Source organism: Glycine max, chromosome 11 (genome assembly GCF_000004515.6).
Source record: "Glycine max cultivar Williams 82 chromosome 11, Glycine_max_v4.0, whole genome shotgun sequence".
Taxonomy (NCBI): Eukaryota; Viridiplantae; Streptophyta; class Magnoliopsida; order Fabales; family Fabaceae; genus Glycine; species Glycine max.
Genome location: NC_038247.2, coordinates 38,700,438 through 38,770,033, shown reverse-complemented (window position 1 = coordinate 38,770,033; position 69,596 = coordinate 38,700,438). Strand labels below are relative to the sequence as shown.

The 69,596-nt window shown below is 33.3% G+C and overlaps 8 protein-coding genes across 9 annotated transcripts; 6 read left to right on the top strand and 2 right to left on the bottom strand.

The window, feature by feature from the left end:
- The first annotated feature begins 375 nt into the window (after positions 1–375).
- On the top strand, positions 376–6,910 carry LOC100815190 (ALBINO3-like protein 1, chloroplastic). The gene is made up of 11 exons (XM_003538532.4): positions 376–1,279; positions 2,114–2,224; positions 2,464–2,538; positions 3,011–3,071; positions 3,301–3,374; positions 3,489–3,593; positions 4,264–4,371; positions 4,692–4,795; positions 4,879–5,085; positions 5,173–5,515; positions 6,409–6,910. Exons 1-11 carry the CDS (start codon positions 908–910, stop codon positions 6,478–6,480), a joined length of 1,632 nt encoding a protein of 543 aa, XP_003538580.1. The 5' UTR covers positions 376–907; the 3' UTR covers positions 6,481–6,910.
- An 8,734-nt stretch (positions 6,911–15,644) lies between these two features.
- On the top strand, positions 15,645–19,991 carry LOC100815718 (ultraviolet-B receptor UVR8). The gene is made up of 7 exons (XM_006591415.3): positions 15,645–15,897; positions 16,791–16,830; positions 16,935–17,221; positions 17,347–17,696; positions 17,797–18,183; positions 18,542–18,929; positions 19,452–19,991. The coding sequence occupies exons 3-7, from the start codon at positions 16,994–16,996 to the stop codon at positions 19,692–19,694; spliced, it is 1,596 nt and encodes a 531-aa protein (XP_006591478.1). The 5' UTR covers positions 15,645–15,897; positions 16,791–16,830; positions 16,935–16,993; the 3' UTR covers positions 19,695–19,991.
- A 12,472-nt stretch (positions 19,992–32,463) lies between these two features.
- LOC100816256 (probable pectate lyase 5) lies at positions 32,464–34,823 on the top strand. The gene is made up of 4 exons (XM_006591416.4): positions 32,464–32,703; positions 32,838–33,575; positions 33,921–34,059; positions 34,248–34,823. Exons 1-4 carry the CDS (start codon positions 32,594–32,596, stop codon positions 34,467–34,469), a joined length of 1,209 nt encoding a protein of 402 aa, XP_006591479.1. The 5' UTR covers positions 32,464–32,593; the 3' UTR covers positions 34,470–34,823.
- Positions 34,824–40,646: 5,823 nt separating this feature from the next.
- On the top strand, positions 40,647–43,504 carry LOC100801136 (probable pectate lyase 5). Its single transcript, XM_041006945.1, has 4 exons — positions 40,647–40,810; positions 41,622–42,362; positions 42,495–42,633; positions 42,876–43,504. The coding sequence occupies exons 1-4, from the start codon at positions 40,704–40,706 to the stop codon at positions 43,098–43,100; spliced, it is 1,212 nt and encodes a 403-aa protein (XP_040862879.1). The 5' UTR covers positions 40,647–40,703; the 3' UTR covers positions 43,101–43,504.
- A 793-nt stretch (positions 43,505–44,297) lies between these two features.
- Positions 44,298–48,006, bottom strand: LOC100817323 (T-complex protein 1 subunit epsilon). Its single transcript, XM_003538536.5, has 9 exons — positions 47,632–48,006; positions 47,236–47,554; positions 46,780–47,128; positions 46,468–46,600; positions 46,287–46,339; positions 45,946–46,048; positions 45,184–45,350; positions 44,823–44,936; positions 44,298–44,715 (listed from the first exon to the last, which is right to left on the bottom strand). The coding sequence occupies exons 1-9, from the start codon at positions 47,828–47,830 to the stop codon at positions 44,545–44,547; spliced, it is 1,608 nt and encodes a 535-aa protein (XP_003538584.1). The 5' UTR covers positions 47,831–48,006; the 3' UTR covers positions 44,298–44,544.
- A 4,300-nt stretch (positions 48,007–52,306) lies between these two features.
- LOC100817856 (oxysterol-binding protein-related protein 1D) lies at positions 52,307–59,138 on the top strand. Its single transcript, XM_003538537.5, has 8 exons — positions 52,307–53,422; positions 54,287–54,643; positions 55,334–55,421; positions 55,766–56,235; positions 57,253–57,408; positions 57,604–57,912; positions 58,231–58,575; positions 58,736–59,138. Exons 1-8 carry the CDS (start codon positions 52,856–52,858, stop codon positions 58,916–58,918), a joined length of 2,475 nt encoding a protein of 824 aa, XP_003538585.1. The 5' UTR covers positions 52,307–52,855; the 3' UTR covers positions 58,919–59,138.
- Positions 59,139–59,748: 610 nt separating this feature from the next.
- Positions 59,749–64,978, bottom strand: LOC100816774 (protein SDA1 homolog). Its single transcript, XM_003538535.5, has 15 exons — positions 64,514–64,978; positions 64,055–64,231; positions 63,772–63,896; positions 63,532–63,670; positions 62,886–63,035; positions 62,741–62,794; positions 62,529–62,624; positions 62,385–62,444; positions 62,150–62,224; positions 61,986–62,039; positions 61,548–61,649; positions 60,784–61,449; positions 60,587–60,703; positions 60,326–60,433; positions 59,749–60,083 (listed from the first exon to the last, which is right to left on the bottom strand). Exons 1-15 carry the CDS (start codon positions 64,916–64,918, stop codon positions 59,931–59,933), a joined length of 2,481 nt encoding a protein of 826 aa, XP_003538583.1. The 5' UTR covers positions 64,919–64,978; the 3' UTR covers positions 59,749–59,930.
- A 537-nt stretch (positions 64,979–65,515) lies between these two features.
- LOC100801680 (D-cysteine desulfhydrase 2, mitochondrial) lies at positions 65,516–69,353 on the top strand. Of its 2 annotated transcripts, none has more exons than XM_006591417.3 (7): positions 65,516–65,633; positions 65,715–66,008; positions 66,115–66,157; positions 66,560–66,907; positions 67,527–67,656; positions 67,974–68,096; positions 68,800–69,353. In XM_006591417.3, the coding sequence occupies exons 1-7, from the start codon at positions 65,571–65,573 to the stop codon at positions 69,041–69,043; spliced, it is 1,245 nt and encodes a 414-aa protein (XP_006591480.1). In that variant the 5' UTR covers positions 65,516–65,570; the 3' UTR covers positions 69,044–69,353. The 2 variants fall into 2 exon arrangements, with proteins under 2 accessions (XP_006591480.1, XP_003537554.1); XM_003537506.4 differs by having other exon boundaries at positions 67,920–68,096.
- The last annotated feature ends 243 nt before the right edge of the window (positions 69,354–69,596 follow it).

The window sequence follows — 69,596 nt, the reverse complement described above, 5'->3', positions numbered from 1 at the left end:
AAAAAAAAAAGTGATATATTTAGGAATTAACATGATAATAAGTAAGTAGTTAAATTCAAATATTTAGATGGAAAAAAAAATTAAAATCTTAAAAATTTATTTAAAATTGTCTTAATTTTAAGAACTAATGAGAATGATGTAGACAAAAATAGTGATTTGCTTGGGATGACTTACCGTTTAGCCTGCAAGCATGAAATAGTATGTGTTTAGTTGGGCTTCGCTCAGTTCACATAGAAACTACGAATGCAAGCCCAAATCATTGACGGGCTCAAGTCAAACAGTCTAATATAATGTCTTGACTTTTGACTCCGATGGAGTATTTTTTTTTCTTCTATATATATCGAGATTAGATTTTTTGAGTCTGATTTTGTCACGTTACAAAGGTGATAATATGTTCGGTGCCGATGTACATCAATCATATAGTTTGAAAAAAAAAATGATCACGTGAAATTAAGAAAGCATGATGAAACCTAGTTAGGAGAGTTGACCAAAAAAAGAAGTAGAAAATACTAGGATTAGTGTAATTATTTTATACTGTTTTTAAATTATAAATTCATGTATATAATATATATATTATTTTTTACAATAATTATCTTAGTGATTTTAATAATAATTTTAATTAATTAACAGCATAGATATATATATATTTTTTTACAGTAACAGTTTATTACAGTTTTTCTAGTTTCTAGAGTGGTGATATTTTATTTTTATATTTGTTAAATATGATATTGGTGGGCCCTTTGAATTTCTAAAACCCAAGAAAGGAGGAGAGGAACTCCAACAATATCACCACAATCTCTTCGCATTTGTGTTGCGCTGCTGCTATCTACTTTCAACCGAACCGGGGAGTACTTTGTTTCTTTTATTTCTTCCTTTGAACCGTCCGGTTCGTTGCGAACCGAATATCATGGCAGCTCTGTTACCTTGCGCGCCGAACATAGTCTATGGTCCGTTGTTGGGGAACCGGAGCACGAGCCACCTCCCGCACCGACCTCACTCCCATGCTTTCTCCGGTTCGACCACCAGACACTTTCTTCGCGGTTCGCTTACCGTCGCCCGGTTCGGATTCAAACCCGATTTCTTGCCCGAGCCGGATGAAGCTGAAGGCGTTCTCAGAGAACTGTTCGGCCGAGCGGAGGGACTTCTTTACACGATTGCCGATGCCGCCGTTTCTTCGTCTTCTTCTTCTTCTTCCGATACGGTTGCGGCTTCCTATGCCGCCAAACAGAGCAACGATTGGCTTTCCGGAATTGCCAATTACATGGAGACGGTTCTCAAGGTATTGCTCCCTCAAGCTCCGAACTCTTCGATTTGATTTGGTTTTCTTGATGAGTGAAATCCAAACTGCAATTTGAATTGTCAATTTATCATCGCACTGGACGGAGCTTGTGATTCTGTGTTTGGAGAGAATGTAATTAGAATCATAGAATGGAAAAGTGGAATAAGATTATAGCTCTCTACAGTGTGCAATTATTGCTAGTTGTAGGTAGGATAGGGTTCCAGTGCGGTTGGTTTGTGGTATTCGCTGTTGTAGCTGAGAAATGCGAAATATCATTATTTCCACTTTGATTCTAGCGATTTAATTTCCCGTACTAGGTCTAGTTGCCACAGAAAGGACTTTGAAGTTATGATGATGATAACGAGCATGTTTGGTTTTCAGTTCAAAATTACGTTTGAGGCAAAAGTAATTCTGCCAAAGGATCAGGACTCTTGCTCCTGCGCTCATTTTACTTTTATTCGTTGGACTTACATTGGAATGTGCACCGCAACATTACCAACTGCAAACCAAACATGCACAATTTTGCATAGTAATGAAGTAATTTATTCCGGTCAAATTTCACCTTGTATAAGTTTTACTGTTTGAAGACTGCTAACTTGACAAACTTAATCAAAGAAAGTTGCAGTTTATTGTTATCAGTCATGCATGAAGTATTATTCTTATAGAGTAGAATGATTAACAGGAGGATATAGCATTGCTTGTGATTTATTGTTATGTGTGAATTAGATTGCTATTTTGATTCAAAATTGTACTTTTATAAGTACACACGGGTCTACTTTTGCGATTACATACTGTTTCAGTAATTCTGAGGGGAAGTAATTTACATTTTTTCAGGTACTCAAGGACGGGCTTTCTGCTTTGCATGTCCCGTATGCTTATGGTTTTGCAATTATACTGCTCACGGTTCTTGTAAAAGCTGCCACTTTTCCATTAACCAAAAAACAGGTTTGTATGTACTATGTAGTTGTTGAAATGTGTTGAAAATCATCAGTAACTATGTAGTTGTTGAAATATGTTGAAAATCATCAATACAGGCCGTGATCTTTTGAATCTCATACATTTATCACTGTTAACTGACTATTATTGCTTTTGACATTAAAAAACTTGGTAATAGATAGAATATTCTTCCATTTATCATATTCATCATGATTCAGTTACATAAAATTCTGAGTGATTATTCTCAGGTAGAATCTTCCTTAGCTATGCGAACTTTGCAACCACAAGTAAAGGCCATCCAGCAGCGTTATGCTGGTGATCAGGTATTTTAAGTGTTACTTTCTCCAATAAAATCTCTTTTATAACAATTAAACTACTGCAGGAACTACCATTGGGTAAATATTTAGATATTGCCTGGAAACTTTAACCATAGAAGCATGACTTTCATCCTTGATTTGATTTTTAAACTCCATGGATCTCTTTTGATTTTTTACGAATCCTATCAAATTGAGCAGGATTTGTGAGAATTGATTCATTTTACCCTTACTGAATATCCTTGTTGATAAAATAAAAATCAATTTCATTTTTATGAGTTCCAAACATAGGATTTGATTTTAAATCAGTTCAAATCCCATTTTTTATAAAAGGGTTCTATCATAGATTTTTTTATTTAGAAATCTAATCAAATAATTTGCTACTTTTGAGGATTCCAAACATTTTGACTCTGCAACCTCTAACGAATGGAATTCTATAAAATAGTTCAAATGTGAAGATTTATATATTGTCTTCTTGCAGGAGAGAATTCAACTCGAAACTGCTCGGTTGTATAAACTAGCCAACATTAATCCTCTAGCAGGTATTCATTCCGTTATTGCCCTTGCTGCAAATGATTTATTGATATTTCTTTTGGCTTTGAGGATGGTGCCTTCCGAAGCTTTCATATCACAAGTGTTGTTGTTTTCCAAGTTATTTCCATAATTTTCCTCCTAATGTTTCTTTGGCTATTCTATGGAACTATAAGCATTATCTGATTTTTTAAACATGAAGTTGGTAATTCTTGTTAGTATGTCTTTATTTTTTCCCAGGATGCCTGCCTACACTCGCAACAATACCAGTGTGGATTGGGCTATATCGAGCCCTTTCAAGTGTGGCAGATGAGGTATGCAGCTTGTAATGTTGATTGGATATTTGATAGTCAACTATACCATTTTTTGGGGTATATATGACTCTTATCTTCCATGGCTAATGTTATGCATTTGTCTGATATACAAAGGGGCTCCTTACTGAAGGCTTCTTCTGGATACCTTCCCTTGCTGGTCCAACTACAGTTGCAGCTCGTCAGAATGGCAGTGGTATCTCTTGGCTTTTTCCTTTCGTGGTGAGTATCTCTCATAGAAAGTAAACTTTCATATGTTATAGATATTAATTTTGTAATCTTGTGGTTTTTTGTTTTGCCATTTTTTTTAAGGTTATGCCATTGGCAACTTGATGTTATTTTCATTGTTTATAATAGGAGAATGCTTAACTCTCCATTGTTCTAATTGTGGTGCCCACTCTTATATAAGAAAAGTTCTTTGTCTGTCGCAAGTTACCCAGATCATAGGGAAGCCTCCACCTTTGGGGGTGCACAAATCACAATCTTATATGTACCAAAGTTGAATGCATTCTGGACTTCAGAGGGTGTGTTAGGTAAAATATATGCTTGTGAAAATATTCTCAAAGCAAACTGTGGCATATGTCTTAGTATAAGCTGGTGTGTGTGTGTGTGTGTGTGTATTGGTCCACTAGTGTCTCTAGTGTGGGTTACACAATGAGAAAAGGCAGGATAGCTGTGTAACAATTGAATGAATGCTTATGTTCAGTTTGTCAAGTGGGACAGATACTTTTAGAATTTTAATTCGCTTTCATTGATCTAGATTATTGTATGAAATTTGCCATATATTATTTTGGTTTTTGTTCACATTGTTGGTGATTTATTGCAGATTCTAGGTGGATATAAATGTGAATTTTGTTTTAATGTTTTTTTTTCTTTACTCCTTTGTCTTCAGGATGGTCACCCTCCCCTCGGATGGTCAGATACATTGGCTTACCTGGTCTTGCCTGTGTTGCTGGTCGTCTCTCAGTACATCTCTGTCCAAATAATGCAGTCATCACAGGTCAGTCATGTTGCATGCACAATTAAACCAGATGCATCTAGGTTCTGTTCTAATCCTAATTCTATTCATGAACCTTATTGTGCTTTATAAGAGTTTTATTATAGCTTTAAGTAGAATGCATTTCAAGCTGCTTGCCAATTAACACTATATGTTGGTATATTGGATTAATTTTGGCCTTTTTGTATCCATAGTGTGGCTACCTAACCAGATTACCTTTTCATCTAATATGTGGATTTACTTTATGTGTCAACACATTAAAGTGCATCTTTGTGTTTACATTGGTAGCTGAGTTATTTGTCATTTTCCATGTCAACTTCCAGCCTAATGATCCCAACATGAAAAGTTCTCAAGCCTTGACCAATTTCCTTCCATTAATGATTGGTTACTTTGCTCTCTCAGTTCCTTCTGGTCTTAGCCTTTACTGGTGAGCATAGGTAAAGCTTACAGTTGGTTTTGTTTATTTAACCTTATCTATCTATATTTACCTGTTATGTTTATGCTGTGCAGGTTAACAAATAATATATTGAGCACTGCACAACAAGTATGGCTTCAAAAGTTAGGAGGTGCTAAAAATCCTGTGAGGCAAGTCCCAGATGATATCATGAAGAATGACCTAACACAGGTTCAGAAGTCAATGTCTAAACTAAATTCCACAACAGCGGAAGAAGCCAGACTAAGTGAGAAAACATCAGAGGGGCCACAACCTGGTGAAAGGTTAGTAATTGTAGGTAGTTACACTCATTTCATATGCTATTTAGTTTATTTTCATCTGTTGTAATTGTGCTCCTGTTTCTGTTGCAGATTTAAGCTAATAAAAGAGCAAGAGGCAAGAAGAAAACAACAAAGAGAAGAAGAAGAAGAAAAAAGGAAAGCCTTGGAAGCAGCAGCTAGAGAAACTAAAGTAGACAAGACACTTGAGGAAACAGTTGAAGTGGAGAATCAAACTGGAGGTGATTTAGTTGTTGAAAAATCTCGGTCTTTGGCTTCAGATACTGATCCCTCCATATCTGGAGTAGTAAATGGTAATCCATTAAGTAAAGACTTGGAGGGAAATCAGAATTCTACATCTACATCTGAGACAGAAAATAATGAAGGTTCTGCTCATTTCAACAATGTTGAGATAAACGAGAAAATTTTAGACAAGGTATTATTGCACTCATGAATATAGGGCATTTTTCCTAATATTTATTTGTTAAATATACATTTGCTTCATTCGTGGATATGCTAGAATAAGAGATTATTTCTTAAAAAAAATGAATCAAACATGCATATTACTGTAAGGGCTGTAAGTAATTATTGATTGAATTTCATGTAAATTTTATTAAAAACAATAAATTCAATTTTTTAATAATTCCTATATAAAATTTACATTATAATGAAAATACATTAAAGAGGAGGTTGCTAATATACTCCAACCTGAGCAACCTCTTTTAGTTGGAGTATATTAGCATTGCACACCAAGATTTAATGACCAAAAACCTGGATTTCATTTAAATGCAACAACCTCCCTTAAGGGGAATTTAAGTGAACTCTTTTTCTTAAATAAAAAATTGAAAACTCTGCATTTTCCCACTTCTTCCCCAATATTTACTCATCTTCCCTCCATAGCCTTTCAGCATCCCACCATGAACAATTCATTTTATTTCAAAAAATTTAAAGAACAATCTCAGCATTTTTTTTCTCTCCATGTCTGGAGTAGTAAATGGACAACAAAAAGTTGCCTCATTTGATTTTGTAGCATATATTTGAAATGTATTTATGCAAAACAAAATATATATATATATATATATATATATGATCACTCACAAAATCAATATTTGGATTTTCAAATACACTAAATTATAGTGTGCAATATAATGCTAGTCTTGAGTTATGATTTGATACAAAGTCAGTGGATAATAAGTTGTATTTTTTTTTTCTTTTTTTCCCTTTATATTGTTTCTCTGGTGCTGAGAGGAACCATTCTTTTAGCATCAGCTTAAAAATTACAACCTCATGAATTGAACAATTATCAGTGGCTAATCCATAATTTTACAGGAACCAAGAGAAGTATTAACAACTACAACCACCACAAACAAACAACCTCCTGCGGAAGAGACAAAGGATTGACTATCTAAAAGAGATTGATCTGCTTGGAGATTGACTGGCCCAGTTGCCATCTATATGCCATATGGGAAACGCAACCTCCCTTTCAATTTGGGGTCTGCCTGGTTAAAGACTGTACATTGCCACAGAAATGGTGGAATGAATGAGATTCAATGTTTCTATATTGGCAGAGGGAGTGCTTGGATTTGATGGCTGATTTTACAGCCATATAGTGCTAGTTTGTATTATACTCTTTTTATCAATTTTCATTGACAAAGATGGATGAATTCCCATTAGAACAGATGTTTCACAATACCCTTTATAGTCAGCTTGTCATCTTTGGTACTATTTTTGTTTGTCACTGTAATGGTTCAACAAATGCAGGCCTGGGTCTGTATATCCCGGAGAAACCGTGATAGGAAAATATCCATAATGCTTTTTTTTCTCCTTAAAATATCGTCACGTAACAGGACTAAATAGTGGGCTTTTTATATTTTGTCGTGATATTTTTAGCTATTGACTTGCACAGTTGTACCAATTTTGACGGTTTAAAATGATGAGGTTTAATGGGAATTTATCCAAGCCATACCTTTGACGTGAAGTTAAGGTATATTTTCTTTGAGACACTAGTTTTTAGAAAGTAATAAGCTCATTGTATTTTAGTGCTTTAAGTCGTTGCCCCAGCAAAGTGAAGCTTTTGAATGCCATGTTCCAATTGTTGACGCAATTCTCCGCATTGGACGGATTGTTCAACACTTTCCTTGTTAATGTGGTCCATTGTGTGTTCAGCACACGCACTTTTGAGGTGGACGTTGCGTGTGTGCCTCAATTTCATTAGTTTTGTTGAATTGTACAAATGTTCTGGTTGACAACTATCCTATATAATAAAAATTTGTCTTAAATATATTTAAGATCACTGATAAATTATCAAATTTGATTATTTCGAGACTTTAAACATATTTAATCTTAAAACTTTTAACTGTCCTATGCCCCTATCCGCCTGTTATATTTTCAATTTGGAAACTATGATATGATAACGACATCAAGTTGGTGTGGCCTAAATTGACATACTCATGCATACGGCATCTCACGAGTATTCACAGTATTTGTCATTGGATTTGAATTAGTCATTTTATTTGTAACATGCCTACGTTCCTTATTCTGCTATTTTTCGTTTATGCGAGGCAATGTCGCTGGTACCGAAATACATTAAAAGTAGAGATCTTCCTCCTTGTTTATCGCGTTCTTAAGTGAATGTTTGGTTCCATATCTTGATCGTAATTTTTTTCATCTTGGCTGTGATTTTGAAAAGTTACGTATAGCTTTCGATGACTTTAAACGTGATTCTTTTATTATCAATGAATTTTCAAACAAGCTATACATTGCCTTTGGGTGAAGTCATAGATTTTAACAAAGTAACGGCCAAATGCCAATGTATCATTTGCATCACCATGCAGTGCTAGCAGCAAGAAGTCTTTTTTTTACACGCTAGTAAAGCATAGCAGTTGGCAATTGGCATACATGTGCGCGCACTTCAGCATTAAAATCTTCTTGGTCGATGAGGATGAGCCGCAAAATGTGTTTCGTACTAATAGTGTAGTCTATAAGCATGTACAACATTCTGAAGGATAAACTAGAAGATGGTGTAAATAAGTACGTTCAAGAAGGAGATTCGGTGTAATGCATAAATAGTTTATGGGTAATCCAAAGGATTAGTATAATGGTGTAAGGTCTTACGTTCACCTATGTGGAAACAATTTATTTAGTGAGAGAATAATATTCGATTCTCATGTGTAAAATTTTTTTAAACCAGTAGTCACACACTATAAGTAAAACTAATCTCTAATTAAGTAGATTGAAGGAGACTCTTATGGGTAAATGAAAAAGTCCTAAGTCCCAAGTCTCAACTACGAATCTATGACGGAATGCGGAAGAGGAGACAGATTTGAGACTGATCGAGCATGCCTAGCACGTCATAATTATAATGAGTAATGTTTTTTTACCTACGAGGCTACATTTTATTTGGTTCCGAGGATTTTTCCGTACTTTTTAAGTTGATGGAATGGAGCATTTTGTTCATTAGAAAAACACAGTTTGCTTTACTAACCTCCTTAACTCATGAGTAGAATGTAAGTTGTTTTATGAACTGAAGTGATATATAAAGTTTGATTTTGATTAATGTATGATTGATAGAGTTTCTTTGTTGGTGACAAGTGACAATACACTGAACAGAGATGGTCCACGATTGTAGGACAGGGCCGGACAAGCATTCTTCAACCCTAAGTGTAACAAATATTTGATGCTTCACCCTTTCTTCTTCTTCAACAGCTGGCACACATGCTAGTTATTACAACTTGAGAATCAATGTTCATGTTCCATTTTTATTACCTTTTTTTACACGACCCGAGTAAAAAGTATTTTTATCTCTTTCTTCTGTCAACATTTTCGTTTTCCTGAAAATGCCTTTTGTATTTTTTCATGTCTTATTTCACCAGAAATAGAGAGAGAGAGGGGAATAGATTAAATTACACTGCAATAGTGTTATATCTTATTTTTAGAAGTTACTTCAATTCACTTTGAGATGATGCATTATTAAAAGTGATGTATACTACTAATTTATATGTTTCTATTTAATCAACTACTTTACAAACTTTTATGTTTTTCAAGTCTAATTTATATGTTTTCAATTACCTTATGAGTAGTACACACCTTATAGTCAAATAAACTTTTGAAACTAAAAAAAAAAACACTATAAACTATCTTAAAATATTTCTCAAAGATACTCAAAATCAAAATGCATTTGACAAAAAATCCAAATTTAAATGACAAAATTGTAAGCAAAATAATTTTACTCATTCAATTGGGTCGTTAAATACCTTAATACCTTAAAAAGCTGGGTTTTTTTTTCTTCCTCAGTTTTGCCAATCATATGATTTTGTGATTATTGTATTTAACGCCATTGAATCTGAGATATTCAAAGGTGATAGAAAGGTCAACTTTGACCACACCTCAACTGACTTATCTTTTTCACAAATTAAAGCACCGAAATATGAATGGTGAAGATGCTAAAGCGTGCATTTAATTAAAGATGTGGGAGAACAAGATTCGCAAAAGCAAGTAACTGGCGGAAATCATATCTAAGCCTTTTTATTTCCCTTTAAAAAAGCGTAAATTAAATTACAGTTCTCAATCTTCACCGTGGCCAAAAAGCAGTGTTTTTTAATTAGTTTTTTTGCAGCTGAACACTTAATTAACTGATTTATGTGTTTGTGGCTAGTACTATTCTACCACATTTCTCTGTTACTTTGCTCTGGCCAGTTTTCAGAAACCATAATATTTATTATTTAAATTAATAAAAAAATAGGTTATGCGTGTAAAATAATTATATATTATCATTCAATTATATTTTATTATATATTACCAATTTATTGATTTTTATAAAAATTATTTTAAAATTATACTACCAGTGATTTATATTTGAGTGATCGTCTAAATTTTTTTACTGCATAATCATTAAATTTTTGAATTAATCATGATTCATGACAACTGACAACACCTAAGAGACATGCTGTCATTATTGAGCAACTTAACCATGCGTGCATGTTTATTTTCTACCTAGCTAGGTCCTTTGGACGTGAATGAAAGTGCCAGCAGAAGGAAAATTACAGGAACATTTAGTACTGATAGTGCGTGTGTTTACATATATGTAAGATTTCTTTGTCACGCTTTGGCCAGCAAATTACACCACACCATGAGGCATGCATGAGGTAAAAGCTGTAGATGATTTTCTTAGTCCTGAAGTGACCCGCTACATGCTATAATTTCAACACGTGGGTCTTTTGTCCATGATAAATTACCCTTCTTTTTTCCAACATTGAGGGGCAAAACAATTTCTTTTGTTTAAGAAATAAAGAACAGCAGGAAAATGGAACTTTCGTTCATGCACTACTCTTGGGATTTGAGAAAATTATGTGTTCCTTGTGGCTTCAAGAATAACCGGGAGGGGAAATATACGTATACACATTAATTGCAAAAATGAAAGGTTGGAAGGAACGGTGCAAATTTAATTATGTCAATGATAGTCCAAGATTGTTTATCGTTTTGGTGTAAACCGTACATGAGTAAAATTACAGTAGTCTCTGTTAATTTTACTTCTCCCACCCCATGTCAAACCAAATATATCAATGTCACTGTGTCTCACTGTCTCATGATCTCATCCATTCAGTTTTTGTCAGATACACATATAAAAGGCGATTAGCATGTTTGTGCATATTAACAGTTACCAATTTAAAAAAAGCTTAGGTGCTGTATTATTTGATTTCATACCGGTGCATTAAGGAGGGAGATACAAAGGATTCAATTTCATCTGTTAACCAAATTATGCATTTAAAAAAAAGTTACAAAGGGATCAGTATTTGATGCAAATAAGTCGCCCTGAAATAGAATTCTGAAATGGCTCTAGTCACGCTAGTGACCCATATCAATTTTTAAGAAACACCATGAATATGATGCCTAAGACTATTTTCTGACTTTCCATCTCTCTGGAGTCAACAAAATTGAATCTATCCACCTTGTCCAATCTTTAATTTACTTAAATGGACAAGTAAAACTGTTTTGTTTTCTGTGTTTTTGCTAGAGTAACGATTGGAATCGGACTTTTAGGTCTATCACAGTTATTTACAAAATAAGTATTTAGAATAAGCTGTTTGATTAGAGTCTATCACAGCATAGGTATTCTGAATGTGTTGTTTGATTGAATGACAATATTAGATGACATTAATTTCTAGCAAAAAAAATAAATGATTGATGATTTATAATGCCAGATATGTCATTTTTAAAATTTTGAGAATATGTTAAAACATATATTTCGAGAATCAATTTTATCTTTATTATTAAAATTTCAGATTGATAATTTATAATTTTCTATTTTTCTATTTTATTAATTTCAAAAACCAATTTAATTGATTATTACAATTTTAAGACTCAATTAATGATTCACTCATATTTTATATTATATTCTATCAGTTTTAATTAAACACAAAATATAATGATATATATTATTTAACAATTTTTCTTCTATACATCAAAGATCAAATATTATACATTATAGGGGTTTATAATATACTTTTATTTTATCTTATTCTTATTTAACTAGTATATCATTTAGTATTTATGTATAAAAAATACTATTTTCTATCTTATAAAAAATATCTATATTTAGTATACACATTTTTTGGACTATTTATTTTTAAACTGATTTTGAAAATTATCTCTCGATCATACAAATAACTCCTCAGTCATCACAGTTATTTATATTTCTCAACTAAAAAAAATTAAAATGTAGATAGTTTATAATGAAAAATATGGGTTCGGGTTTTGTTTTGTCTGGGAGCAGAATGGGCGACGTGAGCATGGGTAACAAGCCTCTGGACAACGGAGGGGGAAACGACAACCGTCCTATGAAGATCTCATTCCGAGACAAGGTTATGGACAATATTGAGAAGCCTCCTGTGAAGGAAAATTTGGCTAAGATCGTATATGAGGATGACAATCCAATGAAGCCTATGGTCATTATTGAAGATTCAGTCTTTGAAGGACTTTGCGCACCGTGGAAGGATGCCCTAATGGTGAAGCATATCTCACGATGAAAGACAGACTCTCCATGCAGGCTCTGTGGAAAGTTGAAAGCAGGTTTTGACATAAATTTAATGAGGTGGGGTAAGGAAATTTTAATGACAACAACGATCCTACACACGGTGAATGGATGATAGTCAAGAGGAAGAATAATAAAAAAAGCCAATCTAGCACAGAAACAAAAAGTGAAGGATTCATCAGGGAATAAAGGAATGGAGGAAAAAATATTGGAGATAATATTACCAATCACGTGCAGTCTAAAGTGGCCCCCCATATACTAATGCTAATGGTGCTTCTTCCTCCAAATATGTGACAAAAAACAAAAGGGCCCGCAATGGAACATCAAAAAAGCAATCCTCAAAAGGAAAGAAATCAACCAAATCAAATACAAATCCAAAGGTTTCGCAGTCTAATGAAGACTCCGCCAAAGATCAAGGGGTCAATATTATGACTACAAACCATGCTGGGGTAGAGATATATGAGTCCAGCATGCCCTTCGAAGAAATTTCGAATGGACACATACAAGATTCTTTCATGCTCAGACCGTGCTAAGAAGAAGAAGAAACAAGATCACGAGTCTCATGATTAAATATACCTAGTGTGGTAAAAGATAAACAAGGGCAGGTAAAAGATACCTCTCATGCTTTGGTATGATAGATGGAGTATCAAGGGCATTATTGGTAAACAGCTTGGTGGTGTTAAGATTCAGTTGCAAGATGTTGGTATCACTTTAAAGGACTTGTGGAATGGTGGTAATTGGAATTGGGACAGGGTATCTACAACCATTCCTGATTGGTTGAAGGGAGAAGTCCATAGCCTTTCAGATGAGATCACATGGGACATTCCTCTGATGTTGCTTACACTACCTCTTCTGCATTCCATTGGCTAACCCAACCTCACCAATCCACTGCTAGCTCCACAAGAAGGAGTTTTTGGGTGTGAGCTCTTAGGCTCCCAGAAAATATTAAACACTTTCTTTGGTTGACTAATCATTAAAGTCTCCCAACTAATCTTTTCCGCACTAACAAGCATATTGTCAATGAATGCTCTTATTGCATGTGTGGTTATTTGCATTAGTTTATCCTACATCTTCTTCTTCATTGCCCAAAGGCTGCTATGATTTGGAATCTTCTTCAGCTGGATGTTCAAGTTCATGCTTTAGATGATAATAGCTCGACTTGGCTTCAAAGGATCTGCTTGGCAGACCATGGAGTTCGATCTTTTTGTTATTTCTTGTTGGCACATTTGGAAGGCAAGGAACAAGGAAGTCTTTTCGGATCTTGTCATTCGTGTCGTATTAGTGATGAACCAGATCCTTAGTTTACTCGAAATAGTTACCAAGACCTGCAACAACAACAAAGGCTCATCCAGTGGCAACCACCTTAACCTAGAGAGCACAAACTCAACGTTCCATGGCAGCTCTTTTGGTAACCCGGGCAAGGCGGGGTTTGGCAGTCTTATTCAGGACAATCATGGTCATTGGATCATGTGGAATTTCATCCAACACAAATGCAAAACATCAAGTTATATACCATGGCATTGGTGTGGCTTGGCTCGAAGGATCTCACCATCTAACTTGTGAATCAAATTCAAAAGTGGCTCTTTAACTCATCACAGATGGAGTAATTTCATTTCATATCTTCTATCCTCTTATTCAAAAGATTAGAAGCTTCCTCCACCTTCATTGGAAGTTCACGTTCAGGCACTCCCTTCATGAAAGGAACGCTTGTGTTGATTGGCTCGCAAAAAAGGAAATTGTAGAAAACGATCATCTTCTTATTTTGAATACTTGTCGTCCTAAACTAAACATATATTAATGATTGATGTCCTAGGAAATTTGTTTATTAGACATGTCTATAGTCTTTTATTTGTTCCTTCTTTTAATTTTCTTTTTTTTACTTTCGCATCATAAAAAAAGTGTCAAAATGATAAAAATAAAAAATCAATAAAATTGAATGAGTTTATTCTCTAAACTGACTTGATTTAACAGGCAAACACTCTAAATAATCTTAACCGCTTATTATACTGAAAATAGTTAATTCCTACAATCAATGATTTAACATTTGAATTGAATAATATGCTTCATTCGACAACCATTCAACTCCTTAAACTCTATGCGGTGTCCTTTTTCAACGTGTGCAGTGATTTTTTTATCTATTTATTTATATTTTTTGGAAAATTTTATCTATTTATTCAGCACAAACGACAAAGCAAATAAATAACATGAATTTTGCTATATTATCTCAAATTATTGACAAATAAAATGAGAAGTAAATTTTTTGTGCTTGTTGTTAAATGCATTTATTTTAAAATTATTGACAAATGACTACACTCTTCCGTCATATATTGTTATTATTAATTCTTGATTTTTTTAAAACATTCAAATTAAAATTAGAACTATTTAAAAAAAATAATAGATCGAAAGAGATAAAAAAAAATAAGTTAAACTCTTCAATTAATATAAATATAAATATCATGGAATCATATCTCTAGGAGCGTAATTGAATTGCAAAATATTTGAAATTGATTTTTAATATTCGGTTATCACTTACTAAACAATTCAGTTGATATTAAAAACATAATATGAGACTCATTTAAGGAAAGTGAAGTTCACCACATTGATAGGAGGAATATTCAAATAAGAATCGTTTTGAAGGAGAGTGGTGTAATGAGAGAGTATAGATAAAATTAGTGATGTTTGATTTAGTGTTGTAGAATTTGATTTTGGATTTCTAATTGATTTTAGATATATTTTTATATGTTTGATTTTATGTTAAAAAAATTATAATTGATTTTAAGTTGAAATAACTTTGAATAACTTATGTGTTATATCTAAATTTTTTATTAACTTTTATTCCTAACTTAATTTTATAATAAATAAATCACATTAGTTCAATATCAATATTTTTAACTAAAATCAATTTTATTAACTTTTATCCAAACATATGCTTATACATTTACCTATATAAGGAGACATATTTATATATTCAAGTGTATTTATTTATTATAAACTTTATTTATATAAGATAATATTTATTTATGAATCGTATACATTAAATTTTTTTAATTAATTTATAATTTATAATATAGAAACAAGTAGAATTGAGAGATGTTACATGCACAAGGTGATTATTTATTTATTAGAAAAATGCCAAAATTATATTTGGAGTTTACCAAACCTGGCTTGAAGTTAGGTTGAACCAGGGGTATGGCATAGGAAAACTAAAAGAGTTAGCTTTGGTGTAAGATGCCCACACTAATATAAATATAAGAAATATTAATTAGTATTTTTAGGATATTAATTAAAAAATTTAAAATAAAAATATTTTTATTGAAAATAAAAAATTAAATTTTTTTATAATATTTTTATTCTTTCTTATAATTTTTATATTAAATATTTTTCTTTTTAATCAACATCCCCCTATGAATATTAGGAGGCATAGCATTTCCTGCTTCATTGTCAAAGCGACACATCACCACCACTTCATCATATATAAATATAAACAAAAATAAATAAAAGAGGAAGAAATCAGATATAATAAAGAAGAGAAGAAGATAAAAGCTAAAAAATCATTCATTCCGTTTCATTCATTCACTCTCTCAACAAAACTCTCTCTCTCAATCTCCTTACCTTGCAAGCACCCCACCCACACACTGTCCAACGTTAACCGATCAAAAACCCATCTCTGTCTACCTTTGTTTGATCTCAAAGTTGGCTCTCACAAAAACGTGAAAAAATTTCATTCCCGTGAGATTCTCCTCCACCGATGCAGATTGAATTTCAGGAATCCTGGGTGTCTACGATACGTAATCACCCTTTTCCATGTTTTTATTCATTCGATCTGTGATGATCATAATGTCACTCATCGGAAACTTGTTGATCATATGATTTTGTTCTTCCTTCCCCTGAATCCCCTGTTTTTTCTTTTACCTTTTTTTTTTCTGGTTGCGTATTCAGCAAGTGTACTTGATGAATTGGATTAAACTGATAATTCTACGATCTGGGAAAGTCATACCCAAAATACAAAAATCAAAATATATTATAAAAAAATGTTTTTTTTTCACCTATCCTTGAATAATTGGTTGCAAAAGCGGTTCCATTTACAAGCCCCTGTTTCTGGGTGTTTGGCCATGGAAGATGATTTTGCTGGGTCGATTATTCCTTTTCATTGGGGTGATCTCACTTTGATGAATTACGATGACTTCACGTGAATAGAGATTTTTAACTTGGATTAAAAAATTGGCAAAATTCCTTTCTTTTTTGTTTTGGAATATCCCACCGTTTGGGGGAATGAATACCATACTTCCCCTCAAAGTTTTTATCTTTGGATTCACCTTCAAATATTCTGTTTGTTTTCTCTTTTTGCATGTTTTTTTCTTCATCTGGGTCATCTAACATCTAAATCAAGCGTTTTATACAACGATCGGTGTGGATTTCCTTCTCTGATTCTGATTTTTTTTTCTATCTCGTATTTGTTATTTTATTTTTATTTTTTTGGTCTTGTTGTTCCTCCTCTTTCATAGGAGATTCATGATTTTGTGGGTCTAAAATCTAAATGCGTGCCTTGTGATGATTGTAGCTCGTAAATCATAATTGATAATGCCACAATAAATGGAGACAGTTGGTCATATAATTCAGTTTTTTCCCTTTTTTGTGTGTGTCACATAATGGGTTTATGTAAGTATGTTTTTGTTTGTAGGTTTGAGACCTGAGATTTGCTAGTCAGTTATATTTTTGAGGTACACACTTTTTTGCAAGAGTTGCTACTATAAATTTAGAGAAACAGAGAAATTAATGAATGTAAAGTAGTAATAAATTTGCACATATTTTCCATAATTCCCAGAACAGTTTAGATCTTTTCTTCTGCAAAGTTTGGGCACTGCATAAGGTTTGGCAGTGCCCATGATGGATGCCACAACCAGCGGAACCCCAACTATCCAATACCATAACATCCCTGACCAGCCAATTACTGCCATTATTGCCACTCCACTTCCAACATTTCAAAGGCAGCAACGCCATTGCTTTGGGGACTCCACTCCTGGAGAGTTTCCCTTGTCTGCTAATCCCTCCATTGTCCTTCATGTTCTCACTGCATGCAATTTGGACCCTCAAGACCTTGCTAAACTAGAGGCAAGTGTTATCATGCTTTGCTTATGTGAACTTGTGATTGTGAATAGTACCAAACAAAAACAATCAATGTGGCAATAATGTTGTATGCTGGCTTTTCTTTTTGTTTTTTTATGTGCCTGTTGCAGGCAACATGCTCCTTCTTCAGGCAGCCGGCAAACTTTGCTCCGGATTCGGACTTGTCCTTATCTGAGCTCGCCGCACTGGACATGTGCCAGAAGAGAGCCATATTCAAGCCAATGACAACTGAACAACGCCAGGATTTGAAGCTAAGGTGTGGAGGTTCATGGAAACTGGTGCTGAGGTATTTGATGGCTGGAGAGGCATGTTGCAGGAGGGAGAAATCTCAGGCTATAGCAGGTCCTGGTCACAGCATTGCTGTGACATCAAAAGGGATTGTTTATTCATTTGGTTCCAACAGTTCTGGACAACTTGGACATGGCACCACTGAGGAGGAATGGCGACCTCGACCGATAAGGTTGGAACATGTGGATTATATGGCAACTTAAGGCTAGCTAACTGCCAAGTGAACTAGTTGATTTTAAACAATTAATTAATGGAACTGCATTGTGTTTCAGAACTTTGCAAGGCATTCGAATTATACAAGCTGCCGCTGGGGCTGGGAGGACAATGTTGGTAAGTGATTCTGGTCAGGTTTATGCATTTGGGGAAGCTGAGTATGGAGTTCAAGGTTCTAAAACTGTTGCAGCTCCACAGATAGTGGAGTCTTTGAAAAACATATTTGTTGTCCAAGCTGCAATTGGTAACTTTTTCACAGCTGTGTTATCAAGAGAAGGCAGGGTTTATACATTTTCTTGGGGCAGTGATGAAAAACTTGGTCATCACACTGATCAAAGTGATGTGGAACCTCATCCCTTGTTAGGTGCTCTTGAAAACATACCAGTGGTGCAAATTGCTGCTGGATATTGCTATCTGCTTTGTCTGGCTTGTCAACCCAGTGGAATGTGAGCTCCAGCTATATTCTCCTTTTCTTCCTATTGCTATTTTTTTTTATAAAGAGCAACTCTAATTGGTAGTTATATTATACAAATTAGGGAAGTTTTGCATGCTCATTTTTAAGCATACTAAGGTGCTGGAGGGAAAAGACAATTTCTTTTCATTATGATGTATTCTTTAACTGACAAACATATCTTCCCTCTTTTTTAATTTTCATTTGTTACATGTATGTGCACGAGAAGTCTGGATCCTCAACCTCAAGATTCATGACAGTGGTCAAACATTATTGATTCTTATATCTAGCTTCATTCTTACTGTGATAATATTTGAATGTTCATTATGTTGTCCTTCCTTGAAAATTTACAGGTCAGTGTATTCTGTTGGGTGTGGCTTGGGGGGCAAGCTTGGACATGGCTCAAGAACTGATGAAGAGTACCCTCGTTTGATCGAACAGTTCGGACTGCTGAACCTCCAACCCATGGTCGTTGCAGCTGGTGCTTGGCATGCTGCTGTGGTGGGACGGGATGGCCGTGTTTGCACGTGGGGATGGGGGCGATATGGTTGCTTGGGGCATGGGAATGAAGAATGTGAATCAGTACCTAAGGTGGTGGAAGCATTGAGCAATGTCAAAGCTGTTCATGTTGCAACAGGAGATTACACGACCTTTGTAGTGTCTGATGATGGTGATGTGTATTCATTTGGCTGTGGACAATCTGCTAGTCTTGGGCATAATGCTGCTGGAAATGATGAGCAGGTCTGTTTTGCTTCCTGCCTTTTTCCATGTTTTGATTTGAGTTTGTTATTTAACTTGGTTCAAGTGATGTGTTTCACATATTTTCTTCCCCTCTTTCGTTTTCCACAATCATGACACCATGAACTCTAGTCAATTTGGTATTGCAATAAGAGGAATGCTAGCAAGTAGCAACACAGTCTCTAACACACTCTTTCAGCCAGTAGTACAGATTGTGTTCAAAAGTATGCGTCAGAGAGTGTTGTCAGCATTTCTCTTATAATAAATTGAAACTTGTAGAAGTTCCACTTGTACATATTATGTGGTAATGATCGTTTCATATTCAAATCTAAATGATGGACGTAAGCATTAGCCAGCCCTTAGAAGCCAGAGGACAAATACCACAAAACCTATATGAGATGTTGATATTAGTGACTTTATCATACTCAATTATAAATTAGTTGATATTAGTGACTTTATCATACTCAATTATAAATTAATCTCTATACAACAAGTATTAACTATGTTGTGATTGTACATATACAGGGCAACAGGCATGCAAAAGTGTTAGATCCAGAGCTTGTCACTTCACTGAAACAGATCAATGAAAGGGTGGTACAGATTAGTCTGACCAATTGCAATTACTGGAATGCTCATACCTTTGCCCTCACTGAATCAGGGAAGCTGTATGCATTTGGTGCTGGAGACAAAGGACAGCTAGGAATTGAACTTGTTGCTAACCAGACTGAAAGGGGAAATCCAGAAAGGGTTGAAATTGATCTTGGTTAATTGTTTGTGCCTTTACACAACCCCCCCCACCCCAGTCCTCCACAATTCTTTACACCATGCTGTCCTCTAATTTATGGTCATCATGCATAGCATTTTAGTATTTAAATTCCTTGTCTATTTTGTAAATATAATCAAAAGAATGCATCTTGAAGGTCCAAGGTAGGTAAACAGCTAACAAGGGCCTTAGTAGCTTCTGTCTTATGGTTGTTGATATCTCATCATCACTCTTAGGCTTTCATCTGGTTGTTGATAGTTGATACATTGGTGAAGGTTCATTTATAGCCTAGTTGTCTTGAATTGTTTTCATAGATCATTTGCTTAGATACAGATTGTTAAATTTGGCATTCATTCATCATCCTAAGTCAAAACCCTCATGGTTTGGATCATTTACTCCGTGTGTCCCAGTGATCAAGAACCGGTAGCAATTATTAACAAGACAAAAATTAAGATCGATTTTTTTTATGTCAGTATTAAGTTCTCAAATCAAATGATGATATGTAGATTGGTTTAGAAATAAAATTGGATAAAAATATTCTTATATCGTTATTTGATTTTAGAACCTGATAGATAGCAGAACATAATAAGGAGTTTGATCCATTTTTTTTAAGTGGGGGCTACTTAGTAGATATACTTGGGAAACTCCGTAAATAGAATGTGGGTGATTCAACTTGACACATTTAACACCACTATCCGCAACAGAGATTCTTTCATAACTGTCTAAAAAAAGATTATTTCATAAAGTTAAAACTACTCCGTCACTTAAACATTGGTTCACTAAAGTTGTAGCAGATTACTATTTTTTTTTTATCAAACATTAGTTTCGACTTATTCATGATTATAAATATAGGATATTTTAGTCCTTGGTTCGTTTCAGTTAATTTTTTGAAAGACCAATTTCGATCATTATTATTGAGATTAAATTACTTTTAAAGATACTAATTATATTAAAAATAGAAGGAAAATGTTTACTGGCTTATAATGTCTGGTTTGTATTTTTATTGATTGATTATTTGTTTATTTTAGAATATTTTTGGAAATTAAATTGTGATTTTTTCAGAACCCGGATTAGGAGTTTATAGTGATCATAAAGTCTTTGACATTAATTATACTTGTTGGTTGTGCACTTGTGCTTTGTTGGTAAAAACTTCTTTCTTGATTTTGTGGTTAAGTCCAATTTCCATTTTGATTGAGAGGTGAGTATGATTATGTGTAATAAATAAGTCACACCTTGACCTTGAGTGTTCTTGTCCTTGTCCTGATGGCATTTTGATAGAGCTTCATTTTGATCTTGTCCAATCGTGCTTGTAGTCATCTTCCCAAGAGGTTGGTGAGCCTTTTATGAGTTGGGTTAAATTATTCCGAGCCTTTAATTGTATGAACGGGTAAGATGTCTTTATCTACAATCTATATCTACAATTATATTATGAAAGGATACTGAGGTTTTGGTGTACACAATTTTGTGTTTTATTTTATTCATAAATTATTCTCTCTTTTACGATCTTACTTTTCATTTAGCTTTTGTTTTCTCTCTTGCTCCTCCTTTATGATTACACTCCTTAAATCACTCACACTCTTCAATTGTACTCTACAAACTAATTATTATTGTTATTATCTTTAGATTTATGTGATTTTAGTTAATATTAATGAGACATAATTACAGTTTTTTAAATTTTTAGAAGGGTTTAATAAGGTATTACAAGATTACATGGTCTTGAATCATATAATAAATTATTGAAGTATAATTTTCTGTCCAAATGAGGATAATTATTTTTAGACTTTCGTGTCACAATAAATTTATTTAATTTATTATGAATTAGTCTTTTATAACCCAAGAGTTTGGCACAATGGTGTGAGTTTCTACTGTATTTACATAAGTGAAAAGGATTTATTTAGTGGGAGAATCCGTAATTGATTCTCACAGTATTTAAAATTCTTTTGGATCAACGGTAGTAACACGTCATGAGTGTAGGATTAATCTTTGACTTAACGAGTTGGGGGACGTCTTTTGTCTCTTGTCTAGGACCAAAAAGAATTAGTATTTTGTATTTATTGTTTTAGGATAAAAAAGAATTAATGTTTTGTATTTATTGTTTTCAAGAGTAATTATCTTCTTCTCTCAAAAAATAAATTAAAATAGTAGTTATCTTCTTGACTAAACTTTGTGTTCAGCAATAATGTTAATGGAGTTTCTTTTTTAAAGATTGCTTCAATTTTGAAAATGTTTTTAACATTTAATTAAATAATGTTTCTACATCTGTATCAATATTGTTAAAGTTCTTATAATTTTTTTAAAAAAAATATATACTTATTATTATTATCATTATCATTTTATAAAGTTTAATTAAAGATTAAATATTTATAAAATTGATGTGTTTATTTATAATTTTAAATTCTAAAATTTTGTTATCAATTTTGTTTGTTCTTTATCTTTGCATCTGGATTGAAAAATAAAAGGCGAGAGCATTTGAATTCATTTAAACATTTTATTTTTAGAATTTAGATTAAGGAAATAAATGTTTATATCACTGTATTATAATATATTTAAATTATACTAATAAAATTATTTTTTATATTCCATGCTTCCATTGTTATGAAAATTTTTACTCTTATTTTTATACTGGTTGATTTATCTAAAAGTGTATATAGTATTACAATTATGGTCTTCCAATAGTGTTTTCAAGGCAGTTGATTTAATTAAGAAATGACTATAAGATATTTAAATGATTTATGTACTCTAATTTTAAATTAAAACAACATTTGAGCTATAAGTCTATAACAATGTCAATGTTTGAATTTTATTGTTATTTATTTAATACTTTTATTAATTTTTTAATGATTTATTCCTTATGCTTGCCTTTTTTTTTACCATTTTTATTATTAATATTTTTAATTGAAAATGTAATTTTTTGGATAAACTATGGAAATTGTAAGAATTTATAGTTATAATGAGTGTGATTTGTAATTTTTTAATAAGGTAAATGTTATTTTTGATCATTTATTTACATTATTTAATTGTTTTAATGTACATCTATTTTATAGAAATAAAGTAAAAAACAATAATTGATATTTTATCTACAAATATTGTTTAATAAGGATGTCACAAATACTTGTAATGGCTCTTAAAAAAATACTTGTAAATGAGTTATATCACAATATTTCAAATCTTGCCATGCTTGTTGAACATGCTCGTAGCTAAATTGAAGATCAAATATAATGATGGTTTGCTTTCCTACCTTAGCCTCCATCTGCAATTGCTAGTTAGTTTTGGTTTTCCTTAAGCTTTGGAACTTTACACTATATATGTTTGGATTCGGTGATGGGAGGGAGAGAAATTGTGTGATTTTCACCCATTTTTTGGTTAGAAAATAAATGGAATGGATATGTTGTCAAATTTTGTGGGGGTACCATTTAAGAATTCCTTTCTCTTTTGCCAGGAAAAGAGAGGTGATTTCCGGTGTCTCTTTTTTTTTAGTTTTTTAAAAATAAAATAAATTTGATTATAATATAAAATAATAAATAATTTTTTGTTATGAAAATGGTGGAGTAAAAAAATTATTTTTTAGTTAGTATAAATATTTTTATATAATTTATTTATTTCTTCCCTCTCTTTTTTACTTATCCAAGATTTTTTTTTAACTTCTTTGCATACTATTTTTATCCGCCTAAACAACAAAATTTTCTTAACAACAGAATTTTCTCTCTTTTTTATTTAGAAAAAAACGAATTTTGTTATAAAAAAAACTTGTAATAATTGGATTATTCTTAATTTCTTCCCTTGTTGCACAAAACGTTCAAGCCCAATAATCACTAAGCAAGGGAAGAGGGAGATAGCCCTAGAGTTTCTTCTCTGCGTTTTCCTTCTCTGGCTTGACTATTGATTAATGAATGAAATATCCCATCGCAGAGAATGCAGTCTGTATACAATGTACGGTATACCATAACAGCACATTACTACTGCTTTTTTTTTTTACAAAATTAAAAATTTAGTCTCTCCATTTTTCTCAGAATTTTAGTTTCATATAATTTAATTCACAAATTTAATTTTCAACCCTAAAATTGGACATTGACGATTAATTGTTTACCTTAATCGTCACATGTCGTATTTTTATTGGATATTGTCAATCACGTGTTGTGATTTTATTGGAAGTTGACATTAATTAAGTGTACAAAATTAATGTTTAATCGCGACACGTGACAGTCAAACTAAGTACCTAACGGTCAACATTTGGATTGAAAATTGAAATAACGGGATTGTAAAGAACTAGAGAACTAAATTCGTAAATTAAGTTATTGAGGGAATAATAATCTAGAAAAATAATAATCTTGGACTTTTTCCCATTCTTCCTCCCATATATGTTTTGTTGAAAATTTTCTATAATTAGATTCGTAAGAAATAAAATATATGTGAAAATATTTACACACACAATTGATAATAGGGTTCCATCACATATATCTACATCTTTGGACGCTCCAGGTGTATTATTATAAAAAAATTATAAACAAGTGGTTACTTAACTCACAACCCTATTGTAAAAAGAAAAAAACAATTAAGCTTACAAATAATAATGAATAGTAATTACTCTGAATAATTTTTATAAATAATGAAAATAGCATTGTTATATATAATTATTATAAGAGATTAAAAACTATTATGGTTATCTATAATTGCTATAAATAATTAAAAGAATGATAATAATAGTCTCTTTTTTTTACCATAACACGCATTTTAAAATCTTAAAGTCTAGAAGGAACTTACTGATTAAATCATCAATCATAACTAATTCTTATTTTGGCGGCAATTTTGAAATTTCTCTCTCAATATAGCAGGATCAATCGAAATCAAGAAGACCACAAAGAAAAAAAAATAATTTAAAAAATCTTATAAAATAAGAAATCTTGAATATAATTTAAAAATAATAATATTGGACCTTTTCCCATTCTTCATCCCATGTATGTTTTGTTGGAAAATTATACACAAGTTATAGAGGGATTGTAAAATAATAAATCTTGAATATAATTTAAAAATAATAATCTTGGACCTTTTCCCACTCTTCCTCCCATATATGTTTTGCTGGAAAATTACACACAAATTTCTATAATCAAATTTGTAAGAAACAAAGTATATATGGAATTATTTACACGCGTGTACTTGATTAGAGAGTTCCATCAGTTATATCTACATTTCTGGATGTTACAAATATTTTATTATAAAGAGAAAATTATAAATAAGTGATTACTCAACTCACAATCCTATTGTTGTAATTTTATTGGAGGTTAACATTAACTAGGTGTACAAAACTAATGTCTAATCACAACACATGACCGTTAAGGTAAATAATTAACTATCAACATCCAATTTCGGGATTGAGAACTGAAATAATAAGTTTGTAAAAAAGTGAAGAACTAATTCATGATTAAGTTATAGAGGGAAAAATAATCCTCGAAAATAATAATCTTGGACCTTTTTCCCATTCTTCCTCCCATATATGTTTTGTTGGAAAATTATACACAAATTTCTATAATCAAATTTGTAAGAAACAAAGTATATGTAAAAATATTTACACACGCACAATTGATAAGAGAGTTCCATCAATTATATCTATATCTTTGGACGTTGCAGATATTTTATTATAAAGAGAAAATTATAAACAAGTGGTTACTCAACTCACAACCCTATTGTAAAAAGAAAAATACAATTAAGCCTACAAATAACAATTAATAGTAATTACTGTAAATAATTCTTATAAATAATGAAAATAGCATTGTTATATATAATTATTATAAGAGATCAAAAATTATTGTGGTTATCTATAATTGTTATAAATAATTAAAAAAATGATGGTAATAGTCATTTTTATTTTTTGACCATAACAAGTCTTTTGAAATCTTAAAGTCTCAAAAAAACTTACCGATTAAATCATCAATCATAACTAACTCTCATTTTGATGATAATTTTAAAATTTCTCTCCCAATACGACAGGATCAATCGAAATCAAGAAAACCACAAAGGAAAAAAATAATAATTTAAAAAATCTTGTAAAGTAATAAATTTAAAATATAATTTAAAAATAATAATCTTGGACCTTTTCCCATTCTTCATTCCATATATGTTTTGTTGGAAAATTACATACAAGTTATAGAGGGATTGTAAAATAATAAATCTTGAATATAATTTAAAAATAATAATCTTGGACCTTTTCCCATTCTTCCTCCCATATATGTTTTGTTGGAAAATTACACACAAATTTCTATAATCAAATTTGTAAGAAACAAAGTATATATGAAAATATTTAATATTTACACATGCACAATTGATAACAGAGTTCCATCACTTATATGTACATCTTTGGACGCTGCAAATATTTTATTATAAAAAGAAAATTATAAACAAGTGATTACTCAACTCATAACCCTATTGTAAAAAGAAAAATACAATTAAACCTAAAAATAATAATTAATAGTAATTACTGTAAATAATTCTTATAAATAATGAAAATAGCATTGTTATATATAATTATTATAAGAGATTAAAAACTATTGTGGTTATCTATAATTGTTATAAATAATTAAAAGAATAACTGTAATAGTCATTTTTATTTTTTTACCATAATGCTCACTTTGAAATATTAAAGTATTGAAGGAATTTATTAATTAAATAATTAATTATAACTAACTCTCATTTTGACGGCAATCTTGAAATTTCTTTTTTAATATAACAAGATCAATTAAAATCAAGAAAATCACAAAGAAAAAAATAATAATTTTAATTGTAAAATTATAAATCTTGAATATAATTTAAAAATAATAATCTTGTACATTTTTTCATTCTTCCTCCCATATATGTTTTGTTGGAAATTTACACACTCGTTGTAGAGGGATTGTAAAATAATAAATCTTGAATATAATTTAGAAATTCACACAATAGAATTAAATTACACACAAGCCAACAGGATTTTCTCTCTTTTTAACAATAGAATTTTCTCTCTTTTTTATTTAGAAAAACGACTTTGTTATAAAAAAAATCTTGTAATAATTGGATTATTCTTAATTTCTTCCCTTGTTGCACAAAACGTTCAAGCCATTGTCACTAAGCAAGGGAAGAGGGAGATAGCCCTAGAGTTTCTTCTCTGCGTTTTCCTTCTCTGGATTAACTATTGATTAATTAATGAAATATCACATAGTAGAGAATGCAGTCTGTATACAATGTATGGTATACCATAACAGCATATTACTATTGCTTTTTCTTTTCGTTTTTTATTTTACAAAATTATAAATTTGGTCTTTCTGTTTTGTCTCATAATTTGATTTTGGTCCAGTATAATTTAATTCATAAATTTAGTTCACAACCTTGAAATTAACGTTGGTGATTAATTACTTACCTTAACCATCAGGTGTCATGTTTTTATTGGACGTTGATAATCACATGTTATGATTTTATTGGAGATTGACGTTAATTAGATGTCACGATTAATGTCTAATAAAAACACAACACACGACGGTCGACGTAAGTAATTAATTATCAATGTCTAATTTAAGAATTGAGGACTAAAATAAGAGAATTGCAGAAAAATGGAAGATTAAATTCATAAATTAAGTTAGGAGACTAAATTATGAGAGAAATATAGAGATCAAATTTGTAATTTTTTTTTTATAAAGAACGGAATCTAAGCTAAGCCACTAAACTCGAAACACACGGGCACAAAGGACCCCAGTGAAATCCTGCCATAACAGGTTCATACAAAAAAGGGGTGATTGGGAAAACTTTTCTCTTGGAGTTTATCTATGACAACGATTAAGTTTTAATAAGAATATCATATTATTTGTAAAATATTTTTTTGTAATATTTATAATACTATTCTTTTTTATTTCTTTCTATCACTACAACCATCTTTTCTCACGTTTTTATTTTCATTTACATTTCTGTTGTATAACTTGTTATAGGTTTAAGATAATCTCACTTTTGATTCAATACGTTTTATAGTTATTTTGTTTTGATATATTAAATTTTAAAAATTTTATTATGATCCTTTATGTTTTTAAAATGTATCATTTTGATAATTTATTCAATTTTTCATTAAAAATGTTCAAAGTTTCACTTTCGTTCTTTTATATTTTTAAAATATATCATTTTAGTCTTTTTTTTAAAATTTCGGTAGAAACTTTATGTCTGTCAATGTTTTAATTCTTACTTGAATTTGTTTCTTCTATTTTTAATAGCATAATTGTATGAAAAGTTTTAATTTTCCGGTGAGGAGTATAGAATTTTTTTATGATTTCAGCGATATTATGTGTTAAGGTCATTTAAGTTGTGAGGTTTTTTTAATTATTTTTTAAAAATAAAATAAAGATAATTTTAGTCATTACTATAAACTTAATTATTTTAAAAATTTTAATATCACTTTTTGGTCTATTATACTTTACAGATTTTTTGGTTTAATACAATAAATTTTAAAATTTTAATTCTAAACTTTTAGGGTTTCAAAATATATCATTTTAATCATTTTTTAAAATTTAAAGGTTATCAGAATATTAATATTTCTAAATGGAAAGCTGAAAAAATGATTAAAACAATATATTTCGAAAATATAAACGGTAGGAATAAATTTTTTAAAACATAAAAAATGAAATAATTATCAAACATACTAAATAAAAAGTGATATTAACCGCTTTTTATATGATAAGATTGCATAAATATAATTTCTCTTTTATATGATAATTAGACATATCTGCAATCTCGCAAGTCACAAGCCAACGAAAAGAGCTTCTTTCTTGGGAATTGGGACGACGTTGGGGTATGTATTCTTTATTTTATTTTATTTGGCTCGAGGGGTATGTATTCTTTCGTAATGCATGTTTGAAGCTTTTGCATTGAACGAGAGAAACATGCTAATGTTAATTACTTGTATTGCCTAGCACATGATCGAATCATTAATTAAAGAGAAGTTTACTTCTCTATTCGCATGATTTTTTTCAGCACAAATTACTTTTTGTTATAGTAGTAATAGTATGTTCCACAAGTCAATTATTTATCTTTGACATGAAGTCAGTTAGTTGATGTTAGTTCACAAGCAACGCTATATAATTCATAAATATGCTCGCATTAAATATGTTCACAGGAAAAATCAGAAAACTCTGTTGAAAATAAGATCAAAGATAAAAAAAACAAAAGAAAGTCACCACTCACAAGTGATCAAAACAAAAGAATATATATATTTAATCCCTAATTCCCTCAATTAGGATCCGTAAATATATAACCCCTCCATTAGCTTATATCTTATGTGCCTACAGGTCCTGGAAAGGAAAAAAAAAAAAAAAAAGTAACGACACGAGTAGCATAGTTTGTCAACATTATGCTTTATCCAAAAAATATTTCATATATGCTCAGTGATTTATCATTTCATATAGGAGTACTAATTAATTTATCATGCATTTGTTTACTTTAATTTATGCTCATGAGCCATAATTGCTCACTTTTCATCATTCCAGTATCATTGAGTATATAATCATAAAAGCCGTGTAATATATATCTGGCTGGCATATCAATGGAAAATCAAACAAAAAAATATATAAGATAAAGTAAGCTTTATATCTCTGAAATATTAATTTGTTCAAACAAAATTTGTGTGTACCAACTTGAAATCTTACAAAAAAATTGTAAGTTTATTTTACTAAATTTAAATTATATAAGGAGGTAAGTTAGTTTGTCCTAAAAGTTAAGAAAATAAAAAAATGACTGCGGAGCCTCTACCAATATACATATTGTTCATCAATGGGAATATTGAATTGGACGCTGAGGACATGCATGATGCCATGATTGCTCATTAACTATAGCAACAGTTGTGCCACTACCAAAGAATGAATATATAAAATTTGGTAGCATAATATTATTGCCAATGGCAATGGCAGCTAGCTTCGCACATGGTTTGCTCATGATAAGCTATATGAGTTATATATCCTAATCCATATCTAATAATGCCATCACATGCACGTTTTGACAAAACTCATCACCAAAATGTGTACACGTCTTGGATACGGTGCTATACGGCCCCATTGATCCTTTTAATCAATAACAATTTTCCTTTTGTTAATTAATTCATGTTATCAAATTAAACTACGCTCGTCATATGCATCCAAAGTACATGATTTGTACAAGAAATTGAGACCAACTACCTCAAATTTTCGTTATATGTACATACCATTGCATTCGGCTTTGCACACAAAGACTTGTGAGCACATTAATTGCAATTGCTTTTTGTATTTTTAGTTTACAAGAGACGCAGACAGACACGGAGAGAAAAGTGTTGACGCCAAACCAATATCAATCACAGTCAATATACTCAACCATCCCCAAAAAAATTAAATCTGGATCACATGCATTATTATTCCCCTAATATTAATATTAATATTAATATTAATATATTATGACAAACTCACATAGTTATACTATTACACAAATTAAGTCACGAATACATATTTGCTTATAGAATCCAATCATGCAAGTTAATATCAAATTGCTCTTTTCTTGACTTGACTGAAACACATCCTCATCAGATTAATGAATATTAGCGTATGACAGGAGAAAACCTTTCCGTAAGATACCTTTCTTGTACTTATGCATGCAATCAACTAATCATGCATGCACATATGAAAGCAACAACCTGTTTAAAAAAAAAAATCAACTAATTTTATTTTGTTTCTTAAGTCAATTACTTGAACAGAATTTCTGTCCAACTAAACAACGTGATATTTCTGTTAACGTGAAAGAAGCCAACACTATAATATAACTACTAAACAAATAAGACTTCCGATAATGATGATCATATTAAGCAACCTTATATTTTCCAACTTTGGAATTCATCTAAATTATACTAGTAATTATCATATTTTTACCACACCATTTCATTTCATTTTATTTGTTGAAATACTGTGCCATGTGGCACTTCACACTTGCAACAAATCAAATCACACTTTTGAATTGAAGTGGATGAGGTGAGGGAGAGGGATGGATATAGCTAGTTAGCTACTAGCTAGCACACCTTTTCTTCTTTAATAATTTATTTATTTGGGCCATGGATGAATGGATGTAGCATTTAAGGCTAAGCTTCGTTGTCCATCACCCAATTGGAATAATCCTGCTGGTATTGGTCAGTTTTGCCGAAAAAGTTTCCCACCCAAAATCTAGAATGGGTTAGTTTTTGGCCCAAAATCTGGGTCTGAGATGAGGTCAAAGAAATGAGGGGCAGGGATTTCACACAGAACCATGAACCAGTAGGTCCCACTCAAAAGTAAACACAGTCCACATGGGCTAACATGCATAATGCTGCATGTCACCACATTCACGGATGCTAGTACGGTCCTCCCATGTGTCCTCTTAAGTGTTTGTGTCTCATGATATACCTCCTTTAATTTACTCTAATTTTTCTTTCCTTTTTATGAGAAAACATAAATAAGTTTAGCCAAGTTAATATGAGAGTGCAAACATTTCATGTTGTAGCATAGTATTGTTTTTTTGGTCTTGTTGAGAGATTATAAATATTTTTTAATTTACTGAGTGAGAGATTAATTTTATTTATGATCTATAATTACCAATCTTTTGAGTTATATTGTAGTATAGTATAAAATTATAAATGATCATTATGTTAAAAAATTAACATATCTTATGTTTAAATATTGATGTGTTTGATGTTAAATTTATCATAGATCAATTGAAAACTTTTTTTATGTTTTAGTATTTATTATTGATAGGAAATATATTATGAAGAACAGTAGTCTGAAAACGGAAGGTCAAGAAGCAAGAAGAAAAAAAAAATCAGTTAAATTCCATTTTAGCACATTTCATTTCCCTGCGCAGTTCACGCTAATGCATGTGTTCTGGTCAGATCATTAAGTGTGCATCATTTTCTTCCTTGTAAAAATTTATGATTGTCACAATTAAATCTCATTCTATCGTGATCCCATCACTTTGCGTACCGCTCATGGATCATGGCACGGAAATAAATGCACATTTTTCATTTCATATAAAGCTTAAAGCCAAAGATTGGAAGAATTGCAATGGTGAATTGCAAAGCATGATTGTTCTTGAGAAATGAAATCTAAACAAAAGAAACATATTAAATACCAATATAAATAGTACATGGAAGAGTTGAATTGCAGGAGGAAGTAAAGTCACAAGAGGAAATTGGAACAGGAATAGGTGTGGACGTTTATAAAATACTACATGGATATTGGTAAGAGAATTACCCGTCATTAATGATGTTAATGTATGTAAGTAATGTGTAACGGCCATAGCGAAATCAGATGCAGCTGAATGAAAGTGATCATGAGTTGAAGTGGGGCCTGCTTGCTGTAACTATTAGAGTAGCTCACTACATATATAAACCAAATTGCCGACAAAGATTTCATCTATACAAATGTAAGTGTCGGCGCACAGTTAATTGGTGATTAAACTTTTGAAACAACATTTCATAACACTTAATTTCGAATAGTGGATTAGACCTAGCACTAATGCACTATAACAAATTGAGTGGTTTTTTACTATACATTAAACAATGAGTAACAACTAGCAAACTAGCTAGCGTTTGGAAATACAGATTACAGAGAATTAGAGAGCTTACTAAAATAGTTAGCAGATTACTAATAATGTGTCGTATGAAGGTTTTTTATTGATTAGTGATTACCTTAAATCATGGAAATCTCGGATCTTACACACCAATATTTAATTTATTTTAGTTTATATTTATATACTATATGGCACGGTTTTCCAGTTTGTTCCCTATATATAGTCTAAAATGTCCTTACATTTCTTCACAGGCATACTATTCCTTTATCCTCCTTGCTTATTAGTACTACTCCTACTCCTCTTAAGTTTTTTATTCTGAGGGCAGATCAAGCTAGCACGTATGGAAATTCCAATTCCGCTCTCATTTATGTTACTCTTACTACTTGTACCTTCCTGCATTTGCTCTTCCCCACTTCAAGATCCTGAACTAGTGGTTGAAGATGTACAAAAGTAGGAAGCAAGCTGCTTTTCTCACTATCAACATTTTTAAGACTGTGCTTACATAGTTACATGTACTTGCATATTTATTCGAGCATCGTAGTGAAAAGGGTAACAAAACTTATGTCCTATTATTTTTATTGCAGGAGCATTAATGCCTCAAGGAGGAACTTAGCATTTCTTTCTTGTGGAACGGGGAACCCCATTGATGATTGTTGGAGATGTGACCCCAATTGGGAAAAGAACCGGAAGCGTCTAGCAGATTGTTCCATTGGGTTTGGTAAGCATGCCGTTGGGGGAAGGGATGGTAAAATATATGTGGTGACTGACCCCGGTGATCACCCTGTGAACCCCAAGCCAGGAACACTAAGATATGGTGTGATCCAAGAGGAGCCATTGTGGATCATATTCAAGCGTGACATGGTGATCAAGCTCAAGCAAGAGCTTATGATGAATTCTTTCAAGACAATTGACGGTAGAGGAGCAAGTGTGCACATTGCTGGTGGACCTTGCATCACTATACAGTATGTGACCAACATTATCATTCATGGGATTAACATCCATGACTGCAAGCAAGGAGGGAATGCCTATGTGAGGGATTCCCCTACACATTATGGGTGGAGGACACTCTCGGATGGTGATGGAGTGTCAATCTTTGGTGGGAGTCATGTTTGGGTGGACCACTGCTCTCTCTCCAATTGCCGTGATGGGTTAATTGATGCCATCCATGGATCCACAGGCATCACCATATCCAACAATTACTTGACCCACCATAACAAGGTCATGCTTTTGGGCCACAGTGACACTTTCACTAGGGACAAGAACATGCAAGTCACCATTGCCTTCAACCATTTTGGAGAAGGGCTAGTGCAGAGAATGCCAAGGTAAGAAAGATCTATATTTGGATCGCATGATACTTTAATTAGAGCTACCTATAGCTACACTTATAGGCTATAGGCTAAAGTTTTAAAAAATAGACTAATTTTGGTCGCAAAGCCAAGATTTTTTTTTGAGGTGGCTTTTGTTTACAATTTCTCTCAATATCAAAAAACTTAACAAAATTGCAATTGGAATTTAAAACCTTGTCTATAGGCATAGCTATATGAGTGTTTTTCACTTAATTTTGACTCTTTTTTACTTGAAATCATGTTAACTAATGTTTGAATAAGATTCCATCATTCGAGGTAAATTCAAACACGCACTTATGTGGACAATCTCTACATTGGCAGATGCAGGCATGGATACTTCCATGTGGTGAACAATGACTACACCCATTGGAGAATGTATGCCATAGGGGGGAGTGCTGCCCCAACTATCAATAGCCAAGGGAATAGATTTCTTGCTCCCAATGACAATACCTTCAAAGAGGTTAGTGGGAGAAAAATAAGTTTTTTCCTCTGTTGACTTTTAATTATAGCTTACTTTATAAAGTAACATATAAATTATGTCACACGCATTCACTAAGAGGATTGAAATATAATAATTGGTTTTAGAATTTAGGTAGATATAATTATTACAGTTGGTGGTAATTATTAATTTAGAATAACTAATTTCAGGTGACAAAGAGGGAGAATTCAGCACAGAGCAAGTGGAAGAATTGGAATTGGAGGTCAAGTGGAGATTTGATGTTAAACGGTGCGTTTTTTACGGCATCAGGAGCAGGTGCATCTTCAAGCTATGCAAGAGCATCTAGTTTGGCAGCAAAATCATCTTCACTTGTGAGTTCTATAACAGCATCAGCTGGATCACTTAGCTGCAGAAAGGGTTCACGCTGCTGAGCTGAATGAATGATTCAGGAGGAACGAACACACCCCATATTATTAGTATATGATATGATATATTACATAGTAATAAAGGCAAATAATGCATGCCAAGTAACTGCATGTACCTACTTCTGGGGGAAAAAAGTGATTCAACTTTTTTGTATATGCAACTTTTTAGACATTTTTTCTTTTTTTGTAACGACAACCTTAGCTTGTGTTCACAACACAAACGATCCGCTTTGTGGTATCGTACATTACTAAATAGTAAGACCAATACCGAGTGGGTTGATGAACACAACACAAGCGAAAGAGTTGATTGATATAATTGAATGTTCAATGAATGGAGAAAATTAAGTAGGTTCAATGAAATGCTTAATTATCTTATACTTCTGTTCTGTTTCTGCCTCGATTTGGTTATCCCATACTGTATCTATTTAACTGTTTTAGCATTTTAATTGTTACAAAATTATAGATGTCTTGTAATTTGTAAATTTAACACTAAATTTACAACTTTTTTTTTTCAACTATTCCCTTGTTTACATTGAATTTTTTTGTTATTCAAAGATAGACACCACCGGCTAATCACTCATCAATGAAAATGTCAACTTAACATTTTCTCTAGACTCTCCACTGCACAAATATTTATAGATAATGGTGATTCTAATAACATAATTAAATAGGGATATTTTAATCTAAAATTTTAACATTTAATATTTTTTAATGGATGCACAATAACCTTAAACATCTATAATTTTGAAACGGAGGAAGTATTAGTTAAAAAGTTAAATACATTTTATTATTTTTGTCTAATTATTTAAAATAACTTGATTAATTTTTAAAAATATTCTTAATGCACTTTGTTGTAATTTTTAATACATCTTAATATAATTTAAAATAAAAAATTAAATAAATAATTATTTTAGTACCTGAATATGTAAATCAATAATAAATTAATCATAAAAGAATAATTTTTTTTAGTCTTTAAATATATAATTATCACATTTTGTACACATTTAATAATTAAATTAAAATTTTTATTTTTTCACAAACTAAATTTTTACCGATTTATACATTAAGATATCAAAATAATCATTTATTCTAAAAAAAAATCTTTATTTCTAATTCTTCAAGAGGAATCTTACAAGAACTTTTAATCAATGAACTTAGAAAGATGGTTTATCATATAGTAGACGATAAGGCTCACATGGAGTGGAAGGGAAGGGAAACATATATATCGTCATTGGAAATTGGAACCACGTAGTTGAAAGATAGGGCCATTATCTGGGGACAAGCATCTTTAATGACTTGTGAATGCATTAATGAATTTGACACACAGCATCTATTGTTTAGACGGATTGATTGATTTTCTTCTGACATACAAGGCAATGAGTTTGAAACGCAACAAGTTATTTTTCTGACACTTAATTATCGCATTACAAAGTGGCAATGGTTGAAGTTTAGTATTATGTGTCTCCGACAAGATACTGAATGCTATAAATGTCACCACCAAACACTAATTTTCAGAATGCATTGCACAATGGAAGATTTGGCATTTTTTGTCCTCTGTCTCCTCTAATTTACTCCAGATTCAAGTTTACCATCTGACTTATTTTTCTGTTATAAAGTTCAATTGTCTGTGATGATTATAATGGCACAGTTAATTAGGTGGGCCTTATTTTGTTCTATTTATTTTTCTCCATAATATATATTAAAAACAATAAACGAGTATTAAAAAAAATACAATCTAGATTAGATTCATATTTGTGTATGCAATAATATATATCGATGATAAGAAAACGTTCGAGCTCTTTCATTAATACTTACAATCTTACTAACCAGCATTTTAAGATATCAGTTGATGAATCAATTATAAAAAATTATTGAAAATTGTACTAAGGGTGTATTGAAAAATATAATGGAAGTACTTTAATAACATTCTTAATGAAGTATTTTTACTTTTGATTTCTAAACTAGTACATTAACACTTTTTTTCTATTGAATATGAAAAACAGATTGATGCGGTAAAAACGAAATCCCTCATTCGTTTGATAGCAGGAGAAAGAAAGAGTCTGATAAAGTTCATCTTGTTTATATCACATTTTATTCTTATTTATTGTATTTATGTCAATTTGCATGCATATATTTTTCTTTTCTTTCATTTTCTACACAATAAAACATGGTGGATCATATCTTTCTTTCCTTTTTTTTTTTTTATCAAACAACTTAAAAGATTATCTTACTTTTTACTCTTTTCTTTTCACTTTTTTTCATAAACCAAACATTTTCCTAATACTTATTACAAGCTGGAAAATAAAAACTTTTTTTTTATCGGCAAAAGAAAAGAAAACTTACTACAAGAATGACAAGAAAAACATCTACTAGAAATATGTTGTGTTCAAATTGTGTGATAGAGATTTGATCAAACCATCAATGATCAAGCACACTAATGCTGCAGCCTGCAGATACACAAAACCATTTAGATATCAAGAAGTTAAGCCAATAGTTGCGCGGAGTCACCTTTCATTGAGTTATTAGGATGAGATTGAGAAGCAGTGTTCACTGTGTGCATTTTGGTTGCTAGATGCAATATATATGCTCTCATCCTTTGACACTTGTTTTTCTAGGGGCGTTCCCACTTTCTACAATCTACATGTAGGACCAAAATTATTATAAATCCATCCCAATATGAGGGGCCTATGATTTAACCACTAATAATTTGCCCACATGAACAAATGAGGGGTTTCAGTTCAGACACAATGGCTTGGCTGTATAGAAAAGAAGATGGATTACAGTATGTATGCTTATATATTTAGTCATCCCTTCACAGTACTTCATTTACTGCAAAGTATTGACATAATTAAATAATTTAAAAAGTATCACTTTATTTACCGATGTTAATTTTAATATGTTGACTCTCTCTGATAATTAAATATTTGTGTCTTTATGTTAATTTTGTAGGTTGTATACATACATTGTACTATCATATCTTATTTGTGCCTTAGAATTTAGATTTAGGCCTGATGCCTTGATATATATGATTCTTAATTTATATATTTGCGACAAACTTTTAGGAAAAGGCAAGTTTATGGATAAAAAGAAAAATCATGTTCTGTGTCTCTTGCTTGATAAATCAAAGCTCTCCCCAAGCTGGATACTTGGATAGAAATTTAAATAAATAATTTTGTATAACCATTATATTATATTATTGGAGGTCTCATATGTCATTTAGTGATATAGTAAAAAATAGTGTGTATAAGTGAGAATAACTCCTACTCTATAAGTTAGTTCTTGTGATTAAATTAAACTTAAATCTAAATTATAAGATGATATTGGTATCAGAGTCTATCATATTAATTGTTGTTAAACTTGTCATATTGTTTATTATCATATCACTCATACACATATGCTCCACATGGGATCTGGATTTCTTGCCGTTAGAAAACTCACGTATTCAATTAATTACAACCGTTAAATATAGATCGAACTACTCATTTTATCTCAATAAATTTAATTTAAAAAATCATTATTCATTCAAAGGCTTTTATTCACAAATGTGTGAATGTATAGAATCCATTTCGTAGGACATGAAGGATGTGTGTCGGATAACTCACATTGTTTAATGATATGACAAAAGATAATATATATATAAAAAGGGAACCCTCACTTTACGTTTTAAATCTAAATCCATATTTTGAGAGATATCCTTACCATTTAAAAGAAAATTGATAATATTCCTTGGTTATTTAACATCACCAATTTGGTGATATTGTACTAATGGATGTCACTTGAGATAATCACTTGACCTTCATTAAGCACATAAATAGTTAAGAGTGTTACACCACCGGAAAGACAAAAATAATGACTTTAAATATTTTAGGGATGAAAAAAAAATACATAGATAAAAATCAAAGAAAATTATTTTCAAGCACTTGAATCAAATTTTGCTCATTTTAGGGGGACCAAAGTGAGTGGTTTTAGATTTTTGAAGGATAAAATCAAAGAATTCTTTTACAAAGATCAAAATCAAAATTTCCTAATTTATAAGAGGCAGAAACATAATTAAATTAACTTCCTTCAATAAATTTAACTTTTCACTTCTGAGCATGAGATAACACTTTTAATTTTAGTATCAAGTTTTAATATAAAGAATTCAAGCAAAGAAAAATTATAATATAAAGGCTTTTTATAATTTTATCTAATTATAAATTATATATATAATAAAATTATTGGCATTTTAATTACTTATAAATTGATTTTAATTGGTTGACAATATATCAAAATTAAGGCGTGAGTTCTCTAAATTAAGTAACTCACTTTGAAGGGTAAAATAAATAATCTTAGTTGTTGATAAATGATAATAAAAAAAATCAACAACCTATAATTAATATATATATATATATATATATATATATATATATATATATTGAGTCCTTGAAATTATTATTATTATTTTAAATTTCTGATATATTTTGAGTCCTATAATTAATTAATATATAAATGTCACTCATTTATTTTATTTAAGAAGTTACACTATCTCAGTAACTCTTTTATAGATTGTCATATCATTATGTAATTAATGAAACAACTGAGATTGTGTCATATTATCATGTAACTAACGAAACAAAACTTTTAATATATTATAAATTCAAAATATAAAAAATCTTTTGAAACTCAAAATAAAATCAAATATATACCGGAAACCTAAATATTATTTAAACCTAAATTATAAATGAAAGTTATTAATGTCACTCATTTATTTTATTTAAAAAAAAATGTAACAATCCACACTCAAATGTATTTTCAGATCAATTAAACCTCATTATAATTTTATTGAAATATCACTAGTTAATTTTCTTGATATTATTTTTTTATTGTTCTCTTTTATAAGACTCAAATTCAAAAATTAAACTCTACAAATAAGAAGGGAGTCTGAAAAAATAATTTATAGTAATCAAAGGTTGCTTTTTATCCTGCGAGGCAGGGAACAAAGAATTTCTCAACTATATGCAACGCCGGCTTTTCATGGTTTCTAAAGAAAGCATTTGAACTGTATATAAATTTATTCTTTCCGGTGATAACAATGATTTGTCACTCTAATTTTATATATGAAAAGTTGTTATAAATGGAAATAAATACCAGAATAATGTGAGGCAATCTACACGACTACACCCACAACATAGAATAGTCTGCTGGAAAATTATGCATTTAACCATTTTTAATTTCTTGAGAGAAACCAGACGGCAGTTTAGCCTCCAAAAGTAAAAGGAATTCTGATTTGTTGATTATTATAAATTTAATAAACAAGCCAGCTATGGGACTCTGAATCATGCTGAGCAATTCGATCACAATCCGAGGATTAATAGGAATTCTCATACACATTCATTCACTATTGTTGAACATGCAATACATATAGGGACGTTTCACTAAGAACGAAGGACACAACAAATTTGTACAATTATTTAGCGGGAGTAATTTGACATGAAAGCAACATGTAACTTTTCTTGAGCCAATATTACTATTCATCAAAATAAAATGATAGGTGAATTATTATCAATTGGTGCGAGTTGTTTCAGTTTAACCGGTGATCTCGAGTATGAATCTCTGAATATGTGGTTGGCCAATTACATTAAGTATTCATAGATCTTTGTCATTCATGTCAGATTGAACAAAATTGTCTCCAATAAAAAAAATGTGATGATGTGAAAAAAACAATGATAGGATGGACATATTACATATATGTGCCGGTGAGAGTGAAAATGTGAAATATATCAATCATCAATTAAAAAAAAACAAAACTGTACCTCATTTAACAACCAATACTACGTGCAGCATAATTGATGGATGATAGACAAAGAAAGTGCCAGATTCTGATGCTGTCAAGTGTCAACTCCAACGGTACCTCTTAGGCGCGAATACAGACAGATACTTCATAAATCTCAAATTTCATCAGTGTATTGTGATTTTTTTCTTCTTATCAGCATAATTTGCTGATTAAAGTAATGGTCTATAGACTCTATAATAGTGTGCAAATTGACCTTGGAATTTTTAATGTACAAATCCCGGACATTAAACAAGCTTCTCTAGTTTAATCAGGAATTCAGAATCCTTGATCTCTCAGTTTAATTACTACCTATATAAGCTCAAGTTCTATCACTTTTATACATATAGAGCAAGTCATATATAACTGTATAATTTCCCTCTATTAATGTTCCTCTTATTCTTCCCTCCATTTAGGTAGTTCTAGACATTATGGCATTTTCATTCACATTTCTGTTCCAGTTCTTGCTTCTTGCCCCATCTGTGATCTATGCTTCTCCAGTTCAAGACCCTGAATTAGTGGTCCAGGAAGTGCAAAAGTATGTTATATTCAGTAATTTGTTTTCGACATGTTACAGTCTTACACACTACTCCCTCCCCCGTGGCCCGTGTGGTATCTTTTAAAATGTTCCATCTTCAAACAAAATTACGCTGTCTTATTCTACCAAAATCTTAGGTTGCTGAACAGAAAGATCTTTTATCTTTTGTTTTGATTCATTTTTCTTTTTTACCACATAAACTGCATCTTGCATTACCAGTTGGTTTGTACTATTTTACTACAGTCAATTACCATGAAAATACGACAAAAAGTATTTGGAGACAATAAACTCTTGTGTTAAACTTAGATGCTATATTTTTTATAAGTAACAACTATTCATCCCTATATATTAAACTAAAGTCTTGAGTTATCTTTTAATTTATTTATCCTTAAAGAATGGCGCTGTGGTTTTTAACTTTTGTATATCATATATCTTAAATTTTAAATTCAAATTCTTTTAATTTAAACTAATTATGTATATTATTCTTATGCACTTCCATGAATGAATAAAGTAGAATATTCTCCGCATGCCTTATGTGATGAAGCATGTCACAGTGACCACAACTTATTGTCGACATGAGAGCACTAGGAATAGAACAAACACATGTTAATGTTAGTGACCACAACCTTTTATGATGAAACATATGTACCAGCGACCTCAGCACAATTGCATTTTTTTTTTTCCATAGGAGCAATCGATTACCATAGGAGAAATTTGAGTTTTCATTCTCATTAATGATCAACATTTTTCAATGGAATTAAGCATGATGACACTGAAATTAAGGAGCATGTTCTTTAACTTTACTGTACAGGAGCATCAATGGATCAAGGAGAAACTTGGGGTATCTTTCTTGTGGAACAGGGAACCCCATTGATGATTGTTGGAGGTGTGACCCTAATTGGGAAAGAAACCGCAAGCGTTTAGCTAGTTGTGCAATTGGGTTTGGTAAGCATGCCATAGGTGGAAAAGATGGAAAAATATATGTGGTGACTGACTCTAGTGATAACCCTGTGAACCCGAAGCCAGGAACATTGAGACATGGCGTTATTCAACAAGAGCCATTGTGGATAATTTTCAAGCATGACATGGTGATCAAGCTACACAAGGATCTCTTAGTTAATTCTTACAAAACCATTGATGGAAGAGGAGCAACCATCCACATTGCTGGAGGAGGACCTTGCATTAGAGTGCACAAGAAGACCAATATCATAATCCATGGCATACACATCCATGATTGCAAAAGGGGTGGCAGTGGTTATGTGAGTGACTCTCCTAACCATCGTAGCTGGAGTGCGAGATCGGATGGTGATGGGATCACAATCTTTGGTGGGAGTCATATTTGGGTGGACCATTGCTCCTTGTCAAACTGTTTTGATGGCCTCATTGATGTTGTTCATGGCTCAACGGCCATCACCATTTCCAACAATTACATGATACACCATAACAAGGTCATGCTCTTGGGACACAGTGATTCCTATAAAGCTGACAAGAATATGCAAGTCACCATTGCCTTCAACCATTTTGGAGAAGGGCTTGGAGGAAGAATGCCGAGGTAATTAATTAGTTGTTCTGTGCCAAAAGATATATAAGCCTAAGCCTTGTATAGCTTGTGCTATAATTCTTTGTATTAGAAATTAAGAGGAGCAGCAGCTTGATTTAATTAATTTCCTACACAAATTTGCAGATGCAGGTTTGGATATTTCCATGTTGTGAACAATGATTACACACATTGGCAACATTATGCAATAGGTGGGAGTTCATCCCCAACTATTTTCAGCCAAGGCAATAGATTTGTTGCTCCAAATGATGATGACCACAAAGAGGTGAAAGATACATAATAAATGAATAGATAAATAAACTAAGGATTTAATTTTTATGCATTAACATTGTAAACTAATTTTAGATTATGATGCATTCACAAATTATTATTTAAAAAGACAACAAACTTATTATACATCATAGGGTTATGATTAGATGACTCTTTAAAAGTTTTCATATAATCAAAAGATTGTCTTTCATAGTATATTCAATAAATTGAAAAAAAAAAGTGATTGGGTGATTTCAGGTGACCAAACATTTTAAATCATCAAAGAGTGAGTGGAGGAAATGGAATTGGAGGTCTGAAGGAGATGTAATGTTGAATGGTGCCTTCTTCACGCCGTCCGGAGCGGGGGCAACTGCTAGGTATGATAAAGCGTCAAGCATGGCAGCACGACCACCTATGCTTTTGTCTTACATGACAGCTGGGGCTGGAGCGCTTAGATGCAACAAGGGCAATCTATGCCACTAGACTGCCAGTAGTATCGATAGTTCTTAGAAAACAATTAATTAATTGAACTATGCTACAACTTTTTGGCTTGCCAAAATTTCCATTTTTCTAGTTTAAGTGTTAAAATACTACATCAGCTGTGACATCCATTCCCATTAAGGGGCAATGAATGATAGAACCGTGCTGTAGAACAGGGAATCGAACAGAGTATTAAGAGGGGGGGGAAATTGCTCTCTGTTGATCAAGTAGCCTTCATAGTCCATAGTTTAAATTGAAGCTGCTGTAATCAAGTGACTAAGTGTAAGTGGTTAATGTGTTAAAAGTTAAATCATTTAGATATTATTTGAATTTGATCCAAAAATAATTTATGATTAGATTTTATTTTCGATCGAATTCTAAATTAATTAGGATTCATTTTCCTTGATGAACTAAAGGTTAAGAAAAAAAAATCCTGAAAGGCCACTAAGGTTGACACTACACTTAATAATAGACTTAATTCCTCCATACAGAGTCTTTAGACATTCATGATAGGAGCCGAACCACTCGTTCGCTACAATAATGCGCATTACATTTACTCCACCTCAAGGCCTAGAGAATGAACCAGCACCATTTGATTAAAAATTGTTTAATCCTGATGCCACAGTAAACTGATTTTTTTGAAGGGCTATATAATTAACTGCTTAATTTTTTAAAGGGCCATAATTACTGCTTTTAACTTGTTATTAACCTTTCTAAAAAAAACTTGTTATTAACCATTCCCTCGGTTGAGTCAGTTCCAATTAATTTTTCAAGAATTATTTTTTAAATAAATTGCACTCCCATCGGACAAACACAAGGTCCATAACTACATTAAATAAAAGGATTTTAAAGCACTTTAACACTTTCAACTAGACTTCAACCGCTGAGTCACACAACCAATCAAACAACCATCATAAGGGCCCAAAACAAGAGAGTCTCATGTATGTTTAATTTTAAGTTGAAAAATTAATTCTGAGATTAAACTTGATTTTAGACCAATTTTAACATATTTTGTTACACTTTAAAAAAAAATTCAAAATTAATTCTGAGTTCAAGCAACTTGAACTACTTTGTGTTGGATCCAAAATTTTATAATAAGTTTTACTTCTAATCTTCATTCTATAATAAAAACATTAAAACATAAATCATCACTTCAAAATCAATTTTGATAACACTTATGCAAACACATACTAAGACAAATTTTCACTGTCAACAAACTAAGATTAAAACGTCTATAAAAAAAATAACTAATCCGTAATGTTAAATATCAAAAGCATTGCAATTGCATTAAACAAAACAAAAACAATCGCCCAACTCCGATACAAACCGGGCCAAAATCTTGCATTTCAAGTGAACGTACGGACTCTTACTACAACCAAACCGATCGAAACAAAATAGTATCACCAATTCAGCATCTTGACGTAGACCATGACTGAGTTTAAAAATATCAGTACTCAGATGGGGAGATGACATCATCAATTTTCAGTATCATCTTGACAACTTGAGTAGCGAGTAGGAGCTGTTGCTGCTTTCCGATCAAAGTTTCAAAGACATTTTGCTCACGCATGTCATTAGTGCCAACATCATTACAATCAATGCCAAAGTGAGGGTTATTATCCTGAAAGCAGAGTTAAGGTCAGCGCCATGATATACATAAAAGTATATCAACATTAAGTCCAGATGTTTAGCATAGTCAAAGCAATCATCATGTTCAATCTATATTACCTTTATTTGCTGAGACTTAACAGCAGATAATGTTTCAATTGGTTGCAGGCCACTATTTTCAGCAAGGGCCATTGGGATGGCCTCCAAAGCATCCCCAAATGCTCTAATTGCATACTGCACGGAAAGAAAATAAGCAATCAATAATGCTTTTGGAATACATTAAAAAATGTTTGTTTAAGCAATGACATTATTTTGATCCATAGTCAATAACTCAGTATCGCTTCTATACACTACAAGTGAATAACAATGATTTTTAATAGCTTCTTTAAACAGGTGAGTTCATTGGATTCACTAAAAATGTAAAAACTCAGTTTATTCTATCAATAAAAATTAAACCACTTGAGTTTAATAATATCCATACCTGTTCTACTCCAGGGTATCTATCAGCAGCTGCCTCCACAGCTATAGAGCAAGAAATCTCAGCTGAACCACCACCATAGACAATAGAGTTGTTCCGGATAAGATTCCTAGCCACGCACAAGGCATCATGAAGGCTGCGCTTTGTCTCCTCAATGATCATTTTGTTACCTACCAAACAAGAGAGATACTTTTAATTTGTCAAGGTTTATTAGACATTTATCAGTCTGAAAAGTCTATTTTAAAAAGCTCCACAAAATATCCATAACTTGAAAGTTGCAAAGCCTTATACAGGCAGTATTTAAAGCTGCATTTTGGATTGATGGAATGCAGAGGAATGGAATGGAATAGATTTAAGATCCATTATTTGAATTGAAAATAAAGAATGGAAGAGAATGGCAAGTGATGGAACCTATTCCATCTGTTTCCATCATTTTTTGTGTCTTTTTTACCACTCAAATTGGAGGTATTGGATGGAACCCATAATTGATTTCTTATTTTAATTATAATACTGTATTTTCATTGAGTATGTATTCACTCGAACATCTCCAGAAACTCCAAGTCTACTGTATTTATATCCCATTCCACTTCATTCCATTGTAATTCATTCCATCCATGTCTTTCAATCAATTCACACACAAATGTAATAAAGAAATAAATACAATATTGAACAACAGTACAGTTAAAAAATTATCTTTCTCCAAGTGGGTAACTAAAACTTCAAAGAAAAACAGTTAAACAAAGGAATCAAACAGTGTGTCTTTACCTCCACGAATGAATATAGTTACAGCCCTTGAGTTTGCACAATGTTCAATGTACAGCATTCGGTCTTTTGTTGTACCAAAGGACTTTTCTCGAACCATACCAGCCTTAAAAAATAAATCACAAATCATTGTTGCTTTGCTTGTTGTCAAATTCAAATGTACAAACAAAGCATGAAAATAACCACCCCCCAGCAAAGGATACAGGAAAATGTTACCACTGCTACATGTTCTGAATTACTAACCACCAAAATTGCAAGTGAATTCAAAATGACAACAGACTGCAAAAAAATTTAATTTGCAGGTCCTGTAATCCCACGAAAGGAAATCAAGAGCAAGATTATACCTTTCCCAACTTTTCTGGAGATAACTCCTGAAACCTAGGAACAATTCTTCCACCTGTATTTGCAAATAGATCATTGCTTTGTTAGTAGGCATAGAAGAATATCTACAAACCCACAATGTACAGCCTTACAAAGAATCCACAAATTTTCAAACATACATATGATAGTTTAATTACAACATACCAGTTGCTATAGCTATCAATTCCAACTCTACACCACCAACCCATCTAACAGCTGGCAAGTTCCTGTGCATTAAGAGATGATTTGCTTCATCGTCAAAACCCCATTGGCAAATGACAAGGGTTGCACCCACATCCTGCACAACCATTTGTCAGTTCCTAAATACAAACACATTCTAATTTCTAGGGAGACATAAAGGGTGCCGAGGGGGTTAAAAAAGATAAATTAAAATTTAAATCCCAAAACTAAGTAAGGAGGCAGGCATTACAATTAAAATTATTAGAAAGTTAAAACAAGAGTAAATTGAAACCTCACCTTGCATTTCTGAACCATGTCATCAAAATACTTCTGTTCCTGCAACCTCAACGTCTGGAACTTCTCCACTGTATCAATGTCAACCTTATGCTTAGTCTTTGGCTTGGGAGGCTCAAAGGGGCATGTGAGGATAGCAATTTTAGCATCCTCAATTTGCTTAGGCATTTGAGGATGACTCATATCCTTGTCCACAACAATCCCATAGATCAACTCGGTATCCTCCAATTTACCCCCAACTTTCCCTTCCACTTTAATTAGATCCAAATTAACATCCTTCCTCGCCAGATCAGCAACAGCAAGAACAGCCTTAACAGCAATCTCAGCCAAGCTACGCTTACACCGATTCACACTACACCATCAAAACAAACAAGAAAGCCATCATGATAAATAAGCACGTTACCAATGCAAGTTATGGACGAGCAATTATTAGGTTAAAAGAATAATAATTGCAGTTACATTTTGGAGGAGAGGGTGGTCATGCAAGTTTGAATGAGGGGCTCCAAATTGGACTCGTCGAACTCGAACTTGTTGGCGACGCGCTCGAGATGCTCGACGGCGATCCTGGACGCCATTTCGTAACCCTCGGCGATCCTGATGGGGTGAATTCCCCGCTCGAGGAGGCGCTCGGCCTTCTCGAGAAGCGCGCCGGCCATGACGACGACGCCGGTGGTTCCGTCGCCGATTTCGTAGTCCTGACTCCGCGAGAGCTCCACCATCAGCTTCGCGATTTGGTTGTCCACGTCCATCTGGTCAAGGATCGTGGCACCGTCGTTCGCTGCAAAAACAAAAACAAAAGTGAAGTGAGAACTGAACTTAACGCACTTGCGAGCGAGGGATTTGGAAGTTACTTACTGATAGTGACGTCGCCGTCGGGGCTCTGGAGCATCTTGTCCATGCCTTTGGGGCCGAGGGAGGTTCGGAGGATGCGAGCGACGGCTTTGCCGGCGGAGATGTTGGCTTTCTGAGCGTCCAAACCTCGAAGTCTGCTCTTCTGCTCCTGTTCCTTCAGGATTATGAAAGGCCTTCCGAACTCGTCGAAAGCCAACGCCATTTTCGATCTCTCTTCTTTCAGTCGCACAACAGAACAATCGCGATTCAACGAAGAAGAAGAAGAAGAAAAAGAAGAAAAGACACTCTAAAGCCCTAACCCCACAACCTTCTATTATGCTTCCTTCCTTCCCACCTTTTTCTGATATTTCAATTACAGAAACCCCCAACCCGAAACAAACATAGGGCTCACGCTCATGTTTGTGTCAACTGGGCTGGGCTGGGCTGGGCTAGAAAGTCCAGGCCCATTTATCTACTATTAGCTAAGGCACTTGCTATATACAAACCTTTTGCTACGTACACCCTACCCCCTTCTTATATTTAAATTGACCATTATACCCTTTTTAACAATAGTTTGCACCCCCTGGTGTATCACTCTGTTACACGCCTTCCATAACCCCAAACTTCACGTTAAAACAGGGGAGGCAGTAGCAATAAGTTCTATTCTGCAGTTGCACTTCTTTTGGGCCTTGGATGATGATCCCTCCCATCCCAACCCCCTTTTTTTCTTCCGTAAACCCCACCCTTCCTTCGGTGTCGTGGTTGTCTTCGTCTTCTGTAACCCCATAACAGGTCGTCCTAAACCCTATCTTATTTCGCACCCTTTCTTTCTAGAAACGTTGTTCCGCAGTTTTGTTCACGGCTTTCCTTAGTTCCTCTCACTTGCATGGACAGGTATGTGACATTATAATTTTAATTTTGTTTTCGATTGAAAGCGTGGTCAAATTTAATTTTAATAATTTAATTTTGTTTTTGTTTATCCTTTTTTTTGTGCCATATGCAAAATAATAAAAGTGAATTTGGATTCATATTATTAAAGTGAAAAAGGAAAAATTCAAGTGAATATCAATTAATAGAATACTTATGTTTGCAATTTGCTTTTTCTATTGGAGATTTTACAGTTCTAGTTTTGTTTTGGGAAGTAATAGTGGATTGTGGTCTTGCTAGGGAGTTTTACATTGGGAAAATATGATGATGGGTTATTTGGCACTGCACAATAAATTAGACAAACAATTCAGCAACTAATAGAGAATCAGATGCATTTACTTTGAGATTATTGGAGGTTATATGCTGAATGATTTTTTCAAAGGAAGTTTTGTGTGAGTGGTGCGAGTTCATTGTTTTGTGTTGCATAGTTGACAAATATACACAATCAGTTATGAGCAGATATCTTTTTAAAAGCCCAAGGCTTACCATGTGTTTGGATGGGGGATTTAAAATTTTCTAAAAAATTTAAATACACAGCATTTTGATTGTCTTGATTTAAATTCTTTTCATTTTGTAAATATTTTGTTTGGATGAAGCAATTCAATTTCTTGTATTTTAATTTTCTTGTTTGGACAAAGTAATTTAATTTCAAAGTAATTCAAATTTTCACAACTCGCGATTCACGACAAAGATGGGGCAGTGGCGACCAATGAGGTCCTGCCACACGGTTCGCGACTGCAATCACAAAAGGGGAAAAAATAATGAGAGATGCAACGACATTGTATGGAAGGAAGAGAAAATCACAAAGAGTGAAAGGGGAAATGGGAACAAACGAAGTGGTATTAACCCATGCAGTTCATGGGAACGATGTCGCCGGATCTGTAAGCGACAGTGATTGGAAGAAACGCGGTAACAAAAGTATAAATGATAGTGACAGAAGTGGTTTCGCGGTAGCTGCTGCAGCCATGGCTACCAACAATCAATTATAACTCCAACTCAGCTTCAACGTTTCAGGATTCAGACTCTGACTCACGGTGTCATTTTGGAGCTTAAAGCACTTTGCCAAAGGAAACCCAACTTAGAATGATGGTGTGGATCAATAAGGTGCAGACGAACCTGGAATCAGAGAGCAAAGAGAGAAAGAGGGAGGTGGTAATTGTGCGTTGAGAGGGAGGGAGAGAGAGTGTTGGATCAATAAGGTGCAAACCTAGAATCAAAGAGCAGAGAGAGAGGGAGGTGGTAGTTGTACGTTGAGAGGGAGGGAGAGAGAGAGCACTAGCTGGTGTGTTGTATGTGGCTGAGGAATTTTAATTTATTTATTTTAATTTCTTTATTTTTGGTGAGAATTTAAAATTCTGTGAAGTTACTATAGTAAAATGCTTTATAAAAATGATAGTATTTTAATTACTTTTAAAATTTCCCCATCCAAACAGATTATATTATAAGGAGGCATTTTAATATCTTTGTTGAAATACTTTACCTAGTTTAATTTTCCCATCCAAACATATTGTTAGTTTCAAAGGTAGAATGGTGTTTTGTTTGGAATTGTGTGGTGCTTTTTATGGGTCCGGGGTTGGTATTTATAATTGGGAGAGGAACTTACGAGACCACAGATTCCTTATTTGTATATATGATTGTATGCTTATTTGCTAATAAGGTACAACTTGCTTTGTTTGTTTCTTAATAAAATATTCATTTGCTTAGGAAAAATCTTAATCCTTAAGAGGGTGTTTGGATAAGGACATTTAAAATTATGAGAAATTTTAAATTCTAAGAATTTCAAATACTTTAATTGAAATTCTTTTATTTTCAAAATTTTGTGTTTGGATAAAAAAATAAAAATTGTGAGGGTGAAAGAAAATGAATGCAGAGATAAGAGAAAATATGATTGGTGTGCTTCCAAAGAGAAGAATATTGATGCGGCATGGAGAGTTACAGGGAAACTGGGACACGACGGTATACACCACCATACCCGACCACAACATTCAGTCAACGGTGCAAGGCATGGCCCAGACCCTCTATGCCGACGAGCACCTCCACCGCGTGATAGGCAGCCACGACTGCTCTCCTGATTGGCGGGTGCAGTTCTACGTGTCCTCCTATGCTCGCACTCGATCGACACTTCGCGAGTTCAGATGGTGTTTCTTGAATAAGAGGATCATCAGCGTGAGGGAAGAATCATGAGTTCGAGAATGAGATTTAAGGAATTTTCAAGTGGAAGAGACGATGAAGGTTATAAAGAAAATACATAAACAGTTTGGAAGGTTCTTCTACCAAAAAGAGAATATCAATTTCTCATCTTTTAGAAGGAAATTAAAATTCGACATTTTTAGTTGTTTAAAATTTCAAAAATTTAAATTTTTCATAAAAAAATTCAAACAATGAATTTTAGATTAAAGAAATTTAATTTCTCTAATAAATTACTTTCATCATTTAAAATGTTTTATCCAAACGCATTCTAAGCGATATTTTATTCCTACTAGAAATGTTTTTTCGAAATGACATACCAGAAATGTCTTTTCAGAATAGTATTAAGTCAAAAGGCATATATATCTTAAAGATACCAATCTTATATGCAAATTCATTCATTCATTATTTTATAAAGCTTTATGTAAATTTTTGTATAACTCAAAAAGCTCCCAAAATATTTCATATATATTGAGAGAATAAACTAAAGAGTTGAGTATTATATCTCAAAATACTTTGTATATTATAACAATGAATAATCTATCATAAGTAATTTTGATGATATGCATAAACCATAAAGCTAAACCTACTTGGTGAGTCTCTAGAAAGCCTTACATTCTACTTGTCCCAAGGCATGACAAATCATGGAAACTATCTCAAAGGGAAGCCTTTAAAAACTTTGAGGCTACTTTATCATGGTTTCCGGTTGAGAAAATTTTCACTTGGCAGCTATTTCAGCAATTCTTGAAATCATGCAACATAATTGTGATGTTGTACACATAATGGACTTTTGTATTGGACATGGTGTTCAATGGCCTACAATGATTGAGGTTGTTCCACATATGCACAAAACATTGAAAATGACATCAATCAAATGTGATGGTGGGGTCTTGAATGTGTTTCTAGTCCCTCAAATTTTGAAGAAACCAGAATGCATCTCTATGAGCATGTCAAATATTATGATTTGAAGTTGAAGGTTTGAGATTAAGAAAATGAATAAAAGGAGTGGGAGGGAGAGTTCTTTCTACCTTCAATTGCATTATTAATTTGTCCCAAATGGAAAGAGTAAGTGGTAGAAAACATGCATTAGAGTTTCAAACAGTAATATTTTGCATGATGACTGATTTATTTCAAGCGTGTTATGCTTAAATGTTCTTTAGGTAAGAGTTTACTTTTTACGATTGTGTGTGTATGATATGATGTACATAGTTCAAGCTAGTCGTTAAATAGATGATTATTTTAATTGACTTTAATTCTATTGATACATGACACTATATCATAACTATTGTGTACTATTGATATGTTAGGTGCAATTTTTAATATGTGGAATGTATGATGGTGCATTGATGATGTTTACAAATTTTACTTGTTTTCTATATTTTTATTTTATTATTTTTTTCTATCTTATGTTACAACGTTTATATCTATTTTTTACGAGATAAAAATTATAATTAATCATAATTTAAAATCAATTTGTTTTTCAAACGAGGTATCAAATTGAGCTTAAGAGTAAAAATTAAATAAAATATATAAGTTAAAAAAAGTATTATTTCAAATAATGTTAAAAAAATAAAAACTTATAGTCAAATAAATATTTTCATTAAAGTAACTTATGGAACATTACCCATTGAACAAACCCAAACATGGCAGTAGCATATAGCAATATAGCAATATAGCAGCACCAATCACGATCTATATATCTTTTTACGAGCACCAAAAGGTTCCACCTCAAATTGACCCCAACGGATATCCAAACCATCGTTCAACAATCGCTTTCGTTGACGCGATATTACCCGGACACCCTCGTTCCCATCGCTATCGCGGACAGACACCCAAGGGCAGAAACGAGATTTCACATGATGGGCATGGGCCTGGCCCAAAGAAAAAAAGAGGCGTTTTCCCCTCCCCTGCGCACGTTAGCTGTCCCCTCTGAGTAATTAAAGAGTGGTATGGGGAATGAGAATGGTGTGAGAGTGGTGAGTGACTAGTGCCTTAAATGGGATGTGTGTGGGCAGTGGTTCAGCTCTTTATAGATTGTTGGCCTGCCACAACCAAAACTGTACCTCACTCACTCACTCCCCTTTCCATCACCACCACACACTTTCATGTCTTGCTCTTTTGATTCAGTCAGAATATGAATCCTCTGTGCTGCATTGCTCCGGTTTCCATCGATCGGGACCGCCCCAACCACGTGCTGGCAAAATCGCCCGCTCAGTGTCAGTTAGGGCTCGATGCGTCCATCAGGACGGTGAACCACGCCTCCAAATCCAGCTCCTCCACGCAGGATTCCTCCGTCGCCGTCGACTCTGTCAAGGCCACCTCCGCCGTCGCGGATCTCCCGGAGGAGGAGGAGCCACGCGATTCCAAGGCCTTCTCCGGCGGGAACGGCGGCGGAGTGGCTGGGAGTGTCGCCGGGATCCTGTACAAGTGGGTGAATTACGGGAAGGGGTGGAGATCGAGGTGGTTCGTGTTGGAAGATGGAGTGCTTTCGTATTACAAGATTCACGGACCGGACAAGATCTTGATGAGTCCGGCGAAGGATAGGAGCGTCAGGGTGATCGGAGAAGAGTCATCGAAGTTTGTGAAGAAAGCGAATTGGAATCTGAATCTGAATCGAGCATCTTCTGGTGGAGGAGTAGGAGGAGGTAATAGCAGTAACAACGGGAAGCAATGCAAACCGTTCGGTGAGATACATTTGAAGGTTTGTTCTTATGATATTATTTTTATTCCGATGCTGACAAAGTTTATATATATATCTTTTGCCATACTTTGTTTAGTTACTTACCATGAGCGTAACTAAGCTCCATCATAGATGGATGCACTCTTTATTTTTTATTTTTTTTCTGGTCCCAATCACTTGCACTAAAATATTGGAATGCCTTTTTGTACTTTATGATTTTGCTGCTGTTTTGTTTATCTGTGTCATGGAATCGTTTTTATTTTTTTTATTTTATTGTTTTTTCTTGTTTGAAGTTGTATTTTAACGGGTTCTTTTGCTATCGGAGTTTAAATCACCGCTTTAGTTATGTGTGTGTATGTACAAAGTGAAGTTTTGTGAGTCTCTCTCCATGCTGTTTGGTCAAGGGTTATCAGTTATCAGGTCAGAGGAGTAAGACATTGATTGTTCGCGTGTCAATTAACGCAGGGTGTTGAATGAAACGTCCAGAACTGACGCTTACACGTTACTTTTGCATTTGCATGCAAGCATGCATCCACTCTGAAATGTGTTTAAAATATGTATTTGAAATATTGAGTAAACAATCCTTATTTGTTTGCCCATATAACTTGATGTTTGAGTTAAGTTGAGTAATTGACTATTGGTTAAATTATATCTGGGTCTGGCACTCGCGCTTTTGAAATATGGGTTCTGCAATGTCTTTCACTAGCTGCTGCTGAAATTGACATCTGCAGAAGTAGTATTTTACTGTGTTTTGATTGTATCCTTGCACTTTTATCATTGACAAACAAAAATGATTCATTTTTTTTTTCAATTTTAATACATGTATCAGCTTTCCTTGCTTGTCTGTTCCAGTGAGTGCTAAATCTAAATATGTCTTGTTCACAGGTTTCTTCAGTTCGTTCCAGCAAGTCTGATGATAAGCGGCTTTCCATATTTACTGGGACAAAAACTCTTCACTTGAGGTGCGTGTCTAGAGAAGACAGAGCCATGTGGATTGAGGCCTTGCAGTCTGCAAAAGATCTTTTTCCTAGAGCTCTAACAAGTAGCGATCTTGCAACTTCAGAAGATATCGTAGTTTCAACAGAGAAGCTGCGATCACGATTGTCACAGGAAAGCATAAGTGAAACAATCATTAATGACTGTGAGTCTATTATGCTTTCCGAAGTCTCTTATCTTCAAAGCAAGTTGAAGTTTCTTCAGCAGAAACATGTTATGTTGCTGGACACCTTAAAACAACTGGAGGTATATCAGTCTTTCCTTTGGAACACGTCCTCTCCTAATTAGTAAGCTGCAATTTTATTATAGATGGTTATAACACAATAGTGGTTATATGGCCTGGCCATGCTAGCAGTTTAAAAGTTTTCCCAGCTCCTCTTGTTTGGCTTAAGATTTTAAATATAACTGTAGGAATTAGTACCTAATGATGGAAGCATTGGATGTTACATTTACATGGCTTTCAGTTCTGCATTAACTTTCTAGGTAATTCAAAATGTGCAGAAAGATATTGAGACAAATATTGACATTTTATTCCATGTAAAGCATATTGTAGGGATTAGGATATATTGTTTGAACCTCCCTCAGTAGCTTAAAGTAATGCTTCTGTTTACAACAAAAAAAGTAATATTTCTCTATCACTGATGTGGTCATTCCTCACCTGGATTACTTAGATTTGGCTTACCCCTAGGTCAATCACTGTATTCCACTATGAAAAAAAGCACAATCAATGTACCACTTTTTATAGTAATGAAGATTTGTTTTTTTCTAGCAATTTATCACTTCAGCCTGTTGTCATTATTGAATGAGTGCATACTAGTGTTCTGGAATTGGTCATGGAATTTATTCAATTCACATCCCATTTGCTCCTATATATGCTGTCAGTGCCATGTTAAATGATGATTCTTACTAGTTTTCTCTTAAAAATAATTCATGCAGACAGAGAAAATAGAGTTGGAAACTACTGTAGTGGATGAAACAAAGGAACGTGAATCATACTGTGGACAAGGAAATAGAAGGTTTAGTGGTGAGTATTAATGTCCATTGTCATGTCTTTTGCCTTGAATTACCTTTAAAATCTGTACTTGCAAAGGAAGTCAATATGAATGCCATTTTGGATTGTTGTGTTTAATCTGATCATATATTTTAATTCAAGCAGATCTTTCAATGGTAATGCCATTCTGAGATTGAATAACCACCTATCATCTAAAGCATTCATTTTCAACTTTATTTATTTGTGGTGGTTGTATCTTGTATGAATGAAGTATTAGGAAGTTGATGATGTATCTGTATCTACAAACTGGTTGTTTTGATTATGAAGTCTTCATGTTAGTAGCAGTCCACTTACTCCTTGATCTCTTTATTTCTCAGATTTCTATTCCGTCATGTCGGAGGGCAGTGCTACTGATTCAGTGGCGGATAATGAAAGTCAAGATGGAGCAGATGTTGAAACAGATGATGAGGATAGAACATATTTTGACACAAATGAATTTTTGTATTCTGATGCCCTAAGAAGTGCTTCCTATCGAAGTAGGGAAGGTATGGGCAATGCTAGTATATTCGATAGAGATTATATTTGTTATGATGGTGTGCATGGGTTTGACAAGGAGATCAAAGATGTAAGTTATCCATATGTCAAAAGAAGGGATAACCTACCAGAGCCAAAAGAAAAAGAGAAGCCTGTTGGTTTGTGGTCAATTATTAAAGACAATATTGGGAAGGATCTTTCTGGAGTTTGTCTCCCTGTTTATTTTAACGAACCACTGTCTTCATTGCAAAAGTGTTTTGAAGACCTAGAGTATTCATACCTGGTTGATAGAGCATTGGAGTGGGGAAAGCAGGTCAGGTCCTCAGCTGTGCTTTCTTTTGTCACAAAGCAGTTTTAAAAGCATGATCTCCTAGGTTCATTTTATCAAGGTAGATAATATGCTTGGTTAAATTTTAGGAAATTGCTACTTATAAAGATTTCAAAAATTCAATTGCTTGATAGTTTGCACTTGATCCACATGTTCTAAACTAGTATAATCAGAATTCATCCTGTCTAGTATTTAGGCTTATTGAATCTGTCTTCACTTCTGTTTTAAAGTTAGTCTCTCTCTCACTCAATTTGATTTCTAGTACCATTACCTGATTTGCCATTTCTACAGATGCTAGAAGAAAGAAATGAATTTGCCTCACATTTACAAATTTTCTATTATACAGCTGCTGTCTGGCTATTCCGCTGCTTGACTTATGCCTCAGACTGAAAAAAAAGACTTTTTTGTTCTGTATTTCTTGTTAGTTTTGACTGCCCATAAAAACTCGAGTTTTTATAGGATAAACATGTTGGTCAATATAGATTCAAAATTGTTCTCAGCTGCTATACAGCCAAAACATTAGGATTAATGAGTTGGTTTAGAATTTTCCTGGGTAAATTAAGGGTATGGCTTTGTCAATTATGGCCTATGGGTTATGGTGGAGGTAATGGCAGGAGTGGTCTGAGAGTTAGCTACTTGGCCTTGATCAGTGCCTTCCAAATTACAATTTTTGGCTTGATGGGGTTTATGAATAAAATGAAGCTCAATTAATGATATAAAAGGTATTTTGAATATTAAAATTAGGCCTGTAATCATAACACATAAATAAACCATAATGCTTGGACAAGGTTGGAATATAAACAAAGTATGCTTTGCTAGGGCATGAACAATATTAATGTGAAATGCAGTATCATTCAGCTATCCAAGTTTACTGTTGTAGAACAAAGTTGAGAAATGAAAAAAAATATATATATATTCAGCTTCACACTTTAAGTGCATGCTTTGTATGTTTCTAGTTTATTGAATTAGCATTGTTTGAAAATTATGTTTTGTATTGTGCAGGGGAATGACTTGATGAGAATTCTAAACATTGCAGCTTTTGCTGTGTCTAGCTATGCGTCAACTGAAGGTCGACAATGTAAACCTTTTAATCCTTTACTTGGGGAGACCTACGAAGCTGACTATCCAGATAAAGGACTTAAGTTTTTTTCTGAAAAGGTAACTGGGTTTTTCCTTTTAACTTTTCAATCAAGGTTAATGGGAATGAGTCAAAGTTTACAGGCAAATGCGGCAAAAAATAGACTAATAAATTTGTTGCTTCATTCTTGCCTTTTGTTATTGAATCTGAAAAAGGGCAGTGATTTGTGTCTATTGTATGCTGCTAATTTTCATCTAACAAGAAGCTTGTTCCAGGTTAGTCATCATCCAATGATTGTTGCTTGTCACTGTGAGGGAAGGGGTTGGAAGTTTTGGGCAGATTCTAATTTGAAAGGAAAATTCTGGGGGCGTTCTATCCAGTTAGATCCTGTGGGTGTCCTCACTCTACAGTTTGAGGATGGTGAAACATTTCAGTGGAGCAAGGTCACCACTTCCATATACAATATCATACTAGGTAAAATTTATTGTGACCACTACGGTACCATGCACATCAAGGGCAGTGGCAACTATTCTTGCAAACTGAAATTCAAGGAGCAATCCATTATTGACAGAAATCCACATCAGGTAGGATTATAAATGCAACTAGGACTGAGACTGCATGAATTATTTGTTGTTTAAATTTGAATGATTCGATAGATAAGTAATAAACTTTGTTTTCTTGAATGTATTATGTTTTCCCTTATTTTATCTGGACAAAACACCTTTCTTTATCCTTTTTTCTCCCCAACTTTATCATTCAACTTAATTCACTATCAAAATTCTGTTTGTACTTTCTAAGTGGAAAATAAAGAACTCCGTCTAGCAGGATTTTCTTACCTGCTGCACTTTCAATTCAGTTAGCACATTTATAAGACTGAAAGAACTTTTAATCTTATATAACAGGTCCATGGGTTTGTTCAAGACAACAGAACTGGAGAGAAGGTAGCGATGTTAATTGGGAAGTGGGATGAAGCAATGTACTATGTACTTGGGGATCCAACCACCAAGCCAAAAGGTTATGATCCGATGACAGAAGCTGCATTATTGTGGGAAAGGGACAACCATTTACCGAAGACAAGATACAACCTCTCTCCTTTTGCAATTTCCTTGAATGAAATATTACCTGGTTTATCAGAGAAGTTGCCTCCAACTGACTCAAGGTTGAGACCAGATCAAAGACATTTAGAAAATGGAGAATATGAGCTGGCAAATGCAGAAAAACTAAGACTTGAACAGTTGCAGAGACAGGTAAATTACCCACAACTCTCGACTTTTGATCCATGGAATCTAGAGTTTATTGGAATATGCTGCTTCAGGATGTCCCATTTTTTCATCTTCGTAACCTTATCTTCTTCCGTCTCTAATTATAAGACTCTTTCAATGAACTTATGCTTGTTTCATGGTTCAGGCAAGAAAGATGCAAGAAAGAGGATGGCAACCGAGATGGTTTAAGAAGGAAGAGGATGGTTGTTACCGATATATTGGTGGCTATTGGGAAACAAGAGAAAAGAATAATTGGGACGGAATCCCTGATATATTTGGACAGAGTTGTGATTTACCTTCATGCTCGGAAGAGACTGCATCCTACTGAATACTGGTTTTCTTTTTTTTCACAGCCCTTAAAAATATCATGTTTTGTTAAATGTGAATTTGGTTGTAGGTTGTAAGTTATATAAAGATCCTTTCAAAAAGTGTTAATTCCTTTTCTGGCTGGGCTGGGCGTTTTGGGCATTTGTCATTAATCTCCGAAAGTAATTTTATGTTGATGCTTACTTTACTAGTATATTAATAATATCAGGTTTTCAGAGTAATAACAAAGTCTTTGTTCTTCATCGCTCATTAATTCTGTAGCTCTATAAGGATTGAATGGGAAAGATTTGCAGTCAGCCTAAACGTGAGTTTCATTACAAAATTTATCTACTATCGATGTATTTCTACAAATTTTGATGAAACTCAAACCCATCTATTTAATTTCCAACAAGGTAAAAGAGTCATTTTACATTGAACTTATTCAAGTACAGAGAAGATAAAGTTTTTAATACTTATGTCATCATCCATTGTCATTAACGACAAGTTTATTGATTTTTATAATCCTTTTAATAAATAGTTTGTGCAATTAATCACAATGTTATTTTTCATAATAAGTATTTTACGAGTCATCAATTGATTGACCCGTACAAAAATTTTACATGATAAAAAAGCATTAAAAAGTTGGTAAAATAAAATCATTAGCATTTCTAATTAATAATTTCTTTAAAAACCCTTTTAGTATTCATTGTTTAGTATTAACCAAATAACTTCTAAGATCTTTATAAAAATAGTGTAACATTTTACACTTTCACCACATAAACTATTAATATAAAAATTAACAAACTTATTGTGATTATTTGACAGCACAAATTCTAATATTAACATGCTATATTATCGTAATAAACATGATCATTTTTCACATTGAATAATATTTGTCGGGAGTTTTCTTGTAACAAAAGAAACAACCATTACCATCATCTACCGGTTGCGGACGGAAATGAGATTGGGAACAACAATAATAATAAATAAATAATGCTTGAAAAGGATTCGTTAACAAAAATCTCAGTCCATATTTATTGCTTCCACGCTTTCTTTCCACGGAACTGTTTGCCAGATCGCTGATTTTTCCTCTTTTTCTCTATCCGAGTTCTTGATACCTTATCTCTCTTTGCAGCCAAGGGCATTTTCTTCTTGTGTTCCTTTTGTCTGTTGCTTAACCCACCCGTCTGTTCACAGGAAATAACACTTGTTCATTGGATTTGATTACAATCAAACAGCAAGATCATTATACAATATGCTCTTCTATCCACTTTCAAATTCGAATTTATACAATTTAGAAGTTAAAAAAACTTTATTGAAGTATGTTAAGGTCAAGTGAGTAGTTCAAGTACTGCAGAATTGTTTGTTAATTTAACTTTTGTCACAAGTCATAACCAAAGTATATTTTTAAAAAGAGCAAACGACATACCTTATTCTGTTTCACAGCAGTTCGAGCTTGGTATTTTCCTCTTTCCTCCCTTCCTGCTCTAACCAATGCCAACCTTTCATCCTTGTTCAACTTTTTCCTTATGTGAGCCTTAGAAGGTGCATAATATAAATTTGATTACTGACGTATACAAGAAATACAAAATATTGTTTTAAAGAAAATCTAGAAATGTTTCTCATTTAAACAAAGGCTTGTATTTCTTCCTTTTGGAATGAAATAATTTACAGAACTAAAGCTACTTACTTCAAGCATGGTACCATCCACTCGCTTTAGATTTAGTTGACCAGAGCTTGGAACCTTAGTTGCAGCTGACTTCGCTAGCCCTTGCTGAGCCAACGCATTTTTTGCCTCACTTTTTGCCTATAAATTACATAAATAAATTCAACAGAAAAAAGCTACAAATGTTAGAAATTGAAAGGTACTGAATAAGCCAAACAAACCTTCAGTTCTTTGATCCTCTTGAAGTCTTCGTTAGAAAGAATTCCGTCGTTAGATTCTGGTATGACATCCCCCATTTGTCTCCCAGCTAATTTCTTCAGAGCCCGGAGACTTGTATCAGCAGCTATCAGTTGACCATTAAAATCAGTAAACTTCCTCTTTTTTGCTGAGTCTTTCATTGTACTTTTTGTCACAAGTCCATCATCACTTAAAGAATGCAGATCACCATCTTCTTCATGTTCTGAAACATCACTATCCTCTCCATCAGCTTGTTCATTGTCTTCAATGTCATCCCCCTTAACTTCATCAGCATCACTAACATCAGCTTCGTCATCAGAACTTCTCTCGTCGTCATCGTCTGATATAACATCACTATCTTTGGCTTCATCATCACTTTCAGGATCATCACTGCATAACTGGTTCTCATCATCATTGTCATCGTCATCATTTATACTCATCAAATCATTTTCCTGGTCATTGTCAGAGACACTGCATGCAGAACCATCAGAATGATCACTCTCCTGCTCATCATCATTGTCAATAGCCGTCTGCAATAACTCAACATCAGGAACGTCAGTCGCAACATTCTGCTCTCCATAGGCCTTTGGTCTTGCCTTAGGGTCAATAGGCCGCCCACGGTCCTTCTTAACTAGCAGTGAGGGGCAAACCTGCAAATGAACAAATTAATTAAATGTTGTGATGAGCATGCTACTGTGCTTAAGCACACAAGAAGACATCCCCTCATAAAGGAGCCAGGGGTAACTACCTCTCTGAATAACCCAATCAGAGATCGAGCTGCTATTGAAACTGCCTTCTCACGTGACTTCTTATATAGCGCAAGGTCTTGTAGCAAGTCTTCATTCATTAACTACAGTCCAAAATCAAAATATGAGAATAGCACAAAAAAAGGGGTTAGGGAACTTTAAAAAAAAAAAACACAGGATATTGGTTATAAAAATTTAGGAGCAAATGAGGTTGTCCCATTCCAAGATACATGACACAAGCCTACTAAACAAGGTGCTCACTCATGGATGACCTACCAATTATGGGACACTAGTAGGAATCAAACCCGTACACCATTTCAGCAACATAGTTTGAATTACAAGTTAACCAGCCTTAGTGGTGGCACACGATATATATTTTGCAAAAAGCATAAATGAGTAAGATGCAGATGTCTAAAGAGTGATGAGATTGCAGTAGTTACCAATGGCATGCGCATGCATATCTCCCTGACTGCATTTATTCCAACAGTAATAGCCTAAAAATTACCAACCAAATTCATCAACAAAGCAAACCTGAGTGTCCCTACAATAAAAAAAATTAAAAATATAGCAACATATGCAATGTTAGTCAGCCCTGAAAAATTACCTCTGGACGTGAACGGTCATGTACAAATTGATTTACTATTTGTTTGAACAAGGGTTCAACTGCATCAGGAGGAACCTGAATCCAAATAACACGTTGAATGAGATAGGATACAGATAAAAACATACGAGAACAACATGCTTTATATCTACTAAACAGTCAGCTTTTTAAATGAAAAAGCTATTAATAATTAATTATAAATAAAACTGATTGAAAACAAATCACAATCATACAGTACCATATCATGGCAAGCCTGAACCACTGCTGCAAGCAAATTTGTAATGTCTCGTTGATGTGGCTGATTGCACAATGCATATATCACAATTGTCACACTTCAGTTATAAACAGAATACCAAATTTCAACAAACTTATCAAATGATACCTGAATATATTTCTGAAGAAAAGAATAGAACTCTAGCAAAATTAACTGGTGAAGTCCAACTGTTCGAGCAATTAATTTCAAGATCATCATCTTTACCTAAAAATTACAGAGGGTAATTGTAAAACCAAATAAATGTACTTCTGAATAACCACAAGAAGATTTGAAAAGGAATTGCAAGTCTTCTTTTTTAAAAATTTAATTCGAGTATGCACCTCAAATCGTTCATTACAACTCCTAAGACGTGAGAACAGCTTCTCAGCAAAACCCTGTAGATCATATGGAATCAAGATGTTGAGTTGATAAAACAAAACTCAAACCCAAAATGTATCTACAATGTTGATAGAAAATTTTACAAACCTGAGCATCTTTCAGATGGTTAAGTGGTGAATAATAACTGTTTTTGCTCCTATCAGATGACACACGCTGATGCCTTTTCATGCTGCGTATTGCACGTTGTAGTTTTGCTTTCTTTTTCTTTTTGCTTGCTGCTGTACCTTGGTGGCTTGCCTACAATTTTGTAAGAATGACCAACAATTACCATCAACTAAGAGCAATTTACTATGGGGTTAATAGGTAAATTTCAGAGAACAAAGCTCTATGTACCAAGGAAATATGTAGCAGAAATAAGAAAAGTTCTGAGCAAAAATAAATCAGAGAAGAAAACTTCTTTTCCATGTAGCAACACAACAGGTACCCCAACAATTACCCCAGTGACTGCCTCCCCCCTCCACCCCTATCCTTTCTCTCATATTCACGTTCCACTTCACATCTCCCATTCCTCCCCCCTTGCTGCCTTGATTAGGATCCAACATAACAGAATTCCCTCCACTAGTAACAGACGTCTATCGACAAATTTCCATGTCATTTCCTATTTTACCTGGGTTCTTTTTTTCTTCTTCTTTGGTATAACTTGATGGGAGGCCCATCAAAATATATATGAAAGCCACTGATTAAAATATAACACAATGTTACGGTTAATTAAACAGTTATCACTTGACCTCACCTTATAAACTGTCTCCCTGCTAAGGACAACTTGAGGTGATTCTGTCTTTTCATCATCACTGTCTGAATTATCACTGTCATCATCATCATCTTGAATCTTCTCATAATCAAGCAGAAATGATAAAGTTGCTATCATAATCCTGAGAGACAGATAAAAACTCACAACCATTAGGCTTATGATAACTTTTGCAACAGTAACCCAACAACAAATACAAAACAGAACAAAGGAAAAAAAAAAAACCTAGATGTTGGATGGAAGGAAGCAGTGCAGATTGCATTTGCTGTTCTCTCATCAAACCACACTTTTCTCCTGTGAAGCTCACATAGAGTCACGAGTGCCCTCTTGGCTGGCTCTTCAGCCTCTTTCTATTCAAATACACAAAATTCATTCACAACTTAGAAGAATTGTGTGCTTAGATTAGTTTGCTTTGTGTGTTAAACCACTTGTAGTAAAATTTTTTTATCAAAACCAAACTTGCACGCAAAATACCATAGATAATAATAAAAGCAAAAGATTGACAAACCTGAAGCAAGTCAAACAAGACATTCTGAAGCGCTCTGTTCTTAGCTTCGTTCTTATGCTTTTGGTTCATACGCCTTATACTATGAACAACATGATCAAACGCCAACTTCTTGAGCGTTCTGTCACCTAGGGTTTGAAGCTCCATGAACAACGACAGCGTTTCTCCAATGTCAACAATCTACACAGAAATAAAATCAAATACAACATCAAATCCAACGACAACACTACTTTCTTTCACGAAATAATAGAATGTAACTTAAAAACAACACCACTACTTTCACGGAACGAAATCAAATCGAATGCAACATCAAATCAAACCACGACACTAAATTCTTTCACGAAACAAAATTGAATTGAATGTAACATCAAAACCACTAACACTACTTTCACGGAACGAAATTGAATCGAATGCAACATCACAAATCGAACCACGACACTACTTTTTTTCACGAATTCAAACCTTTCGATTGGATAAGAGAATGAGCGCGTGTGCGAGGTGGCAGCGAAGGCCGGAAGGCAGCGTGCGGGCGGCGCAGCGGAGCAAATCGGCGAGTTTTTTGGGGAAATCGGCGAGGTGTTTGGGGTAGAAAGGAGTGACGTGGGCGAGGAACATGGCCCTGTCGCCGAGGTCCTTGGCGACGGTGGGGTCGCTGCCGATGCCGGAGATGGAGGTGAAGTTCATGGCGGCTTGTTTCTGAAAGAGTTCGAGCGAGGAATTGAATTGGTTGTAGAGAAGGAGTAGCTCCGATTCGTAGCCTTCGGGATCGCACTTCATTTTGGATTGGAGTGATGGAAGGCTCAGCTTCTCCGAACTCCGACCCGACGCCATAAGCGCCTCCGCCGCGACCACGCCGTCGGGATCCATACTACTCACTCAAACTCTGTTCGCTGTCCCACACCACCAAGGGAAGGAATGAAAACCCTAACATAAACCCTACTTATTTATTTTGGATTTTTTTACCGCCCAAAACAAAAATGTAAAGACTGTAAAAGTTAAAATCCAGCAAAAACAACCTATAAAAGTTTAAGTATTTCCTTTTTTTTTTCTCAAAAAAATGTTAAATTTAAGACGGACATTTCTTTTTTATAATCAAATGTTAATGGCTAGTTTTTGTTAGCAGATGATTGACATTTTTTTCCCTTTCTCTCCTTTCTTTCTTAGGTTGACGTAAATAAAACTATTTTTCCTAAAATAATTACATGTACTCTAAAAAAATTACATTATTTAGTTTATTGCATTTGTATCTTTATTTCTCAAATTTAGTTCTCCATTTTTTATATTAATAGATAACTAAAAAAATATCATTAAAATAGTGGTGCGACCAAATTTATAAATAACAAATTAAAAAAAATAAAATAACAAAATGAAAATAATAATAATAATAATAATAATAATAATAATAATAAAGTACAATTAAATTAGTTTTATTAAATAAAATATATACATGTGATTTTAGCTTAACAAGTTGTGAAACTCAAGTCAAAGGATAATATGATGAAGTGAATGTGTATCTGATATGAGGCTTCGACTTCCCAGTACTTCAGCCGCCATGATTCATTCTAACTCTCTTCACAAACAGGTTCGTCCTCTGTTTTTTTTTTTTTTGGCTTTTGCTCCTGGTTTCAATCTTTCTCTGTTAACTCATTCCATTTTAAAGTAGATTGTTTCAAAACCGGAACTGGGAAATGAGGAGTTCACGCAAAAGGTACTCAACAACAGAAGATGGACATTGCCAAGCCCCGAAGCAAAAATTCACCAACTAATACATACACAAGGTCCTACTTTCCTGTTGAACACCCATCCATCTTTTGGCGATGCCAATCGCGTGAATGAACAAAGGAAGTACTTTTATGTGGTTCGGGATGATTTGTTGCACCCACTTGTTAATGGCAACAAAGCAAGAAAACTAGATGGACTACTTCCTCTGCTTCAACATTATTCTGTCACTGATGTGGTACAATACAATACAATATTCCACCAACTCATTACTGTATACTGTTATTTTATTTGGTCCTTTCCTTTATTGCCTTCAAATAACATTCAACAGGGACATTTTCTAGGTTACATGTGGAGGCTGTCAGAGTGCTCACACAGCTGCTATTGGTAAGTAGCTTCCTAGGTTGAATTGTGCTGTGAGTTTTTAGAGGGGAAGTATACTTTTGGTAGAGCTTTGTTATATTCTTAATGCACGTTTGGTTTCACGTTGAAATGCTAACACATAAATGTTTATATGTTTGGTCTCATGTTGAAAATTTTATTTTTGAACCCAAAATTGTTTTTGAGTTGAAACAACTTTAGGTAGTTTTTGTGTTGGATTAAAAAATTTATATTGAGTTTTAGTACTAACTTGCTTTTAAAATAAAGACACTCGTATATAAAATACTTCACTTCAAAATCAGTTCTAATCAGAATCAATTTCATTCGAAACCGATTTTGCAAATGTTCAACCACGCGCACTTATTGGTAATACTATTCTTTCCAAACCATGATTTACTTATTTTGCAGCTGTTCTGTGTGCTGAGAGAGGAATTGTGTCACATCTGCTTCTACGAGGAGAGCAGCCTGAAATCTTGACAGGCTATAACTTGATGTCTACAATGTATGGAAATGTCACGTATGTTCCAAGAACTGTTTATGCCAACAGGGAAGAGATGCTAAAGAGCTATGCCGAGTCAGTGGCTGGTAACGACGGTTCTGTCCTATGGTTCGGTGATATCGTTCAAGCTTCTTCAGCAACCGAATTGTTTACTGATCCAAACTTTATGCAAATGGATGTAAGTAGAAGTGAGGAAAACCATCTACGAAAGATTTTAGTTGTCAGTGAAGGTGCTGGTGATTCTGTTGCTCTACTAGGTAATGAGAAGATGGAGTTTCAAAAAACAACAATGAATTCAGGAACATTCTCTTTTAACTAGGTAAAAATTCAGATAGAATTGGGCTTGAGCAATCAGAAGTCTTGCTTAGGTGGTGCCTATATATGTTTTTCTAGATAAAAATCATTTCTCTTTTATTAGAAAAAAATATTTTTTGTTTGCAGATGCACATATCTTGTGGATTCTTAGTGAACATGTAAAAAGCCTTAAGATCAAGTGAGGTTTGGATCCTAGTATAATCACAAAGAAACAAGCTTCTTATTTACACACCAAATTCGTAAATGATTATTGAATTGGTTTCAAAGGACAGTAAAATTCATATGCAACTGTGCAAGGAATAATGTGAAACATGTCTTCTGCCTGACATGCACATTCATGTGATTTAGCTGTTTGTTGCACTGTCTTGTCTAGGCAGGCTATAGGTTTTTTCAGAATTTACCTCCTGACATCTTTTTCATGTTCAAACTACTGGCATTTTTTTTCTTAAAAAGAAAATTATTTGTTGGTATTTATTCATTTCATTTAATTCTCTAAGTTGGTGCTTAACTTTAATGGTTGATTGTTCAATAACTTTATGAAAAAATTGTTTCTTTGCATAGGTGTTATTCGCTTAGTGCAATACTTATCACAGAATCATTTACTTGGAAAACAAAGGCTCATGAAATTTGTTGTAGATGCTGGTACTGGCACAACAGCTATTGGTTTAGGACTTGCAGCCCGTTGCTTAGGGTGAGGATCAGCTTGTAGAATGCCATTTTAATTTATTTATGTTTATTAGTAAATGTTAGTTTTGTTAGAAATAGTAGTTGGGGGTTCTCCCCCCTCTCTTCTCCCTTCACTCTTCTCCAACCACTGGGTCAACATTATATCTCCATTTTAATTGACAATATTTTTGAATCATTTTACAACTGCTTATGTGTTGAGTTTAGAATCACAATAGAAAGGCAGGAATTAAATAAGTCATGGTAAAAGTAGTTGTTGCTTCCTTGCAGACTCCCATGGGAGGTATATGCTGTCATGTTGGCTGACAAAATTGATGGGTACAGAAAACAGGAGGAGCGTTTGCTTTCTGAATTCAAGAAGCATTTTAACATTGAGTTTATTGACCACAATGTAAACAGAGAAGATGCAGGGATTGTGAATTGGGTGGAGCGTGGCCGTCCAAGAAAGTAAGATTTTGCACTCCTTTTTTTGGTATAATCATGTTATAGACTTTACTGGTACAACAATGTTAGAGTTATCAAAAAAAATAATTTTTAATTTTTATATAATTTAATAAATTATTTGCACAGAATATTGATAATGATTAAAATTTAAATTTTACTTTATTTGTAATTTTGTAAAATTATAATTTTAAAAAGTGTCATATTATCAATGAGTTTTTCAATTAATAAGATACTAATGAATATTTTATTTTTTTTAATTGATTGTGAAATAGTAACATTTTAAAAAAAAAATTGTAGGATTTGTTATAGTTGACTCATGCTAAATTTTAATGACACATTAATATTATAAGCTGAAACTATCACTTTGTTTAATTTTATAAACTCAGTTTTTTGTCAGTAATAGTATTGAATATTGATTATTAGAGTGGATAGTGTCTTCATTTCAATACTATCATTGAATGTTGATTATTGCATCATCATTAAATTGGTTATTGGGTTTCTTAAATGCGAATTAGACGACTAAGCATCCTGCAATATAAAGACAAACGACTCCTATAGTTAGCTGCTACAACAGGAGTCATGCCTAAATATCTTTATATCATAGAGGAAAAATAGTAGTTGTATGGAATCTTATGATGACAATTTATAGTTGGTCTTTCTAACTAATTGTTTTGTTCCCTCTCAATCACACAAATGCAAATTCTAGATTTGGTAATGTCTTGGAAGGGGAGGTGGAAGCATGTCAGCAAATTGCCCAACAAACTGGGATTTTGGTGGATCCTGTGTATACATTAGCTGCTTGGGAAACAGCAATGCTTCTCTCCAGCAACGAAGCTGAAGGAGGACCAGAAGTGGTGTTGCTTCACACTGGAGGCACGTTGGGTATGTTTGGGTTGGCCCAAAGGTACAAAAAATATTTTGGCATGCTCAAAAAAGGACACAGTCATTAATAATAGAAAAAGGGTTGTTGTAGTTTAGATGACAGGTTGAGAGGCTTTATGTTTTTTCTCCCATGTATAAATTCTAGTCAGCTGCTATTGACACTTTGGATTGATGGATGCTCATTCTAATCTGACACCGATGAGTTTTATTGTACTTGGAAACTGATAGCATGAAAGGTTGTTCAAGAGATTTTTTTCATTCATATCTAGGAGGAAATAGACTGTGTTTGTATCATTCAGCATGGGGTTTATTATTGTATCTGTCTGTTTACTCGTAACTTACTAAGGATATTATGATGAATATTTGGTCTATTCCAAACTATATAGGCTTGTCATATGATTCGATGGGAGCTTTAGTTTTCCGGCAACAAAATCTGTAATCTCCTCAGATTAATAATAAATATGGATAGCAGGGAAACGAAGTTTTCACTCAATAACCCACTGCTTACTTATTTATCGACCTTTGCCATGTTCACCATTTATTTATATTACTAGCTTTGACTTGTACATGTTTGGATTAAAATTTACAAATTTAAGTTTGAATGAATTTTATTTTGCAAAT

What these genes read in the sequence shown, in the direction of transcription:
- LOC100815718 (XM_006591415.3), top strand. Translation starts at nt 16,994, where the DNA reads ATGATGGATGCCACAACCAGCGGAACCCCAACTATCCAATACCATAAC. An exon ending in TGGCGACCTCGACCGATAAG is followed by an intron (nt 17,697 to 17,796) that starts GTTGGAACATGT and finishes ATTGTGTTTCAG; the next exon opens with AACTTTGCAAGGCATTCGAA. An exon ending in CTGCTGGAAATGATGAGCAG is followed by an intron (nt 18,930 to 19,451) that starts GTCTGTTTTGCT and finishes GTACATATACAG; the next exon opens with GGCAACAGGCATGCAAAAGT.
- LOC100815190 (XM_003538532.4), top strand. Translation starts at nt 908, where the DNA reads ATGGCAGCTCTGTTACCTTGCGCGCCGAACATAGTCTATGGTCCGTTG. An exon ending in TTCCATTAACCAAAAAACAG is followed by an intron (nt 2,225 to 2,463) that starts GTTTGTATGTAC and finishes GATTATTCTCAG; the next exon opens with GTAGAATCTTCCTTAGCTAT. An exon ending in AGCGTTATGCTGGTGATCAG is followed by an intron (nt 2,539 to 3,010) that starts GTATTTTAAGTG and finishes GTCTTCTTGCAG; the next exon opens with GAGAGAATTCAACTCGAAAC.
- LOC100801680 (XM_003537506.4), top strand. Translation starts at nt 65,571, where the DNA reads ATGAGGCTTCGACTTCCCAGTACTTCAGCCGCCATGATTCATTCTAAC. An exon ending in TGATTCTGTTGCTCTACTAG is followed by an intron (nt 66,908 to 67,526) that starts GTAATGAGAAGA and finishes TTCTTTGCATAG; the next exon opens with GTGTTATTCGCTTAGTGCAA. An exon ending in GAGCGTGGCCGTCCAAGAAA is followed by an intron (nt 68,097 to 68,799) that starts GTAAGATTTTGC and finishes TGCAAATTCTAG; the next exon opens with ATTTGGTAATGTCTTGGAAG.
- LOC100817323 (XM_003538536.5), bottom strand. Translation starts at nt 47,830, where the DNA reads ATGGCGTTGGCTTTCGACGAGTTCGGAAGGCCTTTCATAATCCTGAAG. An exon ending in ACATGGTTCAGAAATGCAAG is followed by an intron (nt 46,601 to 46,779) that starts GTGAGGTTTCAA and finishes ATGGTTGTGCAG; the next exon opens with GATGTGGGTGCAACCCTTGT. An exon ending in TTAAGTCTCAGCAAATAAAG is followed by an intron (nt 44,716 to 44,822) that starts GTAATATAGATT and finishes CTCTGCTTTCAG; the next exon opens with GATAATAACCCTCACTTTGG.
- LOC100817856 (XM_003538537.5), top strand. Translation starts at nt 52,856, where the DNA reads ATGAATCCTCTGTGCTGCATTGCTCCGGTTTCCATCGATCGGGACCGC. An exon ending in TTAAGTTTTTTTCTGAAAAG is followed by an intron (nt 57,409 to 57,603) that starts GTAACTGGGTTT and finishes AGCTTGTTCCAG; the next exon opens with GTTAGTCATCATCCAATGAT. An exon ending in TTGACAGAAATCCACATCAG is followed by an intron (nt 57,913 to 58,230) that starts GTAGGATTATAA and finishes CTTATATAACAG; the next exon opens with GTCCATGGGTTTGTTCAAGA.
- LOC100801136 (XM_041006945.1), top strand. Translation starts at nt 40,704, where the DNA reads ATGGCATTTTCATTCACATTTCTGTTCCAGTTCTTGCTTCTTGCCCCA. An exon ending in GTGGTCCAGGAAGTGCAAAA is followed by an intron (nt 40,811 to 41,621) that starts GTATGTTATATT and finishes TTTACTGTACAG; the next exon opens with GAGCATCAATGGATCAAGGA. An exon ending in ATGATGATGACCACAAAGAG is followed by an intron (nt 42,634 to 42,875) that starts GTGAAAGATACA and finishes GGGTGATTTCAG; the next exon opens with GTGACCAAACATTTTAAATC.
- LOC100816256 (XM_006591416.4), top strand. Translation starts at nt 32,594, where the DNA reads ATGGAAATTCCAATTCCGCTCTCATTTATGTTACTCTTACTACTTGTA. An exon ending in GTGGTTGAAGATGTACAAAA is followed by an intron (nt 32,704 to 32,837) that starts GTAGGAAGCAAG and finishes TTTTTATTGCAG; the next exon opens with GAGCATTAATGCCTCAAGGA. An exon ending in ATGACAATACCTTCAAAGAG is followed by an intron (nt 34,060 to 34,247) that starts GTTAGTGGGAGA and finishes AACTAATTTCAG; the next exon opens with GTGACAAAGAGGGAGAATTC.
- LOC100816774 (XM_003538535.5), bottom strand. Translation starts at nt 64,918, where the DNA reads ATGGATCCCGACGGCGTGGTCGCGGCGGAGGCGCTTATGGCGTCGGGT. An exon ending in GTTGTAATGAACGATTTGAG is followed by an intron (nt 62,625 to 62,740) that starts GTGCATACTCGA and finishes TGTAATTTTTAG; the next exon opens with GTAAAGATGATGATCTTGAA. An exon ending in TTCTTCAGAAATATATTCAG is followed by an intron (nt 62,445 to 62,528) that starts GTATCATTTGAT and finishes TTGTGCAATCAG; the next exon opens with CCACATCAACGAGACATTAC.